We start from the raw sequence: 69,227 nt of genomic DNA on the forward strand, positions 1-69,227 counted from the left end.
GTGACCAAGGGCGTCCAAGGGTGACCAAGGACGGCCAAGGGTGATCAAGGCTGTCCAAGGGTGACCAAGGCCGTGCAAGGGTGACCAAGGCCGTCCAAAGGTGACCAAGGGTGGCCAAGGGCGTCCAAGGGTGACCAAGGGTGGCCAAGGCCCTCCAAGGGTGACAAAGGCCGTCCAAGGCCATCCAAGGGTGATCAAGGGTGTTTTAGGATGTGATGTTTTCACACTCTACACGTGTTTCTCAGGTTCAGCACTCGCAGCAGAACATCTGATAGAGGAGAACATGCTCTGTGAAGCTAATGTCTCAGACGATACTTTGTAAACTGTAATGAATGTATTTCATTGGATAAGATAAGATAAGATAATCCTTTATTGTCCCACATGGGGAAATTACATTGTTGCTTCATTTGTCCAGCAGGATGTTCCATCGTCGAAAAAGCTTCAGTTGTATCATCTGGACATTTTGAGAGTAAGCCCCGCCCACTGAGCGGAGCTTCCTGATAATAGATGGTCCTGTTTATATATATGTTTGCACTGTGAGTTTTACCTGAACTAATCTTCTTTGTTGCCCTCAACAGCCCTGTAATGGGCCATGTAACTCCTGTCGTTAGCTGGTGCAGCTCCTCATCACTGATGAGTACCTGATCAGCATCAGAAGGAGTAGGGCTGATGTCGCCCCCTGGCTTCAACAAGCGGCTCTACGTCATAACGTTCAACCTCCGTTTGTGTTTAAAGAGGATTCTCTTTTTGAACAAGATGTCCTCTTTAACTCCTGCCATGGTTTGTGCTTCTCTTATGCTTTACAGGGATGTTAGTGTAACAAAGAAGATTAGTTTCAGAAATACTTCTTTGAATGCATCAGATTTTTATCTCACAAAGTCTGTATTTTGAGTCGCTCTTTAACAGTGTTTAACAGTTTTGTTGTTGTTAGCTTTTTCCAAAGCTATACATTAGCTAGCTAGAAAGCAGGTTTAATGTAACATTAGCGAACTGAAGTAAACAGTCGGGTCGTTTGGTACAAACCTGTTCAAAAGAAACTGCAGTGAAACGTTTCGCCAGAGCGCGTGAAACCTTTTGATCCGATTTGTCTTTTTTCTTTTTGGACCCAAAAGCTTTATTAGACAGGACGTCCAGGATGAAATGGGGATGAGAGAAGGGAAGGCATGCGGCAACACTGCAACGTCACATGGACCGTGGCATACGTGCTGCCGCCTTAACCACTCCACCACCAGGCTCTAAACATGGCCATGTCGCTCCGTCTCCAGCAGGTGGCGATGTCGAGCAGCTTCTGTTCTGTGTGAGCTTCAGGCGAGTTCCCGAGCAGCACGTGAACATCACCTAAACCCGTCCCAGGATCCAACTGCACTTCCTGTTTGTGGCCGCACTCACCTCAGCTCCTCGAGGCTCCTCCCCTTGCTCCTCTCGCTCCTGAGGTTGGTCTCCAGACAGAACTCTCCTCACGGCGTCTTCACTCGAGCGCTGGCACGGAACAAGAGGTTGTGGGTTAGACTCCGGATCTCTCTGAGCGTTCATGCAGCAGTACCTTGTTCAGGCAGCAGAGGGCGATGGCCTGCAGCAGCTCGTTGGTCTTCTCCGCTTCTTGTCCGGCCACGACTCGAGCGGGTTTCACGGACAGAGGTTCTCCTGACACCAGAACCACCACGTCTATGGCCTTCTGCAGGAACGCCATCTTAGCCACGCGCTCCTGAGGAAGAGGAGGAAGGACACAAGGATGAAGAACACGAGGAGCACGAGGAGGAAGAACACGAGGAGGAAGAACACGAGGAGGAAGAACACGAGGAGGAAGAACACGAGGAGCACGAGGAGGAAGAACACGAGGAGGAAGAACACGAGGAGGAAGAACACGAGGAGCACGAGGAGGAAGAACACGAGGGGGAAGAACACGAGGAGGAAGAACACGAGGAGCACGAGGAGGAAGAACACGAGGAGGAAGAACACGAGGAGGAAGAACATAAAGAGGAAGAACATAAAGAGGAAGGACACGAAGAGGAAGGACACGAGGAAGAAGAACACGAAGAGGAAGGACACGAGGAGGAAGGACACGAGGAGCACGAGGAGGAAGAACACGAGGAGGAAGAACACGAGGAGGAAGAACACGAGGAGGAAGAACACGAGGAGGAAGGACACGAGGAGGAAGGACACGAGGAGGAAGGACACGAAGAGGCAGGACACGAAGAGGAAGGACATGAAGAGGAAGGACACGAGGAGGAAGAACACGAGGAGGAAGGACACGAGGAGGAAGGACACGAGGAGGATGGACACGAGGAGCACGAGGAGGAAGAACACGAGGAGGAAGGACATAAAGAGGAAGAACATAAAGAGGAAGAACATAAAGAGGAAGGACATGAAGAGGAAGGACACGAGGAAGAAGAACACGAAGAGGAAGGACACGAGGAGGAAGGACACGAGGAGCACGAGGAGGAAGAACACGAGGAGGAAGAACACGAGGAGGAAGAACACGAGGAGGAAGGACACGAGGAGGAAGGACACGAGGAGGAAGGACACGAGGAGGCAGGACACGAAGAGGAAGGACACGAGGAGGAAGGACACGAGGAGGAAGGACACGAGGCGGAAGGACACGAGGAGGAAGGACACGAGGAGGAAGGACACGAGGAGGAAGGACACGAGGAGGAAGAACACGAGGAGGAAGAACACGAGGCGGAAGAACACGAGGAGGAAGAACACGAGGAGGAAGAACACGAGGAGGAAGAACACGAGGAGGAAGAACACGAGGAGGAAGGACATAAAGAGGAAGAACATAAAGAGGAAGAACATGAAGAGGAAGGACACGAGGAAGAAGAACACGAAGAGGAAGGACACGAGGAGGAAGGACACGAGGAGCACGAGGAGGAAGAACACGAGGAGGAAGAACACGAGGAGGAAGGACACGAGGAGGAAGAACACGAGGAGGAAGAACACGAGGAGCACGAGGAGGAAGAACACGAGGAGGAAGAACACGAGGAGGAAGGACACGAGGAGGAAGAACACGAGGAGGAAGAACACGAGGAGGAAGGACACGAGGAGGAAGGACACGAAGAGGCAGGACACGAAGAGGCAGGACACGAAGAGGAAGGACATGAAGAGGAAGGACACGAGGAAGAAGAACACGAAGAGGAAGGACACGAGGAGGAAGGACACGAGGAGCACGAGGAGGAAGAACACGAGGAGGAAGGACACGAGGAGGAAGGACACGAGGAGGAAGGACACGAGGGGGAAGAACACGAGGAGGAAGGACCTAAAGAGGAAGAACATAAAGAGGAAGGACATGAAGAGGAAGGACACGAGGAAGAAGAACACGAAGAGGAAGGACACGAGGAGGAAGGACACGAGGAGGAAGGACATAAAGAGGAAGAACATAAAGAGGAAGGACACGAAGAGGAAGGACACGAGGAGGAAGGACACGAGGAGCACGAGGAGGAAGAACACGAGGAGGAAGAACACGAGGAGGAAGGACACGAGGAGGAAGGACACGAGGAGGAAGGACACGAAGAGGAAGGACACGAGGAGGAAGGACACGAGGAGGAAGGACACGAGGAGGAAGGACACGAGGAGGAAGGACACGAGGAGGAAGGACACGAAGAGGCAGGACATGAAGAGGAAGGACACGAAGAGGAAGGACACGAGGAGGAAGAACACGAGGAGGAAGGACACGAGGAGGAAGGACACGAGGAGGAAGAACACGAGGAGCACGAGGAGGAAGAACACGAGGCGGAAGAACACGAGGAGGAAGGACACGAGGAGGAAGGACACGAGGAGGAAGGACACGAGGAGCACGAGGAGGAAGAACACGAGGAGGAAGGACACGAGGAGGCAGGACATGAAGAGGAAGGACACGAAGAGGAAGGACACGAGGAGGAAGAACACGAGGAGGAAGGACACGAGGAGGAAGGACACGAGGAGGAAGAACACGAGGAGCACGAGGAGGAAGAACACGAGGAGGAAGGACACGAGGAGGAAGGACACGAGGAGGAAGGACACGAGGAGGAAGGACATAAAGAGGAAGAACATAAAGAGGAAGGACATAAAGAGGAAGGACACGAGGAAGAAGAACACGAAGAGGAAGGACACGAGGAGGAAGGACACGAGGAGCACGAGGAGGAAGAACACGAGGAGGAAGGACACGAGGAGGAAGGACACGAGGAGGAAGGACACGAGGGGGAAGAACACGAGGAGGAAGGACCTAAAGAGGAAGAACATAAAGAGGAAGGACATGAAGAGGAAGGACACGAGGAAGAAGAACACGAAGAGGAAGGACACGAGGAGGAAGGACACGAGGAGGAAGGACATAAAGAGGAAGAACATAAAGAGGAAGGACACGAAGAGGAAGGACACGAGGAGGAAGGACACGAGGAGCACGAGGAGGAAGAACACGAGGAGGAAGAACACGAGGAGGAAGGACACGAGGAGGAAGGACACGAGGAGGAAGGACACGAAGAGGCAGGACACGAAGAGGAAGGACACGAGGAGGAAGGACACGAGGAGGAAGGACACGAGGAGGAAGGACACGAGGAGGAAGGACACGAGGAGGAAGGACACGAAGAGGCAGGACATGAAGAGGAAGGACACGAAGAGGAAGGACACGAGGAGGAAGAACACGAGGAGGAAGGACACGAGGAGGAAGGACACGAGGAGGAAGAACACGAGGAGCACGAGGAGGAAGAACACGAGGCGGAAGAACACGAGGAGGAAGGACACGAGGAGGAAGGACACGAGGAGGAAGGACACGAGGAGCACGAGGAGGAAGAACACGAGGAGGAAGGACACGAGGAGGCAGGACATGAAGAGGAAGGACACGAAGAGGAAGGACACGAGGAGGAAGAACACGAGGAGGAAGGACACGAGGAGGAAGGACACGAGGAGGAAGAACACGAGGAGCACGAGGAGGAAGAACACGAGGAGGAAGGACACGAGGAGGAAGGACACGAGGAGGAAGGACACGAGGAGGAAGGACATAAAGAGGAAGAACATAAAGAGGAAGGACATAAAGAGGAAGGACACGAGGAAGAAGAACACGAAGAGGAAGGACACGAGGAGGAAGGACACGAGGAGCACGAGGAGGAAGAACACGAGGAGGAAGGACACGAGGAGGAAGGACACGAGGAGGAAGGACACGAGGAGGAAGAACACGAGGAGGAAGGACACGAGGAGGAAGAACACGAGGAGGAAGAACACGAGGAGCACGAGGAGGAAGAACACGAGGAGGAAGGACACGAGGAGGAAGGACACGAGGAGGAAGGACACGAGGAGGAAGGACACGAGGAGGAAGGACATAAAGAGGAAGAACATAAAGAGGAAGGACATAAAGAGGAAGGACATGAAGAGGAAGGACACGAGGAAGAAGAACACGAAGAGGATGGACACGAGGAGGAAGGACACGAGGAGCACGAGGAGGAAGAACACGAGGAGGAAGAACACGAGGAGGAAGGACACGAGGAGGAAGGACACGAGGAGGAAGGACACGAGGAGGAAGAACACGAGGAGGAAGAACACGAGGAGCACGAGGAGGAAGAACACGAGGAGCACGAGGAGGAAGGACACGAGGAGGAAGGACACGAGGAGGAAGGACACGAGGAGGAAGGACACGAGGAGGAAGAACACGAGGAGGAAGGACATAAAGAGGAAGAACATAAAGAGGAAGGACACGAAGAGGAAGGACACGAGGAGGAAGGACACGAGGAGGACGAGGAGGAAGAACACGAGGAGGAAGAACACGAGGAGGAAGGACATAAAGAGGAAGAACATAAAGAGGAAGGACACGAGGAAGAAGAACACGAAGAGGAAGGACACGAGGAGGAAGGACACGAGGAGGACGAGGAGGAAGAACACGAGGAGGAAGGACACGAGGAGGAAGGACACGAGGAGGAAGGACACGAGGAGGAAGGACACGAGGAGGAAGGACACGAAGAGGCAGGACACGAAGAGGCAGGACACGAAGAGGAAGGACACGAGGAGGAAGGACACGAGGAGGAAGAACACGAGGAGCACGAGGAGGAAGAACACGAGGCAGAAGAACACGAGGAGGAAGGACACGAGGAGGAAGGACACGAGGAGGAAGGACACGAGGAGCACGAGGAGGAAGAACACGAGGAGGAAGAACACGAGGAGGAAGAACACGAGGAGGAAGGACACAAGGAGCACGAGGAGGAAGGACACGAGGAGCACGAGGAGGAAGAACACGAGGAGGAAGAACACGAGGAGGAAGAACACGAGGAGGAAGGACACAAGGAGCACGAGGAGGAAGAACACGAGGAGGAAGAACACGAGGAGGAAGGACATAAAGAGGAAGAACATAAAGAGGAAGGACACGAGGAAGAAGAACACGAAGAGGATGGACACGAGGAGGAAGGACACGAGGAGCACGAGGAGGAAGAACACGAGGAGGAAGAACACGAGGAGGAAGGACACGAGGAGGAAGGACACGAGGAGGAAGGACACGAGGAGGAAGAACACGAGGAGGAAGAACACGAGGAGCACGAGGAGGAAGAACACGAGGAGCACGAGGAGGAAGGACACGAGGAGGAAGGACACGAGGAGGAAGGACACGAGGAGGAAGGACACGAGGAGGAAGAACACGAGGAGGAAGGACATAAAGAGGAAGAACATAAAGAGGAAGGACACGAAGAGGAAGGACACGAGGAAGAAGAACACGAAGAGGAAGGACACGAGGAGGAAGGACACGAGGAGCACGAGGAGGAAGAACACGAGGAGGAAGAACACGAGGAGGAAGGACACGAGGAGGAAGGACACGAGGAGGAAGGACACGAGGAGGAAGGACACGAGGAGGAAGGACACGAGGAGCACGAGGAGGAAGAACACGAGGCGGAAGAACACGAGGAGGAAGAACACGAGGAGGAAGGACACGAGGAGGAAGGACACGAGGAGGAAGGACACGAGGAGGAAGGACACGAGGAGGAAGGATACGAAGAGGCAGGACACGAAGAGGAAGGACATGAAGAGGAAGGACATGAAGAAGAAGGACACGAGGAGGAAGGATACGAGGAGGAAGGATACGAAGAGGCAGGACACGAAGAGGAAGGACATGAAGAGGAAGGACATGAAGAGGAAGGACATGAAGAGGAAGGACACAAGGAGGAAGGACACGAGGAGGAAGGATACGAAGAGGAAGGACACCAGGAGGAAGGACACAAAGAGGAAGGACACGAAGAGGAAGGACACGAAGAGGAAGGACACAAAGAGGAAGGACACCAAGAGGAAGGACATGAAGAGGAAGGACACAAAGAGGAAGGACAGGAGGAGAAAGGACATGTAGAGGAAGGATACGAAGAGGAAGGACACCAGGAGGAAGGACACAAAGAGGAAGGACACGAAGAGGAAGGACATGAAGAGGAAGGACATGTAGAGGAAGGACATGAGGAGGAAGGACATGTAGAGGAAGGACATGAGGAACACGAGGAGGAAGGACATGTAGAGGAAGGACATGAGGAGGAAGGACATGTAGAGGAAGGACATGTAGAGGAAGGACATGTAGAGGAAGGACATGAGGAGGAAGGACATGAGGAACACGAGGAGGCAGTGCACACTGGGACCACCAGCACAGGAGTCCCACAGGGCTGTGTACGGTCTCCTCTGCTCTTCCAGTCAGAAAGTGACTTTGTGAAAAACCTTTTCTGATGAATGAGTCCGTGTAACAGCAGCATGTCTCCAGTAGAGGGCAGCATTTGACTGTGACTGTGCTGAGTGTTCCCATAGCAACTGTAACACCACAGACCTGGTTTAGTCCTGGTTTAGACCTGGTTTAGACCTGGTTTAGTCCTGGTTTAGTCCTGGTTTAGACCTGGTTTAGACCTGGTTTAGTCCTGGTTTAGTCCTGGTTTAGTCCTGGTTTAGACCTGGTTTAGTCCTGGTTTAGACCTGGTTTAGTCCTGGTTTAGACCTGGTTTAGTCCTGGTTTAGACCTGGTTTAGACCTGGTTTAGTCCTGGTTTAGTCCTGGTTTAGACCTGGTTTAGACCTGGTTTAGACCTGGTTTAGTCCTGGTTTAGACCTGGTTTAGTCCTGGTTTAGTCCTGGTTTAGTCCTGGTTTAGTCCGGGTCAGTCCGGGTCAGTCCGGGTCAGTCCGGGTCAGTCCGGGTCAGACCGGGTCAGTCCGGGTCAGTCCGGGTCAGTCCGGGTCAGTCCGGGTCAGACCGGGTCAGTCCGGGTCAGTCCGGGTCAGTCCGGGTCAGACCGGGTCAGTCCGGGTCAGTCCGGGTCAGTCCGGGTCAGTCCGGGTCAGACCTGGTTTAGTCCGGGTCAGTCCGGGTCAGTCCGGGTCAGTCCGGGTCAGACCGGGTCAGTCCGGGTCAGACCGGGTCAGTCCGGGTCAGTCCGGGTCAGACCGGGTCAGACCGGGTCAGTCCGGGTCAGTCCGGGTCAGACCGGGTCAGTCCGGGTCAGTCCGGGTCAGACCGGGTCAGACCTGGATGGTGTCCGACTGCAGCTCGGCCTCAGAATAAAGCCCCTTCATGAATCCAGAAGCTTTAATCACCTGAAACATCAGAACGTTTGGATTATTTTCATGATTAAAACGAGTGAGTTTCAGTGGAAGGAACAAAAAGAAGCTCAGATGTTTCTGATTATGGCTGTGACGTAACACACCACAGAAGAAGACACACAGCGGGTTTCCATGGCGACGCGGTACAGAAGCAGGAGGAGATGTTTACCTCAGTGAAGATGTCATGGAGGAACCTGAAAGGAGGTTTCCTCAGATACTTCTCACTCAGCTGAGGCTTCTTTATCACTCTGCCCAGGCTCTCCTGGGTCTTCTTCACCAGCGCCGCGTCCATGGCGCTCAGGAGGAGAAGGAGGCGCTCAGGAGGAGAAGGAGGCGCTCAGGAGGAGAAGGAGGCGCTCAGGAGGAGAAGGAGGCGCTGAGGAGGAGAAGGAGGCGCTCAGGAGGAGAAGGAGGCGCTGAGGAGGAGAAGGAGGCGCGGTGTCCGGGAGAGAGGCTCCTAAAGCCGGTGTGAGGAGCGCGACATGGCGGTGAACTGAACTGAACTGAAGCGTTGCTATGTCAATCCGCAATGGTCGTCAGGAGGACTGCGCATGCGCACGCGAGAGAGACTTTTTCTTCTTCGTTTCCAAAACAGCAAACGAGGCGCACTTCCGCCCCGCCCCCTGCTGTTGGAGAATGACCCAGTCTTCTGCTCTGTGTACTTGTACTTGTACTTGTACTTGTACTTGTACTTGAGATAAGAAAAGATAAGATAAGATATTCCTTTAATATCCACACAAACGGACATGTGGTTGTTGCAGTAGAAACAGGAGGAAAAGGACAGATTGTAAGAAGTTTCAAACACACTCTTAATAGAACTCTTATGAACAAAACAAACAAAAAAAACTCCTCTCATATCTTAATAGGGAATGGAGGGGGGAAATAAAATAAAACAAAATAGATAATAAAAATACAAAATGAAGATAAAAATAAGATAATAATAATAAAACAATGATAATAGAATGAAAAAAAAATTAAATAAAGTAAAAATAACTAGCACAAGACTAGGTAATACTATTAGCAGGTAAGAAAACCGTAAAAAAAACTAAATAGAAGACTCTTATTTACAGGTATTGCACATGGTTGATTCAGTATTGCACATGTTCAGGGCAGTGTTTGTTATAAAGTCTGACAGCAGCAGAAGGAAAGACCTACAAAACCTTTCCTTCAAACAGCGAGGGTGGATCACTTATAGGAAGTTTAAAAAGCACTCTTAATAGAAGAACTCTTATAAACAAAACTCTTATAAACAAAACTGTTATAGACAAAACCTCCCATTTCCTAATATGGAACAGAGGGAAATAAAAAGATAAAATAAAATAAAAACAGCTAGTGTAATACAAGATAATACTAATAATAATGGTAATATAAACACTCTATTGTGTCAGTGTTGCACATGGGTATGACAGTATTGCACATGGGTATGACAGTATTGCACATGGGTATGACAGTGTTGCACATAGGTATGTCAGTGTTGCACATGAGTAAGACAGTGTTGCACATGGGCATGGGTATATTAGTAGTGCACATGGGTATGACAGTATTGCACATGGGTTTGACAGTATTGCATATGGGTATGACAGTGTTGCACATGGGTATGACAGTGTTGCACATGAGTATGACAGTATTGCACATGGGTATATCAGTATTGCACATGGGTATGACAGTGTTGCACATGAGTATGACAGTATTTCACATGGGTATGTCAGTATTGCACATGGGTATGTCAGTATTGCACATGGGTATGACAGTATTGCACATGGGTATGACAGTATTGCATATGGGTATGACAGTGTTGCACATGAGTATGACAGTATTGCACATGGGTATGACAGTATTGCACATGGGTATGTCAGTATTGCACATGAGTATGACAGTATTGCACATGGGTATGTCAGTATTGCACATGGGCATGACAGTGTTGCACATGAGTATGACAGTATTGCACATGGGTATGTCAGTATTGCACAAGGGTATGTCAGTATTGTACATGGGTATGACAGTAATGCATATGGGTATGTCAGTATTGCACATGGGTATGACAGTGTTGCACATGGGTATGACAGTATTGCACATGGGTATGACAGTATTGCACATGGGTATGTCAGTATTGCACATGAGTTTGACAGTATTGCACATGGGTATGTCAGTATTGCACATGGGTATGACAGTATTGCACATGGGTATATCAGTATTGCACATGGGTATGTCAGTGTTGCACATGAGTATGACAGTATTTCACATGGGTATGACAGTATTGCACATGGGTATGGCAGTATTGCACATGGGTATGTCAGTGTTGCAAATGAGTATGACAGTATTGCACATGGGTAGGGTAGTATTGCACATGGGTATGACAGTATTGCACATGGGTATGTCAGTATTGCACATGGGTATGACAGTGTTGCACATGGGTATGACAGTGTTGCATATGGGTATGATGGTATTGCACATGGGTATGACAGTATTGCACATGGGTATGACAGTGTTGCACGTGAGTATGACAGTATTGCACATGGGTATGTCAGTATTGCACATGGGTATGACAGTATTGCACATGAGTATGATAGTATTGGACATGGGTATGACAGTATTGCACATGAGTATGACAGTATTTCACATGGGTATGTCAGTATTGCACATGGGTATGTCAGTATTGCACATGTTTATGACAGTATTGCACATGGGTATGACAGTATTGAACATGGGTATGTCAGTATTGCACATGGGTATGACAGTATTGCACATGGGTATGTCAGTATTGCACATGGGTATGACAGTGTTGCACATGAGTAAGACAGTATTGCACATGGGTATGTCAGTATTGCACATGGGTATGACAGTGTTGCACATGAGTATGACAGTATTGCACATGGGTATGTCAGTATTGCACATGGGTATGACAGTATTACACATAGGTATGTCAGTGTTGCACATGAGTATGACAGTATTGCACATGGGTATGACAGTATTGCACATGGGTATGTCAGTATTGGACATGGGTATGTCAGTATTGCACATGGGTATGACAGTGTTGCACGTGAGTATGACAGTATTGCACATGGGTATGTCAGTATTGCACATGGGTATGACAGTATTGCACATGAGTATGATAGTATTGGACATGGGTATGACAGTATTGCACATGAGTATGACAGTATTGCACATGGGTATGTCAGTATTGCACATGGGTATGTCAGTATTGCACATGTTTATGACAGTATTGCACATGGGTATGACAGTATTGAACATGGGTATGTCAGTATTGCACATGGGTATGACAGTATTGCACATGGGTATGTCAGTATTGCACATGGGTATGACAGTGTTGCACATGAGTAAGACAGTATTGCACATGGGTATGTCAGTATTGCACATGGGTATGACAGTGTTGCACATGAGTATGACAGTATTGCACATGGGTATGTCAGTATTGCACATGGGTATGACAGTATTGCACATAGGTATGTCAGTGTTGCACATGAGTATGACAGTATTGCACATGGGTATGACAGTATTGCACATGGGTATGTCAGTATTGGACATGGGTATGTCAGTATTGCACATGGGTATGACAGTGTTGCACATGAGTATGACAGTATTGCACATGAGTATGACAGTGTTTGTTGTAGAGTGTGACAGCAGCAGAAGGACAGACTGTGAAACGTCTCCTTCACACAGCGAGGGTGGATAAGTCACTGAAGCTGCTCTCCAGAGTGGATAGTGTCCTGCAGGGGACAGAGTGTCCTGCAGGGGACAGAGGGGACAGCTTTATACACTCTGAGGTGTGTCTTTAGAGCTTTATACACTGATGTGTGTCTTTAGAGCTTTATACACTCTGAGTTGTGTCTTCAGAGCTTTATAACACTCTGAGGTGTGTCTATAGAACTTTATAACAGGCAGATTGATCAAATGCCACTTGAATTTCATGAAATGTAAAATCTTGTTTCGTCGACATTATTTTGCCTGTTTTAAAGATTGTTCTTTCAGCTTCATGTTTTTTCAGTTTCCAAGATAATAATTTAGAAAATGTTGATCCACCATGACGAGGACAGTGGGGGAGGACAGTGGGGGAGGAGGACACTGGGGGTGGAGGGGGAGGACACTGGGGGATGACGCTGGAGGAGGACACTGGGGGAGGACAGTGGGGAAGGACACTGGGGAGGAGGGGGAGGACGCTGGGGGAGGACAGTGGGGGAGGATGCTGGGGGAGGACACTGGGGGAGGATGCTGGGGGAGGACACTGGGGGAGGACGCTGGGGGAGGACACTGGGGGAGGACACTGGGGATGACGCTGGGGGAGGACACTGGGGGAGGATGCTGGGGGAGGACACTGGGGGAGGACGCTGGGGGAGGACACTGGGGGAGGACAGTGGGGAAGGACACTGGGGAGGAGGGGGAGGACGCTGGGGGAGGACAGTGGGGGAGGATGCTGGGGGAGGACACTGGGGGAGGATGCTGGGGGAGGACAGTGGGGGAGGAGGGGGAGGACACTGGGGGAGGACGCTGGGGGAGGAGGGGGAGGACACTGGGGATGACGCTGGGGGAGGACACTGGGGGAGGAGGGGGAGGACACTGGGGGATGACACTGGGGGATGACACTGGGGGATGACACTGGGGGATGACACTGGGGGAGGACACTGGGGGAGGACACGGGGGGTAGAGGGCGGGGACACGGGGGGTGGGGATCCGCCTTTGTCCTTGCCCCAGAATCAGCGCCAAAGCTCGGGACAGCCGCGTATAAAAGGCTCTGAGCTCCGGAGCTTTAACCCCGAAACAAAGAAGAACCAAACCGAGGACAGAACCGGAGCAGAACGGGAGCAGAACGGGAGCAGAACCGGAGCAGAACCGGAGCAGAACCGGAGCTCCAGACTGCGCTTCTCACGGTGAGAAAAGAACCACAAAGCTCCTGGTTTGGAGCTGCTTCTTTCACGGCCTGTGGAACATTCTCTGGACTTTTTATATTTTTCTTTTTAAAATTCCACGTTTTCCGCGCGACACAAAAACATCTTTGTCTTTCAGGTTTAAAGCTTAAAACAGTTGAAATAAAACATCTTGTTTAACATAAAACATATTCCGCTTCATCTTGTTCAGACTTAATTAGATTTAAAGTGAAATAATGTCGCGTGCGGAACAATGAAGAACACTATTGTTAGCTCGGGGGCCCCGGGCCCCACTTTACAGCAAATACAGCCACGTTTTACATCATAACCAGGTTAAGCTTTAATCTAAACGTTACACGTGTTCTTCACGTGCGTCTTTCATAAATAAAAGTGAGAACATAATGTTTTAAAGTGAGTTTATTTCAGATTTTCACGCCAGTCTCTAAATCCTCTTTGGAATTTGGGCTAAATCCGAGGAATTCTCAAACTCTTATTTCCTGTGTTTTTTTAAAGTTGTAATTTCGTGACAAAACGCGCGCATTTGTCGCTGTTTAGTTCCTCTCGTGATTTAACCTGTTTTCGGGCACTTTTCTTCAGAAAACGTGTCATTTTTCAGCAGAAAATGCGCTGTTTTTGTCTGTAACGGGCGATGCTACGTCACCAGGAGACGCGCGGGAGCGTCGCGCGTCGTCAGGGCGGCCATCTTGGAACGGTAGTAAACAACAGCACGAGGAGCGGCTTTAAAACTCTTAAATACAACTGAAATACACGTCCAAAGGTCCGAAACATGGCTTTAACTCAATGACCTTTTGGAGCGTCCTGGTCAAACATGAAGCAAACTCTTCTTAAAGTTTAAAGCCCCAAAAAGACCAGATTAAAGTCCCTACAATGTGTGTTTTGGTGATGAGCAGTGGACTCTTAAACCAAAGCCGTGAATCAGAAGGTGGACGCTCCGGGGCTGGACACACCCGGGCTGGACACACCCAGGGGGCTTGGACCCACCCAGGGGGCTTGGACCCACCCAGGGGGCTTGGACCCACCCAGGGGGCTTGGACCCACCCAGGGGGCTTGGACACACCCAGGGGGCTTGGACACACCCAGGGGGCTTGGACACACCCAGGGGGCTTGGACACACCCAGGGGGCTTGGACACACCCAGGGGGCTTGGACACACCCAGGGGGCTTGGACACACCCAGGGGGCTGGACACACCCAGGGGGCTGGACACACCCAGGGGGCTGGACGCTCCCTGGACCATGGCCGAGGATGAGGCAGAAGCACAAGCTCAAACAACTGGACTCTTGTTTGACCATTTCCTGTTTCCAAGGCACAAAACTATTTTTACTCCTCGGGCGACTTGTGTCTCGTTAAGAGGAATTGGACGAGCAAATGTCCCTCGGTCGTAGTGAAAGGACTTTAGGACTTCTGGCGTCTCCTGAAGGTGTTTGTCCCATTTGCTCAGCTGCTGTTGGTCAGAGCTTTGTCTTTCCAAACTCTCATTTCCACGTGAAAGTAGGCGTGGTCTTTGAGGCTTCTGTTGGTGGAGGATTTCACACCTGAACCAACAAAGGACAGCGCGTTTGCATTTACGGCTCGGAGGATGGGCCCCGGTGCCTGCTGACGCTCAGGAGCCCCCACAAAGGGTCAGAGGAGGGCCCAGTTAGCCTGAAGTGACCTGAGCTCGTCTGAAAACGGGAAACGGCCTGGTCACTTCAGACTCAGCACAAAAGTGACCGCTCTCGCGCCAGCGTCGGCAGGAAGTGACCGCCTCTTCCCAAAGACATTCTATTGCTGTTGAATCGTTTTCACAAACATGAGAAACTGAACTTTCTGAAACCGCTTCGGCTCGTTTAAAGGAAGGACACGGGTGATTTAAAATGCTCTTTAAGTCACGCTTTTATTCAGAAAAGGCCTCATTTTGTTCTGTTTCATGTATATGTTTCTTATCCTCCTCAGCCTGATCCTGCTGCTCGTTCATCATGAGCTGGAGCTTCCTCACTCGTCTCCTGGACGAGATCTCTAATCACTCCACGTTTGTGGGTAAGATCTGGCTGACGCTGCTCATCGTGTTCCGCATCGTGCTGACGGCGGTGGGTGGAGAGTCCATCTACTACGACGAGCAGAGCAAATTCACCTGTAACACTCACCAGCCCGGATGTGAGAACGTGTGCTACGACGCCTTCGCCCCGCTGTCCCACGTGCGCTTCTGGGCCTTCCAGGTACGAGGGCGCCCCCTGTCTGACTCCTGCAGATGAGGGATCCTGGGGCGGGGCGGGGTTATGCAGGATGAGGTTTAGTTTGGAGGAAACTAATCGCATTAGTTCAAATGGAATCTTGAAACTTCAGACTTTTCCAGGTTCATTTCTGATGCTTGTGAAACCATAAACACGTGTTGAGTGTGCTTGTGTTGTGGCTCTTTAAAGGTGATCATGATAACCACGCCCACCGTCATGTACCTGGGCTTCGCCATGCACAAGATCGCTCGCATGGACGACGACGATTACAAGCCCCAGTCCAGGAAGAGGATGCCCATCGTGAGCCGAGGAGCCAACCGGGACTACGAGGAGGCGGAGGACAACGGGGAAGAAGACCCCATGATCCTGGAGCAGATCGAGCCCGAGAAGGAGGTCAAGGAGAAGCCCAACAAGAAGGTGAAGCTTCCCACTGATGCTGACTACTATGAGCCTTAGCAACACAAAGCTAGCAAAGCACGTTAGCAACACAACACGCTAGCTTTTGCCACGCCCCTCACACACGCTAGCTTTAGCCACGCCTCTCACACACGCTAGCTTTAGCCACGCCTCTCACACACGCTAGCTTTAGCCACGCCCCTCACACACGCTAGCTTTAGCCACGCCCCTCACACACGCTAGCTTTAGCCACGCCCCTCACACACGCTAGCTTTAGCCACGCCCCTCACACACGCTAGCTTTAGCCACGCCCCTCACACACGCTAGCTTTAGCCACGCCCCTCACACACGCTAGCTTTAGCCACGCCCCTCACACACGCTAGCTTTAGCCACGCCCCTCACACACGCTAGCTTTAGCCACGCCCCTCACACACACTAGCTTTAGCCACGCCCCTCACACACACTAGCTTTAGCCACGCCCCTCACACACACTAGCTTTAGCCACGCCCCTCACACACACTAGCTTTAGCCACGCCCCTCACACACACTAGCTTTAGCCACGCCCCTCACACACACTAGCTTTAGCCACACCCCTCACACACACTAGCTTTAGCCACGCCCCTCACACACACTAGCTTTAGCCACGCCCCTCACACACACTAGCTTTAGCCACACACTGGGAGAACTAAATGTCTTTTTGTGACTCGCTCAGTAGTAAAAAGGGAAATGTTTTATTGTAGAAAAACATTGACATTAAAGCAGCGATGATGCTCTCGCCTCCATGTTTTCTGCTGTGTTTTGTGGCAGACCAAAACGACACTCAGTAATTCACCGTTGATTGCGTAGTTTGCGATTCAAATAGTAGTTTGTCCTGACAAAATGCAAGCTTGTGCTGAACGCAGACCTGAGCAGGGAGAAGGAGAGAGAGCCTCTGTGACCCATGGTGACCCGCGACCTTTCATTGATGTTCAGGGGTCAAAAATACCAGAGTTGTGGAAAAAAAAATAAAGTCTAAAGAATAAAGCCTAAAAGACTTTATCCTGTGCCTCCGTCACCTAGCAACAGAGACCCGCTGCTAATGCTGATGCAAAGACCACGGCACGAGAAGAAACGTCCCATCAAAATAAAAGAGGAAGTGAAGGCGTTCATTGCGCCTCTGCTGGCCAATTTTGAAAATACACAATATCTGCAATGCACTTTTTTCATGGCGTCTCGAGGAGAATATAATCCATGTGTTTCAAACAAATCAGACAATGTTGAGTTTTTCACACAATGTGTAGGGGGCGCTAGAGAGCCAATTTGTTACATGGTATTTATTTCCACTCAGACATAAACACATTAGTGAGTGAAATATGAGCTCGCAGATCATTTCCAACAGGCGTGACTTGTCCTCGAAAAAACAGAAAATTAAGACTTTTTTGAGACCGTAAAGAATATCAATATTTTTTTGAATATTTATTCAATTTCAATGTTTTTAGATGCAAAAAGTGTTGTTTTGAGCTCGATCGGACAAAAAACGTAGGACAAGTACAATTTTGAAGAAAAAAAGTCAAACATGGCGGTGCCACTTTGATTCTGACTTCCTGTTTATCTTTGAGGCTGACTTCCTGTTTATCTTTGAGGCTGACTTCCTGTTTATCTTTGAGGCTGACTTCCTGTTTATCATAGAGCGATGATCCAGGTGTGTTTTACTCGTCAGAGGTCAGAGGTCAAAGGAGCTCTATCACTGTCCCAAGTCTCATGTGCCTAGGCCAAAGATGAAGCGTTTCATGTTTTCTCTATTTTGCTCTAGTCTAGTTCAGGCTGAGCCGCGTCTATGTCCCATGTGTGACCCATGACCCCATGTGTGACCCATGACCCCATGTGTGACCCATGACCCCATGTGTGACCCATGACCCCATGTGTGACCCATGGCCCCATGTGTGACCCATGACCCCATGTGTGACCCATGGCCCCATGTGTGACATTCATCAATGTTCAGGTCAAAAATGCCTGAGTTGTGGCAAAATGACCTTCTTCCTCTTCTTCTTCTTCTTCCTCTTCTTCTTCCTCTTCTTCTTCCTCCTGACAAACTTGCGGTGACTAAAGGTAAAAAATAATTTCTAATTCATTCTCTGCTTAAGCTCTAGTACACATGTTTATTGTTAAAAGAAATGGTTGATTTCATTTTTGTCCCGGTGAGCCGCCTCTCCACAAACCTGACTCGTACCTACTGCTGGTTTCCATAGAAATGCTGTTCCTTTGGCTGTAACGTTCCAGAGGGCGTTAAACGCCTGGTCTAAGGCGTCACAGCTCAAAGTTCCACACTGGCTTTACTGACTTGTTCTTGCAGCACGACGGGCGCCGGAGGATCAAGCGTGACGGCCTGATGAAGGTCTACGTCTTCCACCTGTTGGCGCGCGGCATGTTCGAGTCGTCCTTCCTGTTCGGGCAGTACATCCTGTACGGCCTGGAGGTGGCGCCCTCGTACGTGTGCACGCGCTCGCCGTGCCCGCACACGGTGGACTGCTTCGTGTCGCGCCCCACAGAGAAGACCATCTTCCTGCTCATCATGTACGCCGTGAGCGCTCTGTGTCTGCTCTTCACGCTGCTGGAGATCCTTCACCTGGGCTTCAGCGGGATCCGGGAGTGTCTGTGCTCGCCACGGCAACAGCGCAACGCCAACGCCAGGGCCAACGGCAGCGCCAGGGCGTCACTGTGCAACCAGCCGTCTGCCCCGCCCGGATACAACACCGCCATGAAGAAGGGCAGCGCCGCCAAGATGGGCTTCAGGTGAAGGAGGGAGGGGCTTCAGGGGAGGAAGGGAGGGAGGGGCTTCAGGTGAGGGAGGGAGGGGCTTCAGGTGAGGGAGGGAGGGGCTTCAGGGGAGGGAGGGAGGGGCTTCAGGGGAGGGAGGGAGGGAGGGGCTTCAGGTGAGGGAGGGAGGGGCTTCAGGGGAGGGAGGGAGGGGCTTCAGGTGAGGGAGGGAGGTAGGGGGAGGGGACCTCTTCTTCTGTAGCTGGCACCCTTTAGTACCGGCAACTTTAGCTCTCTAACCGTAAAGCTCCTCCTGGCGTTTTTCTGACATTTGGCTCGTGTTTGGCTCATGTTTCAGAGATAACTTGGTGGATTCGGGTCGAGAGTCTTTTGGGGATGAGTCTTCAGGGCGAGAGCTGGAGCGTTTGAGGCGACACCTGAAACTGGCCCAGCAGCATCTGGACCTGGCCTACGCCAACGAAGAGCCCAGTCCCACCAGGAGCAGCAGCCCGGAGTCCAACACCACCGCCGTGGAACAGAACCGCCTCAACTACGCCCAAGAGAAGCAGGAGAAGCAGAGCGCCAACGCCGACAAGGGTGAGGGGGAGGGTCTAACCCTGAAGGTGGAGGAGGGTCTAACCCTGAAGGTGGAGGAGGGTCTAACCCTGAAGGTGGAGGAGGGTCTAACCCTGGAGGGGGAGGAGGGTCTAACCCTGGAGGGGGAGGAGGGTCTAACCCTGAAGGTGGAGGAGGGTCTAACCCTGAAGGTGGAGGAGGGTCTAACCCTGGAGGGGGAGGAGGGTCTAACCCTGAAGGTGGAGGAGGGTCTAACCCTGAAGGTGGAGGAGGGTCTAACCCTGAAGGTGGAGGAGGGTCTAACCCTGGAGGGGGAGGAGGGTCTAACCCTGAAGGTGGAGGAGGGTCTAACCCTGGAGGGGGAGGAGGGTCTAACCCTGGAGGGGGAGGAGGGTCTAACCCTGGAGGGGGAGGAGGGTCTAACCCTGGAGGGGGAGGAGGGTCTAACCCTGGAGGGGGAGGAGGGTCTAACCCTGAAGGTGGAGGAGGGTCTAACCCTGGAGGGGGAGGAGGGTCTAACCCTGAAGGTGGAGGAGGGTCTAACCCTGGAGGGGGAGGAGGGTCTAACCCTGAAGGTGGAGGAGGGTCTAACCCTGGAGGGGGAGGAGGGTCTAACCCTGGAGGGGGAGGGTCACAGTGAGGTGGGTAAACGGTCACATGGGTCAGAACATGATTCACTTCCTGTTGAAACATGACTCAGCGTTTCCCTGGTGATTCACACTATTTTGCAATTCAGTGACATGAACACTCAGCAGCAAATGTGTGTGTCGCCATGGAGATGTCACTCTGACCGGGCTGTTGTGTTGCCATGGAGATGGTGTCACTCTGACCGGGCTGTTGTGTTGCCATGGAGATCTAACATCTGTGTTCCTCAGGTTTGCACGCGTAGTCCTCCTCGACCTTCGCTCTCCTTAAAGACTTTTGGCTCAGACAGAGGTGGCTCTCGTCTGCCTGAAGGACCCGGACATGGCAGGACCCCTCGTTTGGAGCAGGCATCTCTCAGGGCAGCTACAAACTCTGAAACTCCACGTCCAAACTTTGTGTTAAACTTAAGCTGTAGATTAAAATGGAGGTACTTGAACTGTCCACACCAAAGAGAAGCAAACGTGTCCAACGCCACAAAGAGCTCGTTGTAGAACGCTCGCTTTACAGAGAACGCCATCGCCGTAGACGTGAAACAGCAACAACATGTTTGAAATGTGATCCTCGCCTCATCTGCAAACAAAACGTTCTGTGTTCGACTGTCAGAAAAGTCTGACCCGTCCACTCCATGTTTGACCTTCTCTCATTGGTCGTTACTGTAAAACTGTATCTCATTACCAACTTTACTCGGATTTGCAAATGCCGCCCTCCGGCTGGTCACCGCCGCCCTCCGGCTGGTCACCGCCGCCCTCCGGCTGGTCACCGCCGCCCTCCGGGTGGTCACCGCCGCCCTCCGGGTGGTCACCGCCACCGCCGCCCTCCGGCTGGTCACCGCCGCCATGCCCCAAAGTACATCGGCACGTAGGTGCTCGTGCCGATGTACTTTTCCTTCGTGCCGCCTACGGCGCTCGCACAGTCTTAAGAGCGCCGTCGTTATCGCTGGCGCCGTCCTCCAGCCACACTGAACACTGCACACTGAACACTGAACACAGGATTCTCTTGCCGCTGGTTTAGCCCCATTTTCATGTCATGATCCGAGTCGCTAAAATCTTTTTTTTTTTTGTGTGTAAATTATTGCAAAATATTGAGTTCAAACAACTGTAAAATCTGAATGTCAATGATTCACAAATGTTAGAATGTGAGACTGTTGTTTGCTCGGGTGTAAATGGCGTTCAGCTCGGGTGTAAATGGCGTTCAGCTCTCTTTGGCGTGGACCGTGTGTCAAAGGTTAAACGGTCGACTCGTTTGAACAGAAGGAAAAAAAAAACCTGGACGAAGCTTGAAAAACGTTTTAAAAATGCTTTAATTTAGTTTCATCTCATTTTTGTACGACTTTTTCTACTTTTGTACTTTTTCTACTTTTATACCATGAGTTTTTTTGTAAGTGTCTTTTTTTAATAAACTTTGAGCAGATGTTGAAACTCTGTTTTTACACTTCTCCTTCTGGGTCAGATAAATACAAATTAAATTATTGTAAAACATAAATATCAAGACCAAAAATAAGACTTGAATTTATATTAAGCTTCTAAATGTGAGATTTAAAACGGTCATTAAGAAATGAGACATTTTCTGTGTCAATTTCCAAAATGTCTCATTTTTGGACGTTTAAATGTGACAAAGCAGAGGAGACAGAGCGCGCAGGGTCCAGAGCCCACCACAGCAGGGTCCAGAGCCCACCACAGCAGTGTTCAGAGCCCACCACAGCAGGGTTCAGAGCCCACCACAGCAGGGTCCTGAGCTCACCACAGTGTCAGAGGCCCCGCCCTCAGCTGGTTTAAATCCTATTTATCTGATATGTACCAATTTGTTCATGTAAACCAGAGCTCCTCCCCTTGTTCTAAAGTCACAGTGTGCCTCAGGGGTCAGTACTGGGTCCAGTTCTGTTTCCTCTTTACATGCTGCCGTTAGGTCACATGATCAGGTCACATGATCAGGTCACATGATCAGAGCGATCAGACAGACTTAGAGCTCGTGTGAAGGAGATAAAAACCTGGAGGACACTTAATGATCTGCTTCTTAACCCTGAACAAACCAAGGTCATTGTGCTGGAGGTCATTGTACTGGAGGTCATTGTGCTGGAGGTCATTGTGCTGGAGGTCATTGTGCTGAAGGTCATTGTGCTGGAGGTCATTGTGCTGGTCCTAAACATGTACGAGACGCTTTATCTGAGCAGATAGTCTCAGTGAAGCCTCCAGTTCTACTGTAAGAAACCTCAGAGTCTGATTGGACCAGGAGCTCTCATTTAAAGCTCAGATAAATCAAGTCTGTAAAACAGACTCTTTCATCTGTGTAATAAAGATCATATCAGAAGATAATGTGCTGTTCCTCTCCCGGCCTCACGTGGCGCTCTCTCCTTGAATCCGCCACAAGAGCGTGCGTGCTGACGTCACTCACGTACGTCGAGACGCAGCTGTTGGAGGAAGAAGGAGGTAAGATGGCGGCGGCGGCGCGCGGTGCTCACGGAGCCTCGGTCCAGCGCTGGTTCTTCTCCCGGGAACAGCTGCAGCAAACACCGTCCCGCTGCTGCGGAGTCGAGCCCGACCGGGAGCTGTCGTACCGGCAACAGGCCGCCAACCTCATCCAGGACATGGGCCAGCGGCTCAACGTGTATCCACCGGGAAGGAACCGGGGAGAGCAGGGGGGAACCGGGGAGAGCAGGGGGGGGGCATCTTTTACTGATGTGAAACAAACTGGAGCTGGTTCTGTTGTGACCTTCGACCCCTCGAGCTCCTAAAGTTCATAAACATGTTAAAGAACTAACGTGATAAACACTTTGTAGGATTAAAAGCTTCATTAAAAAGCTCAACACTAAAGTTGACCAGAGCGTGTTAAGTGTTTGTGTCTGGCTTTTTGTGTCTGTTTGTGTTCCTCTGACCGCTCCTCTGACCGCTCCTGAACTCTGGACGCAGCTCTCAGTTGACCATAAACACGGCCATCGTTTACATGCACCGCTTCTACATGCAGCATTCCTTCACCAAGTTCCACCGAAACGTGAGCGCCGCCGTGTGTGTGGGAGCGGTACTGCCCCGTGTGTGTGGGAGCGGTACTGCCGCCGTGTGTGTGGGAGCGGTACTGCCCCGTGTGTGTGGGAGCGGTACTGCAGCCGTGTCCAGGTTCAAGTGCAGTGTGTGTTTCAGACGATGTCGCCCACGACGTTGTTCCTGGCGGCGAAAGTGGAAGAGCAGCCGCGCAAACTGGAGCACGTGATCAAGGTGTGCCACGCCTGCCTGAACCCGAGCGAGCCGCCGCTGGACCCCAAGAGCAACGTGAGGCACCAGCGTGAGGCGTGTTCAGGGGTGTTCTCTCTGTGTTCAGGGGTGTTCTCTCTGTGTTCAGGCGTGTTCGCTGTGGTCAGGCGTGTTCTCTCTGTGTTCAGGTGTGTTGATGCGTGTTCTCTCTGTGTTCAGGCGTGTTCTCTCTGTGTTCAGGTGTGTTGATGCGTGTTCTCTCTGTGTTCAGGCGTGTTCTCTCTGTGTTCAGGCGTGTTCTCTCTGTGTTCAGGTGTGTTGATGCGTGTTCTCTCTGTGTTCAGGCGTGTTCTCTCTGTGTTCAGGTGTGTTGATGCGTGTTCTCTCTGTGTTCAGGCGTGTTCTCTCTGTGTTAAGGCGTGTTCTCTGTGTTCAGGCGTGTTCTCTCTGTGTTCAGGCGTGTTCTCTGTGGTCAGGCGTGTTCTCTCTGTGTTCAGGGGTGTTCTCTCTGTGTTCAGGCGTGTTCGCTGTGGTCAGGCGTGTTCTCTCTGTGTTCAGGGGTGTTCTCTCTGTGTTCAGGCGTGTTCTCTCTGTGTTCAGGCGTGTTGATGCGTGTTCTCTCTGTGTTCAGGCGTGTTCTCTCTGTGTTCAGGCGTGTTGATGCATGTTCTCTCTGTATTCTGGCGTGTTGATGCATGATCTCTCTGTGTTCAGGCGTGTTGATGCATGTTCTCTCTGTGTTCAGGCGTGTTGATGCATGTTTTCTCTGTGTTCAGGCGTGTTCTCTCTGTGTTAAGGCGTGTTCTCTGTGTTCAGGCGTGTTCTCTCTGTGTTCAGGCGTGTTCTCTGTGGTCAGGCGTGTTCTCTCTGTGTTCAGGGGTGTTCTCTCTGTGTTCAGGCGTGTTCGCTGTGGTCAGGCGTGTTCTCTCTGTGTTCAGGGGTGTTCTCTCTGTGTTCAGGCGTGTTCTCTCTGTGTTCAGGCGTGTTGATGCGTGTTCTCTCTGTGTTCAGGCGTGTTCTCTCTGTGTTCAGGCGTGTTGATGCATGTTCTCTCTGTATTCTGGCGTGTTGATGCATGATCTCTCTGTGTTCAGGCGTGTTGATGCATGATCTCTCTGTGTTCAGGCGTGTTGATGCATGTTCTCTCTGTGTTCAGGCGTGTTGATGCATGTTTTCTCTGTGTTCAGGCATGTTGCTGCATGATCTCTCTGTGTTCAGGCGTGTTGATGCATGATCTCTCTGTGTTCAGGCGTGTTGATGCATGTTCTCCCTGTGTTCAGGCGTACCTGCAGCAGGCTCAGGAGCTGGTGGTCCTAGAGTCCATGGTGTTACAGACTCTGGGTGAGTGAGTGCTTTGTCCTGGACGAGACTCGACACTGACCGCTGTGTTTCTGCTGCAGGCTTTGAGGTCACTATTGACCACCCTCACACTGATGTGGTCAAGTGCACGCAGCTAGTGAGAGGTACCGCCCTTTCATTACCTTTGCCACATCTGATTGGACGAGAGAGAACGCAGACCAAAGCAGAGAAACACTAAAGAATCCTCTGTCTCCAAACTCTGACCGCTGTCTTTCCACTGATGCTAACGACTATGTGGAGCCTTAGCAACACAAAGCTAGCAAAGCACGTTTGCAACAGCTGTTTCCTGTTTGTGGCACTCGCTTTGTCAAGAGCCACAATCTGATATTTCTAAGTCATGATGCGTCTGACATTAGCATTAGCATTAGCATTAGCATGACATAAAGAGAGGTTCAAACGCCACACCCCTCACACGCTAGCTTTAGCCACGCCCCTCACACACTAGCTTTAGCCACGCCCCTCACACACTAGCTCTAGCCACGCCCTTCACACACACTAGCTCTAGCCACGCCCCTCACACACTAACTCTAGCCACGCCCCTCACACACTAACTCTAGCCACGCCCTTCACACACACTAGCTCTAGCCACGCCCCTCTTACACACTAGCTCTAGCCACGCCCCTCTCACACACTAAGTCTAGCCACGCCCCTCACACACACTAACTCTAGCCACGCCCCTCTCACACACTAACTCTAGCCACGCCCCTCTCACACACTAACTCTAGCCACGCCCCTCTCACACACTAACTCTAGCCACGCCCCTCACACACACTAACTCTAGCCACGCCCCTCACACACACTAACTCTAGCCACGCCCCTCTCAAACACTAGCTCTAGCCACGCCCCTCTCACACACTAAGTCTAGCCACGCCCCTCACACACGCTAACTCTAGCCACGCCCCTCTCACACACTAACTCTAGCCACGCCCCTCACACACACTAACTCTAGCCACGCCCCTCTCACACACTAGCTCTAGCCACGCCCCTCACACACACTAACTCTAGCCACGCCCCTCACACACACTAACTCTAGCCACGCCCCTCTCACACACTAGCTCTAGCCACGCCCCTCTCACACACTAAGTCTAGCCACGCCCCTCACACACACTAACTCTAGCCACGCCCCTTCACACACACTAACTCTAGCCACGCCCCTCACACACACTAACTCTAGCCACGCCCCTCTCACACACTAACTCTAGCCACGCCCCTCTCACACACTAACTCTAGCCACGCCCCTCACACACACTAACTCTAGCCACGCCCCTCTCACACACACTAACTCTAGCCACGCCCCTCACACACACTAACTCTAGCCACGCCCCTCTCACACACTAACTCTAGCCACGCCCTTCACACACACTAGCTCTAGCCACGCCCCTCTCACACACTAACTCTAGCCACGCCCTTCACACACACTAGCTCTAGCCACGCCCCTCACACACTAACTCTAGCCACGCCCTTCATACACACTAACTCTAGCCACGCCCCTCTCACACACTAACTCTAGCCACGCCCTTCACACACACTAACTCTAGCCACGCCCTTCACACACACTAACTCTAGCCACGCCCCTCACACACACTAACTCTAGCCACGCCCCTCTCACACACTAGCTCTAGCCACGCCCCTCTCACACACTAGCTCTAGCCACGCCCCTCACACACACTAACTCTAGCCACGCCCCTCACACACACTAACTCTAGCCACGCCCCTCACACACACTAACTCTAGCCACGCCCCTCACACACACTAACTCTAGCCACGCCCCTCACACACACTAACTCTAGCCACGCCCCTCACACACACTAACTCTAGCCACGCCCCTCACACACACTAACTCTAGCCACGCCCCTCACACACTAGCTCTAGCCACGCCCCTCACACACTAAGTCTAGCCACGCCCCTCTCACACACTAAGTCTAGCCACGCCCCTCTCACACACTAGCTCTAGCCACGCCCCTCTCACACACTAACTCTAGCCACGCCCCTCTCACACACTAGCTCTAGCCACGCCCCTCTCACACACTAACTCTAGCCACGCCCCTCTCACACACTAGCTCTAGCCACGCCCCTCTCACACACTAGCTCTAGCCACGCCCCTCTCACACACTAGCTCTAGCCACGCCCCTCACACACACTAACACTAGCCACGCCCCTCACACACACTTACTCTAGCCACGCCCCTCACACACTAGCTCTAGCCACGCCCCTCTCACACACTAAGTCTAGCCACGCCCCTCACACACACTATCTCTAGCCACGCCCCTCTCACACACTAACTCTAGCCACGCCCCTCTCACACACTAGCTCTAGCCACGCCCCTCTCACACACTAGCTCTAGCCACGCCCCTCTCACACACTAGCTCTAGCCACGCCCCTCTCACACACTAGCTCTAGCCACGCCCCTCTCACACACTAGCTCTAGCCACGCCCCTCTCACACACTAACTCTAGCCACGCCCCTCTCACACACTAACTCTAGCCACGCCCCTCACACACTAACTCTAGCCACGCCCCTCTAACACACTAACTCTAGCCACGCCCCTCTCACACACTAACTCTAGCCACGCCCCTCTCACACACTAACTCTAGCCACGCCCCTCTCACACACTAACTCTAGCCACGCCCCTCTCACACACTAACTCTAGCCACGCCCCTCTCACACACTAACTCTAGCCACGCCCTTCACACACACTAGCTCTAGCCACGCCCCTCACACACTAACTCTAGCCACGCCCTTCACACACACTAGCTCTAGCCACGCCCCTCTCACACTAACTCTAGCCACGCCCTTAACACACTAGCTCTAGCCACGCCCCTCTCACACACTAGCTCTAGCCACGCCCCTCTCACACACTAGCTCTAGCCACGCCCCTCTCACACACTAACTCTAGCCACGCCCCTCTCACACACTAACTCTAGCCACGCCCCTCTCACACACTAACTCTAGCCACGCCCCTCTCACACACTAACTCTAGCCACGCCCCTCTCACACACTAACTCTAGCCACGCCCCTCTCACACACTAACTCTAGCCACGCCCCTCTCACACACTAACTCTAGCCACGCCCTTCACACACACTAGCTCTAGCCACGCCCCTCACACACTAACTCAGCCACGCCCTTCACACACACTAGCTGTAGCCACGCCCCTCACACACTAACTCTAGCCACGCCCTTCACACACACTAGCTCTAGCCACGCCCCTCACACACTAACTCCAGCCACGCCCTTAACACACTAGCTCTAGCCACGCCCCTCTCACACACTAACTCTAGCCACGCCCCTCTCACACACTAACTCTAGCCACGCCCCTCTCACACACTAACTCTAGCCACGCCCCTCTCACACACTAACTCTAGCCACGCCCCTCTCACACACTAACTCTAGCCACGCCCCTCTCACACACTAGCTCTAGCCACGCCCTTCACACACACTAACTCAGCCACGCCCTTCACACACACTAACTCTAGCCACGCCCCTCTCACACACTAACTCTAGCCACGCCCCTCTCACACACTAACTCTAGCCACGCCCTTCACACACACTAGCTCTAGCCACGCCCCTCTTACACACTAGCTCTAGCCACGCCCCTCTCACACACTAAGTCTAGCCACGCCCCTCACACACACTAACTCTAGCCACGCCCCTCTCACACACTAACTCTAGCCACGCCCCTCACACACACTAACTCTAGCCACGCCCCTCTCACACACTAACTCTAGCCACGCCCCTCACACACACTAACTCTAGCCACGCCCCTCACACACACTAACTCTAGCCACGCCCCTCACACACTAGCTCTAGCCACGCCCCTCTCACACACTAACTCTAGCCACGCCCCTCACACACACTAACTCTAGCCACGCCCTTCACACACACTAACTCTAGCCACGCCCCTCACACACACTAACTCTAGCCACGCCCCTCACACACACTAACTCTAGCCACGCCCCTCACACACTAACTCTAGCCACGCCCTTCACACACACTAACTCTAGCCACGCCCCTCACACACACTAACTCTAGCCACGCCCCTCACACACACTAACTCTAGCCACGCCCCTCTCACACACTAACTCTAGCCACGCCCCTCACACACACTAACTCTAGCCACGCCCCTCACACACACTAACTCTAGCCACGCCCTTCACACACACAAACTCTAGCCACGCCCCTCTCACACACTAACTCTAGCCACGCCCTTCACACACACTTTAGATGGACCTCGGGGTTTAACGTTCCTTGTCTGAGACGTCCTGGTGTCTGACCCGTTTCTCTCTCCACAGCGAGTAAGGACTTGGCGCAGACGTCTTATTTCATGGCTACCAACAGGTGGTTACTTTATGCACTCTGACCGCACAGGAGCTTCCAGTGATGCAGGGCGCCCTCTGGTGTCAACGAGCTGTAGTGCTGCAGTGTGGAGGCTCCGGACGGACCGGGGCTGGACCTGAGAGAGGCTGGGGCTGAACCAGGTCTAAACCGGAACTAAACCAGGGCTAAACCAGGACTAGACCAGGACTAAACCGGGTCTGAACCAGGACTAAACCGGGACTAAACCGGGTCCGAACCAGGACTAAACCGGGTCTAAACCAGGACTTAACCGGGACTAAACCAGGTCCAAACCAGGACTAAACCAGGGCCCGGCTACCGTCCCTGCCCGGCCTCTGGAGCGCCCCCCGCAGGCACAGCGGTGTACTGAGGCCGCGTTGACACAGGGTTGAATGCAGGTCTGAAGTTTAGTGACGTTGTAGTGACAGAGCGCTGTAGTTTCCTCTGGTGATACAACCGCTTCTGCTGCTCCAGCTCCAGCTCATCCAACTGGACAAAGGCACGTTTTCAGACACAAGTTGCAATTTAAACCATTTTAAAGCGGCAAACCTGGGCACCACGTCTGAGCGGCCAAGGGCGCGGACACATGATGTTTAGAACTATGGCCCCTGTGTGCCCCCTTTGCCCCGTGGCCCCCGTGTGCCCCCGTGTGCCCCCGTGGGACCAAGTCGTCCCACAGACGTCCCACAGTCTTATTTTACATGATTTCTTTTCTCTGCTTTGAATGATTTTAAGGTGAAGTTTGTTTCGTACAGTCATTAATGGTAGCCCCTCCTCTCTCCTCCTCCCTCTCTCCTCCTCCTCCTCCTCCTCCTCCTCCTCCTCCTCCTCCTCCTCCTCCTCCTCCTCCTCCTCCTCCTCCTCCTCCTCTCTCCTCTCTCCTCTCCTCCTCCTCCTCCTCCCCCTCTCCTCCTCCCTCCTCTCTCCTCTCTCCTCTCCTCCTCCTCCCTCCTCTCTCCTCTCCTCCTCTCCCTCTCCTCCTCCTCCTCCTCCTCCATCCTCTCTCATCTCCTCCTCCATCCTCTCTCCTCCCCTCTCTCTTCCTCCTCCCTCCTCTCCCCCCTCCCACCACTCCTCCCTCTCTCCTCCTCCTCCTCCCTCCTCTCTCCTCTCCTCCTCCTCCTCCTCCTCCTCCTCCTCCCTCCTCACTCCACACCTCCACCTCCCCTCCTCCTCCTCCTCCCCCTCTCTCCTCCCTCTCCTCCCCCTCTCTCCTCCCTCTCTCCTCCTCCCTCCTCTCTCCTCCTCCCCTCACCTCCTCCTCCTCCCTCACCCACCTCTCACCTCTCCTCCACCTCCCTCCTCTCTCCTCTCCTCCTCTCCCTCTCCTCCCCCTCTCTCCTCCCTCTCTCCACCTCCCTCCTCTCCCTCACCCCACCACCCACCACTCACCACACCTCCACACACCTCACCACCCCACACACCACCCTCACACCTCCACACACCACACCACCTCCCCACACCTCCTCCATCCTCTCTCCTCTCCTCCACTCTCTCTCCTCCCCCCCACACACCTCCCACCTCCCTCTCTCCTCCTCCATCCTCTCTCCTCTCCTCCTCTCTCTCACCACCACCCACCTCACACCACTCCTCCACCCACACACCTCCACCATCCTCTCTCCTCTCCTCCTCACCACCACCACCTCCACCACCACCACCACCTCCACCTCCTCCTCCACCCTCCTCCATCCTCTCCACCCCCACTCACCTCCCTCCACCTCCTCCTCCACTCACCTCTCCTCCTCTCCCTCTCCTCCCCCTCTCTCCTCTCACCTCTCCTCCTCCCCCTCTCCTCCTCCATCCTCTCTCCTCTCCTCCTCTCTCTCTCCTCCTCTCACCTCTCCTCCTCCCTCTCTCCTCCTCCATCCTCTCTCCTCTCCTCACTCTCTCTCCTCCTCTCTCCTCTCCTCCTCCCTCCTCTCTCCTCTCCTCCACCACCTCACTCCACTCCTCCACACCCTCTCCTCCCCCTCTCTCCTCTCTCCTCCTCCTCCTCTCTCCTCTCTCCTCTCTCCTCTCCTCCTCCATCCTCTCTCCTCTCCTCCTCTCCTCCTCCTCTCTCCTCTCCTCCTCCCCCTCTCCTCCTCCATCCTCTCTCCTCTCCTCCTCTCTCTCTCCTCCTCCCTCCTCTCTCCTCTCCTCCTCCCTCTCTCCTCCTCCATCCTCTCTCCTCTCCTCCTCTCTCTCTCCTTCTCCCTCCTCTCTCCTCTCCTCCTCCCTCTCTCCTCCTCCATCCTCTCTCCTCTCCTCCTCTCCCTCTCCTCCCCCTCTCTCCTCTCTCCTCCTCCTCCTCCTCCTCCTCCTCCATCCTCGCCTCCCCCTCTCTCCTCTCTCCTCCTCCTCCTCCTCCTCCTCTCTCCTCTCCTCCTCCATCCTCTCTCCTCTCCTCCTCTCCCTCTCCTCCCCCTCTCTCCTCCTCTCTCCTCTCCTCCTCCCCCTCTCCTCCTCCATCCTCTCTCCTCTCCTCCTCTGCTCTCTCCTCCTCCCTCCTCTCTCCTCTCCTCCTCCCTCTCTCCTCCCTCTCTCCTCCTCCCTCCTCCTCCTCCCTCCTCTCTCCTCTCCTCCTCCTCCATCCTCTCTCCTCTCCTCCTCTCCCTCTCCTCCCCCTCTCTCCTCTCTCCTCCTCCTCCATCCTCTCTCCTCTCCTCCTCTCTCTCTCCTCCTCCCTCCTCTCTCCTCTCCTCCTCCCTCTCTCCTCCCTCTCTCCTCCTCCCTCCTCCTCCTCCCTCCTCTCTCCTCTCCTCCTCCTCCCTCCTCCTCCCTCCTCTCTCCTCTCCTCCTCCCTCTCTCCTCCTCCATCCTCTCCTCCTCTCCTCCTCCTCCTCCTCCTCCTCCTCCTCCTCCTCCTCCTCCTCCTCCTCCTCCATCCTCTCCTCCTCCCTCCTCCTCCTCTCTCCTCTCCTCCTCTCCCTCTCCTCCCCCTCTCTCCTCTCTCCTCTCCTCCTCCCCCTCTCCTCCTCCATCCTCTCTCCTCTCCTCCTCTCTCTCTCCTCCTCTCTCCTCTCCTCCTCCCTCTCTCCTCCTCCATCCTCTCTCCTCTCCTCCTCTCTCTCTCCTCCTCTCTCCTCTCCTCCTCCCTCTCTCCTCCTCCCTCCTCTCTCCTCTCCTCCTCCATCCTCTCTCCTCTCCTCCTCTCCCTCTCCTCCCCCTCTCTCCTCCTCCTCCTCTCTCCTCTCTCCTCTCCTCCTCCATCCTCTCTCCTCTCCTCCTCTCCTCCTCCTCTCTCCTCTCCTCCTCCCCCTCTCCTCCTCCATCCTCTCTCCTCTCCTCCTCTCTCTCTCCTCCTCCCTCCTCTCTCCTCTCCTCTCCTCCTCCCTCTCTCCTCCTCCATCCTCTCTCCTCTCCTCCTCTCTCTCTCCTTCTCCCTCCTCTCTCCTCTCCTCCTCCCTCTCTCCTCCTCCATCCTCTCTCCTCTCCTCCTCTCCCTCTCCTCCCCCTCTCTCCTCTCTCCTCCTCCTCCTCCTCCTCCTCCTCCATCCTCGCCTCCCCCTCTCTCCTCTCTCCTCCTCCTCCTCCTCCTCTCTCCTCTCCTCCTCCATCCTCTCTCCTCTCCTCCTCTCCCTCTCCTCCCCCCTCTCTCCTCCCTCTCTCCTCCTCCCTCCTCTCTCCTCTCCTCCTCCTCCCTCCTCTCTCCTCTCCTCCTCTCCCTCTCCTCCCCCTCTCTCCTCCCTCTCTCCTCCTCTCTCCTCTCCTCCTCCCCCTCTCCTCCTCCATCCTCTCTCCTCTCCTCCTCTCTCTCTCCTCCTCCCTCCTCTCTCCTCTCCTCCTCCCTCTCTCCTCCCTCTCTCCTCCTCCCTCCTCCTCCTCCCTCCTCTCTCCTCTCCTCCTCCTCCATCCTCTCTCCTCTCCTCCTCTCCCTCTCCTCCCCCTCTCTCCTCTCTCCTCCTCCTCCATCCTCTCTCCTCTCCTCCTCTCTCTCTCCTCCTCCCTCCTCTCTCCTCTCCTCCTCCCTCTCTCCTCCTCCCTCCTCCTCCTCCCTCCTCTCTCCTCTCCTCCTCCTCCCTCCTCTCTCCTCTCCTCCTCCTCCCTCCTCTCTCCTCTCCTCCTCTCCCTCTCCTCCCCCTCTCTCCTCTCTCCTCCTCCTCCATCCTCTCTCCTCTCCTCCTCTCTCTCTCCTCCTCCCTCCTCTCTCCTCTCCTCCTCCCTCTCTCCTCCTCCCTCCTCCTCCTCCCTCCTCTCTCCTCTCCTCCTCCTCCCTCCTCTCTCCTCTCCTCCTCTCCCTCTCCTCCCCCTCTCTCCTCCTCCAGTCTTCACCTCACCACCTTCTGCCTGCAGCACCGCCCCACAGTCATTGCTTGTGTTTGCATACATTTGGCCTGTAAATGGTCAAACTGGGAGATTCCCGTTTCCACAGACGGGAAACACTGGTGGGAATATGTGGACCAGACGGTGACCATTCAGCTGCTGGACGGTAAGACCATGCAGCTGTTCAGTAAGGCTTTTAATTAGAGCAAGAAAAAAATCAACAGAAATAATCATAGTTGGACTATTTCTGCTCGTCATCAGTAAACCTCCTTGTGTCAGTGCGACAGGACGACCACGCCCTGCAGTCACGTCTCACAACGTGTCTCACAACGTGTCTCACAACGTGTCTCACAGCGTGTCTCACAGCGTGTCTCACAACGTGTCTCACAGCGTGTCTCACAACGTGTCTCACAAGGTGTCTCACAAGGTGTCTCACAGCGTGTCTCACAGCGTGTCTCACAACGTGTCTCACAGCGTGTCTCACAGCGTGTCTCACAACGTGTCTCACAACGTGTCTCACAGCGTGTCTCACAACGTGTCTCACAAGGTGTCTCACAAGGTGTCTCACAGCGTGTCTCACAGCGTGTCTCACAGCGTGTCTCACAACGTGTCTCACAGCGTGTCTCACAGCGTCTCACAAGGTGTCTCACAGCGTGTCTCACAGCGTGTCTCACAGCGTGTCTCACAACGTGTCTCACAACGTGTCTCACAAGGTGTCTCACAGCGTGTCTCACAGCGTGTCTCACAGCGTGTCTCACAGCGTGTCTCACAGCGTGTCTCACGTGTCTCACAGCGTGTCTCACAGCGTGTCTCACAGCGTGTCTCACAGCGTGTCTCACAACGTGTCTCACAACTATATTAAGATTGTCCTCAAATATATCCAAATATATCTGCTGCTGCCTCTAGAGGCGCTGAGCAGCTGCAGGAAGCTTCTTCTCCTGCAGCTGCTCACTCTGTGGGCGTGTTCAGAGGCCCGTTCATGCTCCGCCCTCTAACATGACCTTTCACCTTTAGAACCAGAGAAGTGAAGCTCTAACTGAGCATGTGCAGAGAAGAAGCTCTAACTGAGCATGTCCAGAGAAGCTCTAACTGAGCATGTGCAGAGGTGAAGCTCTAACTGAGCATGTGCAGAGGTGAAGCTCTAACTGAGCATGTGCAGAGGAGAAGCTCTAACTGAGCATGTGCAGAGAAGAAGCTCTAACTGAGCATGTCCAGAGAAGCTCTAACTGAGCATGTGCAGAGGAGAAGCTCTAACTGAGCATGTGCAGAGGAGAAGCTCTAACTGAGCATGTCCAGAGAAGCTCTAACTGAGCATGTGCAGAGGAGAAGCTAACTGAGCATGTCCAGAGAAGCTCTAACTGAGCATGTGCAGAGGAGAAGCTAACTGAGCATGTCCAGAGAAGCTCTAACTGAGCATGTGCAGAGGAGAAGCTAACTGAGCATGTCCAGAGAAGCTCTAACTGAGCATGTGCAGAGGAGAAGCTAACTGAGCATGTCCAGAGAAGCTCTAACTGAGCATGTGCAGAGGAGAAGCTAACTGAGCATGTCCAGAGAAGCTCTAACTGAGCATGTGCAGAGGAGAAGCTCTAACTGAGCATGTGCAGAGGAGAAGCTCTAACTGAGCATGTGCAGAGGAGAAGCTAACTGAGCATGTCCAGAGAAGCTCTAACTGAGCATGTGCAGAGGAGAAGCTCTAACTGAGCATGTGCAGAGGAGAAGCTCTAACTGAGCATGTGCAGAGGAGAAGCTCTAACTGAGCATGTGCAGAGGAGAAGCTCTAACTGAGCATGTGCAGAGGAGAAGCTCTAACTGAGCATGTGCAGAGGAGAAGCTCTAACTGAGCATGTGCAGAGGAGAAGCTCTAACTGAGCATGTGCAGAGGAGAAGCTCTAACTGAGCATGTGCAGAAGAGAAGCTCTAACTGAGCATGTGCAGAAGAGAAGCTCTAACTGAGCATGTGCAGAAGAGAAGCTCTAACTGAGCATGTGCAGAGGAGAAGCTCTAACTGAGCATGTGCAGAGGAGAAGCTCTAACTGAGCATGTGCAGAGGAGAAGCTCTAACTGAGCATGTGCAGAGGAGAAGCTCTAACTGAGCATGTGCAGAGGAGAAGCTCTAACTGAGCATGTGCAGAAGAGAAGCTCTAACTGAGCATGTGCAGAAGAGAAGCTCTAACTGAGCATGTGCAGAAGAGAAGCTCTAACTGAGCATGTGCAGAGGAGAAGCTCTAACTGAGCATGTGCAGAGGAGAAGCTCTAACTGAGCATGTGCAGAGGAGAAGCTCTAACTGAGCATGTGCAGAGGAGAAGCTCTAACTGAGCATGTGCAGAGGAGAAGCTCTAACTGAGCATGTGCAGAGGAGAAGCTCTAACTGAGACCCTTTAGAGTCTGTGTTTGCTGCTCAGGCTTTGTTCACGTTTCTAATAATCGGATGTTAGTTATTTACAGTATTTAACGGAACAACATAAGATACAAACTTAGGTCATGGAGACAAGTGCACATCATGAGGACGTCTTATGTTTTCTGGTCTTTTCATGTGAGACACTCTTCTTTCATTTTCCCTTTTTGTGTAAATGATCTGGAGCTGGTGAAGTCTGATGTTCTCCAGAAGCTTCAGTCACAGATTTAGGCTCTGAATGTCCAATAGAAATGTCTCTGGATGGACGTGTTTCTGAGCCTCTTTTCTCTTCCAGAGCTCACACACCAGTTTCTGCAGATTCTGGAGAAAACGCCCAGTCGCCTCAAGAGGATTCGAAACTGGAGGGTGAGAACGCACAGCATGAGGTCTCACATTTATATGATCATGTAGCTCAGTGTGTTCATGCTCCTGATGAAGAAATGTAGCTCAGTGTGTTCATGCTCCTGATGAAGAAATGTAGCTCAGTGTGTTCATGCTCCTGATGAAGAAATGTAGCTCAGTGTGTTCATGCTCCTGATGAAGAAATGTAGCTCAGTGTGTTCATGCTCCTGATGAAGAAATGTAGCTCAGTGTGTTCATGCTCCTGATGAAGAAATGTAGCTCAGTGTGTTCATGCTCCTGATGAAGAAATGTAGCTCAGTGTGTTCATGCTCCTGATGAAGAAATGTAGCTCAGTGTGTTCATGCTCCTGATGAAGAAATGTAGCTCAGTGTGTTCATGCTCCTGATGAAGAAATGTAGCTCAGTGTGTTCATGCTCCTGATGAAGAAATGTAGCTCAGTGTGTTCATGCTCCTGATGAAGAAATGTAGCTCAGTGTGTTCATGCTCCTGATGAAGAAATGTAGCTCAGTGTGTTCATGCTCCTGATGAAGAAATGTAGCTCAGTGTGTTCATGCTCCTGATGAAGAAATGTAGCTCAGTGTGTTCATGCTCCTGATGAAGAAATGTAGCTCAGTGTGTTCATGCTCCTGATGAAGAAATGCCTGAACTGATTCTCATAATAAAAGTGAACTCTCTTCTTCAGGCGACTCAAGCCGCTAAGAAGCCGCGTTCAGACGGATCCTTCCCTCCAGACGCCGCTCCTCCCAGAGCGTCTCTGCTGCTCCTCCACCAGCCAAACGCACCTCCTCTGACCTCCTCGTCTGTACCTCTGACCTCCTCCTCGGTGCCTCTGACCTCCTCGTCTGTACCTCTGACCTCCTCCTCGGTGCCTCTGACCTCCTCGTCTGTACCTCTGACCTCCTCCTCGGTGCCTCTGACCTCCTCCTCGGTGCCTCTGACCTCCTCCTCGGTGCCTCTGACCTCCTCCTCTGTGCCCTCCACCTCCTCAGACTGGCACCAGAGCCTCAGGCCAGAGCCCAACGTGAGCGCCAAGGACGCTTCAAACCATCAGCAAATCACCGCCAACAAGCTCTCTCTAGAACGCTACAGAGAGAAGAAGAGCGAGACGCAGAGAGGAGGAGGAGAGGGAAGAGGAGGAGAGAGCAGAGAGACGGAGGGAAGAGGAGAGAAGAAAGAGAAAGAAGCAGTTGTGAAGAGAGAGAAAAGAAGACATTTGCAGAAGTTCAGGCGAGCGAGCGTCCAGAGGGAGGAGCTGAAGCTGGACGCTCACAGCTCTGACGAAGGCGGCAGGAGCGTTCTGGACCTGAGGATGGCGCCGCTGAGTCCTCTGGACGACAGCGGAGATGCAGAAGAAGAGACTGGAGGAGGCGAGAGGAACCGCAACGAGACCACACCAAACCACCTGCCCAGCACCAGCTGCAAGAGCGCCAAGGTCTTCAGGAGCACCCACAGCCCCGGAGGTAAGAGCACCCACCAGAGCACCCACCAGAGGCATGGCAGGTCATGTTGTATGTTTCATACAGGTGTGTCATGTGGTGTTGTGTTTCAGGCAGGTGTGTCATGTGGTGTTTCAGGCAGGTGTCTCATATGGTGTTGTATGTTTCAGGCAGGTGTCATGTGGTGTTGTGTGTTTCAGGCAGGTGTGTCATGTGGTTTGTGTTTCAGGCAGGTGTCATGTGTTTTTGTGTGTTTCAAGCAGGTGTCTCATGTGGTGTTGTGTGTTTCAGGCAGGTGTCTCATGTGTTGTTGTGTGTTTCAGGCAGGTGTGTCATGTGGTGTTGTGTGTTTCAGGAAGGTGTGTCATGTGGTTTTGTGTGTTTCAGGCAGGTGTCATGTGGTGTTTTGTGTTTCAGGCAGGTGTGTCATGTGGCGTTTGTGTTTAAGGCAGGTGTGTCATTTGGTGTTTTGTGTTTCAGGCAGGTGTGTCATGTGGTGTTTTGTGTTTCAGGCAGGTGTGTCATGTGGTGTTGTGTGTTTCATGCAGGTTTGTCATGTGGTGTTTTGTGTTTCAGGCAGGTGCGTCATGTGGTGTTGGTGTTTCAGGCAGGTTTGTCATTTGGTGTTGTGTGTTTCAGGCAGGTGTGTCATGTGGTGTTGTGTGTTTCAGGCAGGTGTGTCATGTAGTGTTTGTGTTTCAGGCAGGTGTCATTTGGTGGTGTTTGTTTCAGGCAGGTGTGTCATGTGGTGTTTTGTGTTTAAGGCATGTGTGTCATGTGGTGTTTGTGTTTCAGGCAGGTGTGTCATGTGGTGTTTGTGTTTCAGGCAGGTGTCATTTGGTGGTGTGTGTTTCAGGCAGGTGTGTCATGTGGTGTTTTGTGTTTCAGGCAGGTGTGTCATGTGGTGTTTGTGTTTCAGGCAGGTGTGTCATGTGGTGTTTGTGTTTCAGGCAGGTGTGTCATGTGGTGGTTGTGTTTCAGGCAGGTGTGTCATGTGGTGTTATGTGTTTCAGGCAGGTGTGTCATGTGGTGTTTTGTGTTTCAGGCAGGTGTGTCATGTGGTGTTGTGTGTTTCATGCAGGTGTGTCATGTAGTGTTTTGTGTTTCACGCAGGTTTGTCATGTGGTGTGTGTTTCGGAAGGTGTGTCATGTGGTGTTGTGTGTTTCGGGCAGGTTTGTCATGTGGCGTGTGTTTTGGGCAGGTGTCTCATGTGGTGGCGTGTGTTTCGGGCAGGTGTCTCATGTGGTGTTGTGTGTTTCAGGCAGGTGTCTCGTGTGGTGTTGTGTGTTTCAGGCAGTTGTCTCATGTGGTGTTGTGTGTTTCAGGCAGGTGTGTCATGTGGTGTTTTGTGTTTCAGGCAGGTGTGTCATGTGGTGTTTGTGTTTCAGGCAGGTGTGTCATTTGGTGTTGTGTGTTTCAGGCAGGTGTGTCATTTGGTGTTTGTGTTTCAGGCAGGTGTGTCATGTGGTGTTGTGTGTTTCATGCAGGTTTGTCATGTGGTGTTTTGTGTTTCAGGCAGGTGCGTCATGTGGTGTTGTGTGTTTCAGGCAGGTTTGTCATGTGGTGTTTGTGTTTCAGGCAGGTTTGTCATTTGGTGTTGTGTGTTTCAGGCAGGTGTGTCATGTAGTGTTTGTGTTTCAGGCAGGTGTCATTTGGTGGTGTTTGTTTCAGGCAGGTGTGTCATGTGGTGTTTTGTGTTTAAGGCATGTGTGTCATGTGGTGTTTGTGTTTCAGGCAGGTGTGTCATGTGGTGTTTGTGTTTCAGGCAGGTGTCATTTGGTGGTGTGTGTTTCAGGCAGGTGTCATTTGGTGGTGTGTGTTTCAGGCAGGTGTGTCATGTGGTGTTTTGTGTTTCAGGCAGGTGTGTCATGTGGTGTTTGTGTTTCAGGCAGGTGTGTCATGTGGTGTTTGTGTTTCAGGCAGGTGTGTCATGTGGTGGTTGTGTTTCAGGCAGGTGTGTCATGTGGTGTTATGTGTTTCAGGCAGGTGTGTCATGTGGTGTTTTGTGTTTCGGAAGGTGTGTCATGTGGTGTTGTGTGTTTCGGGCAGGTGTGTCATGTGGTGTTGTGTGTTTCGGGCAGGTGTGTCATGTGGTGTTGTGTGTTTCGGGCAGGTGTGTCATGTGGTGTTTGTGTTTCAGGCAGGTGTGTCATGTGGTGTTTGTGTTTCAGGCAGGTGTGTCATGTGGTGTTATGTGTTTCAGGCTGGTGTGTCATGTGGTGTTTTGTGTTTCAGGCAGGTGTGTCATGTGGTGTTGTGTGTTTCATGCAGGTGTGTCATGTAGTGTTTTGTGTTTCACGCAGGTTTGTCATGTGGTGTGTGTTTCGGAAGGTGTGTCATGTGGTGTTGTGTGTTTCGGGCAGGTTTGTCATGTGGCGTGTGTTTCGGGCAGGTGTCTCATGTGGTGGCGTGTGTTTCGGGCAGGTGTCTCATGTGGTGTTGTGTGTTTCAGGCAGGTGTCTCGTGTGGTGTTGTGTGTTTCAGGCAGGTGTGTCATGTGGTGTTTTTCAGGCAGTTGTCTCATGTGGTGTTGTGTGTTTCAGGCAGGTGTGTCATGTGGTGTTGTGTGTTTCATGCAGGTGTGTCATGTAGTGTTTTGTGTTTCACGCAGGTTTGTCATGTGGTGTGTGTTTCGGAAGGTGTGTCATGTGGTGTTGTGTGTTTCGGGCAGGTTTGTCATGTGGCGTGTGTTTCGGGCAGGTGTCTCATGTGGTGTTTTGTGTTTCAGGCAGGTGTGTCATGTGGTGTTGTGTGTTTCATGCAGGTGTGTCATGTAGTGTTTTGTGTTTCACGCAGGTTTGTCATGTGGTGTGTGTTTCGGAAGGTGTGTCATGTGGTGTTGTGTGTTTCGGGCAGGTTTGTCATGTGGCGTGTGTTTCGGGCAGGTGTCATGTGGTGGCGTGTGTTTCGGGCAGGTGTCTCATGTGGTGTTGTGTGTTTCAGGCAGGTGTCTCGTGTGGTGTTGTGTGTTTCAGGCAGGTGTGTCATGTGGTGTTTTTCAGGCAGTTGTCTCATGTGGTGTTGTGTGTTTCAGGCAGGTGTGTCATGTGGTGTTTGTGTTTCAGGCAGGTGTGTCATTTGGTGTTGTGTGTTTCAGGCAGGTGTGTCATGTGGTGTTGTGTGTTTCAGGTGGACTGCGAGTGGCTCATCTCTTCTCGCCCTCAGACTCGCCTCGTGACGTTGGCGAACACCGACACTAAAGACGACGACACAAACTTTTGCCGCGCTTCACACTCGATCCTCCTGAGCCGATATCGAGTCGATATGCAACGTTATGTTCCCATCCTGGAATAGTTTAGTTTAGTTTGAAGGTCGGAGGTGAGTTTACGCCTTGGTTTACTTTAGTTTGAGTTTGGTGAAGGAGGAGCAGAGTTTACAGTTCCACAGGCGTCCTGAGTGTGGCGCTGCTGCTGCTGCTGCTGCTGCTGCTGCTGCTGCTGCTGCTGTACAGAGACATTCACAGATCATTCCTGAACAGAGCTGTGCCTTTCACTGTGAGTAATAAAGCCATGTCCAAAACCAGTATGACGGTCACATGTTTTCAATCAGATCTCTGGTCAGATGTTTGGTCACATGTTTGGTCACATGTTTGGTCAGATGTTTGGTCAGATGTTTGGTCAGATTTTTGATCAGATGTCTGGTCACATGTTTGGTCAGTTCTCCAGTAGGAGGCGCCACCTGCTGTGTTTGCTTATTTCAATCCATTGGACACTTGTTTTTGGACAGGAATTGCATTTACATGATGATCATGTTAATCATGGTACTCAGATAAGAAGGGGCCCCCAATCCTCCACCAGGGGCCCTCGAGTAGAGATGAGCCCCCAATCCTCCACCAGGGGCCCTCGAGTAGAGATGAGCCCCCAATCCTCCACCAGGGGCCCTCGAGTAGAGATGAGCCCCCAATCCTCCACCAGGGGCCCTCGAGTAGAGATGAGCCCTCAATCCTCCACCAGGGGCCCTCGAGTAGAGATGAGCCCCCAATCCTCCACCAGGGGCCCTCGAGTAGAGATGAGCCCCCAATCCTCCACCAGGGGCCCTCTAGTAGAGATGAGCTCCCAATCCTCCACCAGGGGCCCTCGAGTAGAGATGAGCCCCCAATCCTCCACCAGGGGCCCTCTAGTAGAGATGAGCCCCCAATCCTCCACCAGGGGCCCTCGAGTAGAGATGAGCCCCCAATCCTCCACCAGGGGCCCTAGTGTCAGGCCACAATCCTCCACCAGGGGCCCTCGTTAGTCCTGGTTTAGACCTGGTTTAGTCCTGGTTTAGTCCTGGTTTAGACCTGGTTTAGACCTGGTTTAGACCTGCTTTAGACCTGGTTTAGTCCTGGTTTAGACCTGGTTTAGGCCTGGTTTAGACCTGGTTTATTCCTGGTTTAGACCTGGTTTAGGCCTGGTTTAGACCTGGTTTAGTCCTGCTTTAGACCTGGTTTAGACCTGCTTTAGACCTGGTTTAGTCCTGGTTTAGACCTGGTTTAGGCCTGGTTTAGACCTGGTTTAGACCTGGTTTAGACCTGGTTTAGACCTGGTTTAGTCCTGCTTTAGACCTGCTTTAGACCTGCTTTAGGCCTGGTTTAGACCTGGTTTAGACCTGGTTTAGACCTGGTTTATACCTGGTTTAGACCTGGTTTAGTCCTGGTTTAGACGTGGTTTAGTCCTGGTTTAGACCTGGTTTAGTCCTGGTTTAGACGTGGTTTAGACCTGGTTTAGACCTGGTTTAGTCCTGGTTTAGACCTGGTTTAGACCTGGTTCAGACGTGGTTTAGTCCTGGTTTAGACCTGGTTTAGTCCTGGTTTAGACCTGGTTTAGACCTGGTTTAGTCCTGGTTTAGACCTGGTTTAGACCTGGTTTAGACCTGGTTTAGTCCTGGTTTAGTCCTGGTTTAGTCCTGGTTTAGACCTGGTTTAGACCTGGTTTAGTCCTGGTTTAGTCCTGGTTTAGACCTGGTTTAGACCTGGTTTAGACCTGGTTTAGACCTGGTTTAGACCTGGTTTAGTCCTGGTTTAGACCTGGTTTAGTCCTGGTTTAGTCCTGGTTTAGACCTGGTTTAGTCCTGGTTTAGACGTGGTTTAGACCTGGTTTAGTCCTGGTTTAGACGTGGTTTAGACCTGGTTTAGTCCTGGTTTAGACCTGGTTTAGACCTGGTTTAGACGTGGTTTAGTCCTGGTTTAGACCTGGTTTAGTCCTGGTTTAGACCTGGTTTAGTCCTGGTTTAGACCTGGTTTAGACGTGGTTTAGACCTGGTTTAGTCCTGGTTTAGACCTGGTTCAGACGTGGTTTAGTCCTGGTTTAGACCTGGTTTAGACCTGGTTTAGTCCTGGTTTAGACCTGGTTTAGACCTGGTTTAGACCTGGTTTAGACCTGGTTTAGACCTGGTTTAGTCCTGGTTTAGATCTGGTTTAGTCCTGGTTTAGACCTGGTTTAGTCCTGGTTTAGACCTGGTTTAGTCCTGGTTTAGACCTGGTTTAGTCCTGGTTTAGTCCTGGTTTAGTCCTGGTTTAGACCTGGTTTAGACCTGGTTTAGACCTGGTTTAGTCCTGGTTTAGTCCTGGTTTAGGCCTGGTTTAGTCCTGGTTTAGGCCTGGTTTAGTCCTGGTTTAGACCTGGTTTAGTCCTGGTTTAGACCTGGTTTAGTCCTGGTTTAGACCTGGTTTAGTCCTGGTTTAGTCCTGGTTTAGTCCTGGTTTAGTCCTGGTTTAGACCTGGTTTAGTCCTGGTTTAGACCTGGTTTAGACCTGGTTTAGTCCTGGTTTAGTCCTGGTTTAGACCTGGTTTAGTCCTGGTTTAGTCCTGGTTTAGACCTGGTTTAGACCTGGTTTAGTCCTGGTTTAGTCCTGGTTTAGTCCTGGTTTAGACCTGGTTTAGTCCTGGTTTAGTCCTGGTTTAGTCCTGGTTTAGTCCTGGTTTAGACCTGGTTTAGGCCTGGTTTAGGCCTGGTTTAGTCCTGCTTTAGTCCTGGTTTAGACCTGGTTTAGACCTGCTTTAGTCCTGCTTTAGTCCTGGTTTAGACCTGGTTTAGACCTGGTTTAGACCTGGTTTAGACCTGGTTTAGTCCTGGTTTAGACCTGGTTTAGTCCTGGTTTAGACCTGGTTTAGACCTGGTTTAGTCCTGGTTTAGACCTGGTTTAGTCCTGGTTTAGACCTGGTTTAGACCTGGTTTAGTCCTGGTTTAGACCTGGTTTAGACCTGGTTTAGTCCTGGTTTAGTCCTGGTTTAGACCTGGTTTAGTCCTGGTTTAGACCTGGTTTAGTCCTGGTTTAGGCCTGCTTTAGGCCTGGTTTAGGCCTGGTTTAGGCCTGGTTTAGGCCTGGTTTAGGCCTGGTTTAGACCTGGTTTAGTCCTGGTTTAGACCTGGTTTAGACCTGGTTTAGTCCTGGTTTAGTCCTGGTTTAGACCTGGTTTAGACCTGGTTTAGTCCTGGTTTAGTCCTGGTTTAGTCCTGGTTTAGGCCTGGTTTAGTCCTGCTTTAGTCCTGCTTTAGTCCTGGTTTAGACCTGGTTTAGACCTGGTTTAGTCCTGCTTTAGTCCTGGTTTAGACCTGGTTTAGACCTGGTTTAGTCCTGGTTTAGACCTGGTTTAGTCCTGGTTTAGACCTGGTTTAGTCTTGGTTTAGACCTGGTTTAGTCCTGGTTTAGACCTGGTTTAGTCCTGGTTTAGACCTGGTTTAGTCCTGGTTTAGTCCTGGTTTAGTCCTGGTTTAGACCTGGTTTAGACCTGGTTTAGTCCTGGTTTAGACCTGGTTTAGACCTGGTTTAGACCTGGTTTAGACCTGGTTTAGTCCTGGTTTAGACCTGGTTTAGACCTGGTTTAGTCCTGGTTTAGACCTGGTTTAGACCTGGTTTAGTCCTGGTTTAGTCCTGGTTTAGACCTGGTTTAGTCCTGGTTTAGACCTGGTTTAGACCTGGTTTAGACCTGGTTTAGACCTGGTTTAGACGTGGTTTAGACGTGGTTTAGTCCTGGTTTAGACCTGGTTTAGTCCTGGTTTAGACCTGGTTTAGACCTGGTTTAGTCCTGGTTTAGACCTGGTTTAGACCTGGTTTAGACCTGGTTTAGTCCTGGTTTAGACCTGGTTTAGACCTGGTTTAGACCTGGTTTAGACCTGGTTTAGTCCTGGTTTAGACCTGGTTTAGACCTGGTTTAGACCTGGTTTAGACCTGGTTTAGACCTGGTTTAGTCCTGGTTTAGACCTGGTTTAGTCCTGGTTTAGACCTGGTTTAGTCCTGGTTTAGACCTGGTTTAGTCCTGGTTTAGACCTGGTTTAGTCCTGGTTTAGTCCTGGTTTAGTCCTGGTTTAGACCTGGTTTAGACCTGGTTTAGACCTGGTTTAGTCCTGGTTTAGTCCTGGTTTAGACCTGGTTTAGACCTGGTTTAGACCTGGTTTAGACCTGGTTTAGTCCTGGTTTAGTCCTGGTTTAGTCCTGGTTTAGACCTGGTTTAGACCTGGTTTAGACCTGGTTTAGTCCTGGTTTAGACCTGGTTTAGACCTGGTTTAGACCTGGTTTAGTCCTGGTTTAGACCTGGTTTAGACCTGGTTTAGTCCTGGTTTAGACCTGGTTTAGTCCTGGTTTAGACCTGGTTTAGTCCTGGTTTAGACCTGGTTTAGACCTGGTTTAGACCTGGTTTAGACCTGGTTTAGACCTGGTTTAGTCCTGGTTTAGACCTGGTTTAGACCTGGTTTAGTCCTGGTTTAGACCTGGTTTAGACCTGGTTTAGTCCTGGTTTAGTCCTGGTTTAGACCTGGTTTAGTCCTGGTTTAGTCCTGGTTTAGACCTGGTTTAGACCTGGTTTAGACCTGGTTTAGTCCTGGTTTAGACCTGGTTTAGTCCTGGTTTAGTCCTGGTTTAGACGTGGTTTAGACGTGGTTTAGTCCTGGTTTAGACCTGGTTTAGACCTGGTTTAGACCTGGTTTAGACCTGGTTTAGTCCTGGTTTAGACCTGGTTTAGACCTGGTTTAGTCCTGGTTTAGACCTGGTTTAGTCCTGGTTTAGACCTGGTTTAGTCCTGGTTTAGTCCTGGTTTAGACCTGGTTTAGTCCTGGTTTAGACCTGGTTTAGACCTGGTTTAGACCTGGTTTAGTCCTGGTTTAGTCCTGGTTTAGACCTGGTTTAGACCTGGTTTAGACCTGGTTTAGACCTGGTTTAGACCTGGTTTAGTCCTGGTTTAGACCTGGTTTAGTCCTGGTTTAGACCTGGTTTAGTCCTGGTTTAGACCTGGTTTAGTCCTGGTTTAGTCCTGGTTTAGTCCTGGTTTAGACCTGGTTTAGACCTGGTTTAGACCTGGTTTAGTCCTGGTTTAGACCTGGTTTAGTCCTGGTTTAGACGTGGTTTAGTCCTGGTTTAGACCTGGTTTAGTCCTGGTTTAGACCTGGTTTAGACCTGGTTTAGACCTGGTTTAGACCTGGTTTAGACCTGGTTTAGTCCTGGTTTAGACGTGGTTTAGTCCTGGTTTAGACCTGGTTTAGTCCTGGTTTAGTCCTGGTTTAGACCTGGTTTAGTCCTGGTTTAGACCTGGTTTAGACCTGGTTTAGACCTGGTTTAGACCTGGTTTAGTCCTGGTTTAGTCCTGGTTTAGACCTGGTTTAGTCCTGGTTTAGTCCTGGTTTAGACCTGGTTTAGACCTGGTTTAGACCTGGTTTAGTCCTGGTTTAGACCTGGTTTAGACCTGGTTTAGACCTGGTTTAGACCTGGTTTAGACCTGGTTTAGACCTGGTTTAGACCTGGTTTAGTCCTGGTTTAGACGTGGTTTAGTCCTGGTTTAGACCTGGTTTAGTCCTGGTTTAGACCTGGTTTAGTCCTGGTTTAGACCTGGTTTAGTCCTGGTTTAGTCCTGGTTTAGACCTGGTTTAGTCCTGGTTTAGTCCTGGTTTAGACCTGGTTTAGTCCTGGTTTAGACCTGGTTTAGACCTGGTTTAGTCCTGGTTTAGTCCTGGTTTAGACCTGGTTTAGTCCTGGTTTAGACCTGGTTTAGACCTGGTTTAGACCTGGTTTAGACCTGGTTTAGTCCTGGTTTAGTCCTGGTTTAGACCTGGTTTAGTCCTGGTTTAGACCTGGTTTAGTCCTGGTTTAGACCTGGTTTAGACCTGGTTTAGTCCTGGTTTAGTCCTGGTTTAGACCTGGTTTAGACCTGGTTTAGTCCTGGTTTAGACCTGGTTTAGACCTGGTTTAGTCCTGGTTTAGACCTGGTTTAGTCCTGGTTTAGTCCTGGTTTAGTCCTGGTTTAGACCTGGTTTAGACCTGGTTTAGACCTGGTTTAGTCCTGGTTTAGACGTGGTTTAGTCCTGGTTTAGACCTGGTTTAGTCCTGGTTTAGACCTGGTTTAGTCCTGGTTTAGTCCTGGTTTAGACCTGGTTTAGTCCTGGTTTAGTCCTGGTTTAGACCTGGTTTAGTCCTGGTTTAGACCTGGTTTAGACCTGGTTTAGTCCTGGTTTAGTCCTGGTTTAGACCTGGTTTAGTCCTGGTTTAGACCTGGTTTAGTCCTGGTTTAGTCCTGGTTTAGACCTGGTTTAGACCTGGTTTAGACCTGGTTTAGTCCTGGTTTAGTCCTGGTTTAGACCTGGTTTAGTCCTGGTTTAGTCCTGGTTTAGACCTGGTTTAGACCTGGTTTAGACCTGGTTTAGTCCTGGTTTAGTCCTGGTTTAGACCTGGTTTAGTCCTGGTTTAGTCCTGGTTTAGTCCTGGTTTAGACCTGGTTTAGACCTGGTTTAGACCTGGTTTAGTCCTGGTTTAGACCTGGTTTAGACCTGGTTTAGTCCTGGTTTAGACGTGGTTTAGTCCTGGTTTAGACCTGGTTTAGTCCTGGTTTAGACCTGGTTTAGACCTGGTTTAGACCTGGTTTAGTCCTGGTTTAGTCCTGGTTTAGACGTGGTTTAGTCCTGGTTTAGACCTGGTTTAGTCCTGGTTTAGACCTGGTTTAGACCTGGTTTAGACCTGGTTTAGACCTGGTTTAGTCCTGGTTTAGTCCTGCTAGGGGCTGGCTCATGTGGCGCCCCCCTGTGGCTCTCTGCGGTAGTGCGCAGCTGCGGAGGTGGAATGGCGCGGCTCGGAGCGGACCTCGCGCTGCGGCTGTTTCTCGGTGAGTGGCCGCGCACACGGTGCTGTCTGCGGGGACACGTGAGCTCGAGCCCCGGTGCCACGGGACAAAGTACTGTTTTCTGATCCCGGTGAGACGCGGCTGCGGCGGCGTTTAGCCCCGTTTTGTCGCGTTTGATGCGGTGAGTCACGCCGCGGAACCGAAACACCGGGAGAACGAGTGGGAGAATTCACTGGAACGTGAGCGGGACAAAGCTGCAGAACGACACCGGCGATTCCCGGTGTCACGTGATCTCTCCCGCAGCTCAGCCTGTTTCACAAGCAAAGAACCTGCGCCTGTGGCTCAGGACCGGACCCGGACTTGGTCAGGATTTGTTTATGCAAAGGCCTGTCCACTGTCCACATGCGGTCACATGTGGTCACATGCTGTCACATGTGGTCACCTGCGGTCACATGTGGTCACCTGTGGTCACCTGTGGTCACCTGTGGTCACCTGCGGTCACATGCGGTCACATGTGGTCACCTGCGGTCACATGTGGTCACCTGTGGTCACCTGTGGTCACCTGCGGTCACATGTGGTCACATGTGGTCACCTGTGGTCACATGTGGTCACATGTGGTCACATGCGGTCACCTGTGGTCACATGTGGTCACCTGCGGTCACATGTGGTCACCTGTGGTCACATGTGGTCACATGTGGTCACCTGCGGTCACATGTGGTCACATGTGGTCACCTGCGGTCACATGTGGTCACCTGCGGTCACATGTGGTCACCTGCGGTCACATGTGGTCACATGTGGTCACCTGCGGTCACATGTGGTCACATGTGGTCACCTGCGGTCACCTGCGGTCACATGTGGTCACATGTGGTCACCTGCGGTCACATGTGGTCACATGTGGTCACATGTGGTCACCTGCGGTCACATGTGGTCACCTGCGGTCACATGTGGTCACATGTGGTCACCTGCGGTCACATGTGGTCACATGTGGTCACCTGCGGTCACATGTGGTCACCTGCGGTCACATGTGGTCACATGTGGTCACCTGCGGTCACATGTGGTCACCTGTGGTCACATGTGGTCACATGTGGTCACCTGCGGTCACATGTGGTCACCTGCGGTCACATGTGGTCACATGTGGTCACCTGCGGTCACATGTGGTCACATGTGGTCACCTGCGGTCACATGTGGTCACCTGCGGTCACATGTGGTCACATGTGGTCACCTGCGGTCACATGTGGTCACATGTGGTCACCTGCGGTCACATGTGGTCACATGTGGTCACCTGCGGTCACATGTGGTCACCTGCGGTCACATGTGGTCACATGTGGTCACCTGCGGTCACATGTGGTCACATGTGGTCACCTGCGGTCACATGTGGTCACCTGTGGTCAAAGACAGTTCCATTTGCATTAAGATGATTGAAATGTTCTGTTTTTTCTGAGACATTTAAATCTTAAAGATTTAGAACGTTTTTATCACATTTTGGTCTGAAACAAAAAACACTTAAAAATATAAAAAATATAAACTTTTTGGTGTAATTTCCCATTTGTCCAGCAGGATTCTGTTTATGTTACAACTGAACCTTAAACCGTCTTTATTTAATGTTGTCTCACTATGAGGCTCTTGTCCTCGGAGCTGGGGGGCTCCTCCTCTTGTCCTCCTCCTCTTGTCCTCCTCCTCTTGTCCTCCTCCTCTTGTCCTCTGTGTTGTAATGTCCTAATCACCTCCACATTGATGTGTTCTGAAAAGGCCTGAAGAGGAGGTCAGAGCCTGAAGAGGAGGTCAGAGCCTGAAGAGGAGGTCAGAGCCTCTCCTCACAGTGCTCCATGTGCAAGAGCCACTGCACCAGAGGCTCTCTCACACGTCAGACACTGGAGTTCAGGACCACAGAGCGTCGTGCAGCTTCATCTTAAAGACACAAAACACTGGATCAAAGACAGTTCTTATATATGTGTAATATACATGTTATATATGTGTAATATACATGTTATATATGTGTAATATACATGTTATATATGTGTAATATACATGTTATATATGTGTAATATACATGTTATATATATGTAATATACATGTTATATATGTGTAATATACATGTTATATGTGTAATATACATGTTATATATGTGTAATATACATGTTATATGTGTAATATACATGTTATATATGTGTAATATACATGACCATAGAACAATAAAGTCCTTATAATGTAAATCTGTAAATCATCTCTCCCTCTCTCTCTCCTGCAGTCATCCCAGGTCTGGTCCCAGGTCTGGTCCCAGGTCTGGTCCCAGGTCTGGTCCCAGGTCTGGTCCCAGGTCTGGTCCCAGGTCCGGTCCCAGGTCCGGTCCCAGGTCCGGTCCCAGGTCCGGTCCCAGGTCTGGTCCAGGCCTGCAGTCCCCAGTACCAGGAGACCATGGAGCAGTTCTGCCTGAGCCGCTTCAGTCTGGACATGGAGCAGCTGCAGCAGAGCCAGTGGTGCAGCTGGAGAGACACTGTGGAGTGAGTGAACATGTCAATCACACCAGAGCACCAAGGGCTGAGATGAAAAGGACCCCAAAAGAGGGGTCCTTTTCACTGCTCTCCCTCTCCAAAGGGACCCCCAAAGGGACCTCCCCAAAAGGACCCCCCAAAGGGACCTTGTGTGCAGATTTGGTTTTAAGTTTATGTTCATTTGTTTAAAGGTGTTAAATAACGGTGTTAATAAATCAGAATTAGGTCATAATTACATTTTGTCCATTTTAAACCACAATATTGAACTAGGGTCAGGTCTAGATCAGACCCCAGGGGCTCACGGAAGTCAGAATTCCAACATGGCGGCGACCGAGACCGGTCCTGCCGATACAGCTCAGAGATCATTTTCTCTCTTGGGTCCAAATCCGCTCTCTTGTCCCTGACCCTCTAAACCTGACCCTCTAAACCTGACCCTCTAAACCTGACCCTCTAAACCTGACCCTCTAAACCTGACCCTCTAAACCTGACCCTCTAAACCTGACCCTCTAAACCTGACCCTCTAAACCCTGACCCTCTAAACCTGACCCTCTAAACCCTGACCCTCTAAACCTGACCCTCTAAACCTGACCCTCTAAACCTGACCCTCTAAACCTGACCCTCTAAACCTGACCCTCTAAACCCTGACACTCTAAACCCTGACCCTGGCCCTAAGCGTATTGAGGGCCGCTATATCGGGGCCAATTCTGACTTCCGTGAGACAGGAGGGGTTTGATCTAATACTGACCAAACTAATAGGGCCATTCACAGTGATAAGCCCCGCCTCCTCAGTCACTTGTAATAACCAGCCGCAGGAATAAAGCCAAGTAAAAAGGTCACATTAAATATCCGTGTCACAGGTAAAATACTAGTACTACAAGTACAAGTACTGCAGCCACTGTCCTTCAGGATCAGTAAAGTTCATTTTAATTAGGCCCGAGCGCCACAAGCTGGCGAGAGGCCTATTAGTTCCGTAAGGCCGTGCGTCACTAACGCGCTCCTCCCTCATGCACGCCCCGTGCAGACTAATAAGACAAGATAAGATATTCCTTTAATATCCACGCAAGGGGAAATTTTGTTGTTCCAACGCAGTAGAAACGGGAGGAAAGGACAGATTATAGGAAGTTTCAAACACACTCTTAATAGAACTCTTATGAACAAAACAAAAAACTCTTAACAAAAGAAGTAGTAGGAAAATGGTACATTACCGTTGTAAACGGGCGAAGCCCGTGCAAAAGTGCGCACTAAACGAGCACTTTACATTGAGATGACCGCTTCGCGGTCGTCATCCTCTTATAAAGCACTCATTTGCCCTAAGTAGCTCACGAATACGTTCCCCATCTCTTGCATGTTCCGTTCATATAAACATGTAATGTAAAATTGAACATTATTACTGTTTAGAGGGCCAAAAACACAAAGTGGGCGGAGCCCACTCAAAATTAACGAAAGTACCCGTCAGTGACCAGGGACCCACACCATGAGGTAGGAAAGCGAGAGCATTTTCCCAAAATGTATAGTTTATGATATTTGAAAAATGGGAAACATTGTTTTCACATCAGAATATTCTTCTTCTTCTCGGGACACGCCCCCTATTTTTCACCCATTGAACATTGACGAAAAGTCACAAAAATGTTCACACCTCTAAAAATCGTGCCTCTCTACATTCTGGCTATTTCCCTTTTCTAAAATTTTAAAAATGTGCGCGTCAGCGCCCCCAAGTTGGCCCTAAAAAGCTGAAACTGTGTGAAAATGCTACTGAGGAGTGGGACATCAAAAGTTATTCAATGACATTGACCCTGTCACGGTCTCTGAGCGGTGAAGCCACAAACTGTAGCAAGAATTTCAGAAATCTCTCAAATGTAACATTTCTGCCGTTTGCGCAGATAAAGTCCGAATTGCGTCAAATTAGAATCACTTGTTAAACTCTTTGCCCTAAACCTACTTGAGGTGAAATAAATTAATTTGGCGCCACAGCGCCCCCTACAGATTTTATATGGAGGTTAAATGTTTAGTTTTGCGAAATTGTCTGAAATTTGACACAAAACTCAATTTTGTCCCCATCAAAAAAGTCAATGACTCATGTCATAATTGTTATGGCGTTGCCGTAGCGATGACCAAAACCTCCCATGTTATTCCAATGGGGAAATCACCAGAACATGTTTACACTTTAGACTTTCACAAACTCCTCCCCCTCAGGGCGTTAGACATATGAACCTGATGAAATGTGGTGAGACTCATCTTCAGGGGTAAAAGTTATTCACATTTTTATTCAAAGAGTCACGGTGTCTGAGCGGCGAAGAATTCAAAATAAAATTGCTTTTTGATGCTAAAACAGAGGGTGGAAAATGTGACAGCGTCACAGATTCAGCAGTAGATGTAATAAAAGGACAATTGGGGCGCGTTAGCCCCGCCCCCTCCTCTTGCGGCGTGGCAGCGGCGTGGCGAGGGCCGATCATTGCCGCTTGCGGCTATATTTTGAGTTTATTTCTAAAGGAGCTCAACAGTGACACCTGTAGGTTTTGGAAGTAGATTTCTCATTTCATATATTTAATAAATGTTTGAAAGTCGAGGCTGCGAGCTGACTAAAGGTCTCTCTCTGGTCTTTGCAGGACTTATGGCGAGCTGACTAAAGGTCTCTCTCTGGTCTTTGCGGGACTTATGGCGAGCTGTCTAAAGGTCTCTCTCTGGTCTTTGCAGGACTTATGGCGAGCTGACTAATGGTCTCTCTCTGGCCTTTGCGGGACTTATGGCGAGCTGACTAAAGGTCTCTCTCTGGTCTTTGCAGGACTTATGGCGAGCTGACTAAAGGTCTCTCTCTGGTCTTTGCAGGACTTATGGCGAGCTGTCTAAAGGTCTCTCTCTGGCCTTTGCGGGACTTATGGCGAGCTGTCTAAAGGTCTCTCTCTGGTCTTTGCAGGACTTATGGCGAGCTGTCTAAAGGTCTCTCTCTGGTCTTTGCAGGACTTATGGCGAGCTGTCTAAAGGTCTCTCTCTGGTCTTTGCAGGACTTATGGCGAGCTGACTAAAGGTCTCTCTCTGGTCTTTGCAGGACTTATGGCGAGCTGACTAATGGTCTCTCTCTGGCCTTTGCGGGACTTATGGCGAGCTGACTAATGGTCTCTCTCTGGCCTTTGCGGGACTTATGGCGAGCTGACTAATGGTCTCTCTCTGGCCTTTGCGGGACTTATGGCGAGCTGACTAATGGTCTCTCTCTGGCCTTTGCGGGACTTATGGCGAGCTGACTAATGGTCTCTCTCTGGCCTTTGCGGGACTTATGGCGAGCTGACTAATGGTCTCTCTCTGGTCTTTGCAGGACTTATGGCGAGCTGACTAATGGTCTCTCTCTGGCCTTTGCGGGACTTATGGCGAGCTGACTAATGGTCTCTCTCTGGCCTTTGCGGGACTTATGGCGAGCTGACTAATGGTCTCTCTCTGGTCTTTGCAGGACTTATGGCGAGCTGACTAATGATCTCTCTCTGGCCTTTGCGGGACTTATGGCGAGCTGTCTAAAGGTCTCTCTCTGGTCTTTGCAGGACTTATGGCGAGCTGTCTAAAGGTCTCTCTCTGGTCTTTGCAGGACTTATGGCGAGCTGACTAATGGTCTCTCTCTGGTCTTTGCAGGACTTATGGCGAGCTGTCTAAAGGTCTCTCTCTGGTCTTTGCAGGACTTATGGCGAGCTGACCAACTGCACGTTCATCGTGGCTCTGAAACTCGGATGCTTCTGGCCGAATCGTGAGGTCGATGCCTTCTTTGTCTCCGTGCACAGGAAGTACTTCATCAACTGCGCTCTGATTGGCCGGCTGCTGAGGGATCCGCCCACACAGATCAGCGGGCCCTTCATCCTGGGGCCCGTGGTGGTCACGCTGCTCATGACGGCCCTGGTGGTTTGGAGGAGCAAGCGCAGCGAGGGAATCGTCTGAAAAGAACACTTTTACTACTGTGACTACTTTTACTTTTACTGCTACTGTTATTACTTCTACTACAACTTTTACAACAACTACAACTAATACTTTTACTACTAATGCAACTACTATGACGACAACTGCTTTTGCTACTGCGACTTTTGTATGTTTTTTCTGACTTGAAGGACATTTGCGTAGTTTGTGTGAAGTAGAGTCTGTGTTTGAGACAAAACTCTGGGATTCTTCTGTTTGTTCTTTGAAGATGTGAGTCACTGCTGCAGGTCCAGAAGGTCCAGGGGGTCCAGAGGGTCCAAAAAGTCCCAAAGAAAGGTCCCAAAGGTCCCAAAGGTTCCAGAGGGTCCAGAGCCTCTTCAGAAGCTTCAGAAGCTTCAGGTCCAACAGGGTTCAATTCTGTTTATTCACATGTTTTTATGGAATAAATCATCTTTAAACAGTAATTTTTGTGTTTGTGGCTCAGACTTCCAGATAAACACATCAGATTTACAGCGATGCTATAGATGCTATAGATGCTAAAGAAGCTATAGATGCTATAGATGCAATAGATGCTATAGATGCTAAAGATGCTATCAGCTTCAGGCTCATGTTGAAGACATGCTCCATAACTCCACACAGTTCATCTGCAGGACTTAAGGAGCCTGGGGCTGATGCCATCAGGTCCTGCTGCCTTCCTCACTTTAATCCTCTTCAGCTCACTCCTCACCTGTGCTGCTGTGACAGTCAGTGGTTGGCAGGGGGACCGTGTGCTGGGGGGATGGGTGAGTCCAGGCGAAGTGGGGAGCTGATGGTCCGGGGCAGATAAGTGAAGAGATGCAGGGCATTGTCCAGCTGTGGAAGAGGGAGCATGCAGCTGTGCAGGGGCACGTGACCAATCAAACCTCAAGAAGTGAGCATTTAAATCATTCACCCACTGTAGATCCCCCTCTGTCTGGGCAGGGGGAATTTTGAAGCCCGAGATGGTTTTCAGGCTCCTCCACACTCCCTGAATGTTCTTTTGCTGCAGCTGCTCCTCCATCCTCCTCTTGTAGCCGGCTTCAGCCTGCCTGATCTTCCTCCTCAGCTCCTTCTGCACAGTCCTCAGCTCCTCCTTGTTCCCTGACCTGAAGGCTCTCTTCTTCTCCTTCAGCAGAGCCTTCAGTTCACGGTTAATCCATGGCTTGTTGTTTGGAAAACACCGCACCGTCCGGGAGGGAACAATGTTCTCAAAACAGAAGTTGATGTAGTCCGTGATGCACTCTGTGATGGTGTTGATGTCCTCCCCATGTGGGTCATAAAGCTCAGTCCAGACAGTGGTGCTGAAGCAGTCCCTCAGAGCCTCCTCGCTCTCAGCAGACCACATCCTCACCTCACGGGACACCACAGGCTGCCTGCGCACGATGGGTTCATACACAGGCCTCAGATGTACAAGGTTGTGGTCCGAGCTGCCCAGGGGAGGGAGGAGGGAAGAAGAATAAGCCTCCTTGGTGTTGGCAAAAAACAAGTGCAATGTTCTATTGTCTCTGGTGGGGCAGGTAACATACTGGGTGTATGTTGGTAGAACAGAAGAGGGAGAAGCGTGGTTAAAGTCACCAGAGATGAGGAAGAGAGCCTGTGGATGCTGTGTTTGCAGCCTACAAGTGCAGGAGAGCAGTGCTTCACAAGCATTTTCAGCATTGGCAGACGGGGCCACATAGACTGCGATCAAAATCACATGTGAGAACTCCCGGGGCAGATAGTATGGCCTCATGCCAATAGCCAATAGTTCAATATCCCTGTTACATAGCTGCTGCTTCACTGTGCAGTGTTCGGATTTGGACCAGCTCGTGTTCACATACACAGCCAGACCTCCACCTCTCTTCTTCCCGCATTCTCTCGTTCTGTCGCCCGCAGCAGATGAAAATTGTCCAAACCTACTATAGATGCTAAAGATGCTATAGATGCTAAAGATGCTAAAGATGCTATAGATGCTATAGATACTATAGATGCTATAGATGCTATAGATGCTAAAGATGCTATAGATGCTAAAGATGCTATAGATGCTATAGATGCTATAGATGCTATAGATGCTAAAGATGCTATAGATGCTAAAAATGCTAAAGATGCTATAGATGCTAAAGATGCTATAGACGCTAAAGACGCTATAGATGCTAAAGATGCTATAGATGCTAAAGATGCTAAAGATGGAGACCCTCTCAGACCTCCTCAGACCTCCTCAGGCCCTCTCAGACCTCCTCAGACCCCCTCAGACCTCCTCAGACCCCCTCAGACCTCCTCAGACCTCCTCAGACCCCCTCAGACCTCCTCAGACCTCCTCAGACCTCCTCAGACCCCCTCAGACCTCCTCAGACCTCCTCAGACCTCCTCAGACCCCCTCAGACCCCCTCAGACCTCCTCAGACCCTCTCAGACCTCCTCAGACCCCCTCAGACCCTCTCAGACCTCCTCAGACCTCCTCAGACCCTCTCAGACCTGCTCAGACCCTCTCAGACCTCCTCAGACCCTCTCAGACCCCCTCAGACCTCCTCAGACCCTCTCAGACCTCCTCAGACCTCCTCAGACCCCCTCAGACCTCCTCAGACCCCCTCAGACCTCCTCAGACCTCCTCAGACCCTCTCAGACCTCCTCAGACCTCCTCAGACCATCTCAGACCTCCTCAGACCCCCTCAGACCCTCTCAGACCTCCTCAGACCCTCTCAGACCTCCTCAGACCTCCTCAGACCCCCTCAGACCTCCTCAGACCCTCTCAGACCTCCTCAGACCCCCTCAGACCTCCTCAGACCTCCTCAGACCTCCTCAGACCCTCTCAGACCTCCTCAGACCTCCTCAGACCCTCTCAGACCTCCTCAGACCCCCTCAGACCCTCTCAGACCTCCTCAGACCTCCTCAGACCCTCTCAGACCTCCTCAGACCCCCTCAGACCCTCTCAGACCTCCTCAGACCCTCTCAGACCTCCTCAGACCTCCTCAGACCCCCTCAGACCTCCTCAGACCCTCTCAGACCCCCTCAGACCCCCTCAGACCCCCTCAGACCTCCTCAGACCCTCTCAGTCCTCCTCAGACCTCCTCAGACCCCCTCAGACCCTCTCAGACCTCCTCAGACCCTCTCAGACCTCCTCAGACCCCCTCAGACCCTCTCAGACCTCCTCAGACCTCCTCAGACCTCCTCAGACCCTCTCAGACCTCCTCAGACCCCCTCAGACCTCCTCAGACCCCCTCAGACCCTCTCAGACCTCCTCAGACCCCCTCAGACCCTCTCAGACCTCCTCAGACCCTCTCAGACCCTCTCAGACCTCCTCAGACCCCCTCAGACCTCCTCAGACCTCCTCAGACCTCCTCAGACCTCCTCAGACCCTCTCAGACCTCCTCAGACCTCCTCAGACCCTCTCAGACCTCCTCAGACCCCCTCAGACCCCCTCAGACCTCCTCAGACCCCGTCAGACCTCCTCAGACCTCCTCAGACCTCCTCAGACCCCCTCAGACCTCCTCAGACCCCATCAGACCCCCTCAGACCTCCTCAGACCCCCTCAGACCTCCTCAGACCCCCTCAGACCTCCTCAGACCCCCTCAGACCCCCTCAGACCTCCTCAGACCTCCTCAGACCCCCTCAGACCTCCTCAGACCTCCTCAGACCTCCTCAGACCCCCTCAGACCCTCTCAGACCTCCTCAGACCTCCTCAGACCCTCTCAGACCTCCTCAGACCTCCTCAGGCCCTCTCAGACCTCCTCAGACCCCCTCAGACCCTCTCAGACCTCCTCAGACCTCCTCAGACCCCCTCAGACCTCCTCAGACCCCCTCAGACCTCCTCAGACCCCCTCAGACCTCCTCAGACCTCCTCAGACCCTCTCAGACCTCCTCAGACCCTCTCAGACCTCCTCAGACCTCCTCAGACCCTCTCAGACCTCCTCAGACCCCCTCAGACCCTCTCAGACCTCCTCAGACCTCCTCAGACCCCCTCAGACCCTCTCAGACCTCCTCAGACCTCCTCAGACCCTCTCAGACCTCCTCAGACCTCCTCAGACCCTCTCAGACCTCCTCAGACCCTCTCAGACCTCCTCAGACCCCCTCAGACCCCCTCAGACCCCCTCAGACCTCCTCAGACCCTCTCAGTCCTCCTCAGACCTCCTCAGACCCCCTCAGACCCTCTCAGACCTCCTCAGACCCTCTCAGACCTCCTCAGACCCCCTCAGACCCTCTCAGACCTCCTCAGACCTCCTCAGACCTCCTCAGACCCTCTCAGACCTCCTCAGACCCTCTCAGACCCCCTCAGACCTCCTCAGACCTCCTCAGACCTCCTCAGACCCTCTCAGACCTCCTCAGACCTCCTCAGACCCTCTCAGACCTCCTCAGACCCCCTCAGACCCCCTCAGACCTCCTCAGACCCCGTCAGACCTCCTCAGACCTCCTCAAACCTCCTCAGACCCCCTCAGACCTCCTCAGACCCCATCAGACCCCCTCAGACCTCCTCAGACCCCCTCAGACCTCCTCAGACCCCCTCAGACCTCCTCAGACCCCCTCAGACCCCCTCAGACCTCCTCAGACCTCCTCAGACCCCCTCAGACCTCCTCAGACCTCCTCAGACCTCCTCAGACCCCCTCAGACCCTCTCAGACCTCCTCAGACTTCCTCAGACCCTCTCAGACCTCCTCAGACCTCCTCAGGCCCTCTCAGACCTCCTCAGACCTCCTCAGACCTCCTCAGACCTCCTCAGACCCCCTCAGACCTCCTCAGACCCCCTCAGACCCCCTCAGACCCCCTCAGACCTCCTCAGACCCCCTCAGACCTCCTCAGACCTCCTCAGACCCTCTCAGACCTCCTCAGACCCTCTCAGACCTCCTCAGACCTCCTCAGACCCTCTCAGACCTCCTCAGACCCCCTCAGACCCTCTCAGACCTCCTCAGACCTCCTCAGACCCTCTCAAACCTCCTCAGACCTCCTCAGACCCCCTCAGACCTCCTCAGACCCTCTCAGACCTCCTCAGACCCCCTCAGACCCCCTCAGACCCCCTCAGACCTCCTCAGACCCTCTCAGTCCTCCTCAGACCTCCTCAGACCCCCTCAGACCCTCTCAGACCTCCTCAGACCCTCTCAGACCTTCTCAGACCCCCTCAGACCCTCTCAGACCTCCTCAGACCTCCTCAGACCCCCTCAGACCTCCTCAGACCCCCTCAGACCCTCTCAGACCTCCTCAGACCCCCTCAGACCCTCTCAGACCTCCTCAGACCCTCTCAGACCCTCTCAGACCTCCTCAGACCCCCTCAGACCTCCTCAGACCTCCTCAGACCTCCTCAGACCTCCTCAGACCCTCTCAGACCTCCTCAGACCCTCTCAGACCTCCTCAGACCCCCTCAGACCCCCTCAGACCTCCTCAGACCCCGTCAGACCTCCTCAGACCTCCTCAGACCTCCTCAGACCCGCTCAGACCTCCTCAGACCCCATCAGACCCCCTCAGACCTCCTCAGACCCCCTCAGACCTCCTCAGACCCCCTCAGACCTCCTCAGACCCCCTCGGACCCCCTCAGACCTCCTCAGACCTCCTCAGACCCCCTCAGACCTCCTCAGACCTCCTCAGACCTCCTCAGACCTCCTCAGACCCTCTCAGACCTCCTCAGACCTCCTCAGGCCCTCTCAGACCTCCTCAGACCCCCTCAGACCCTCTCAGACCTCCTCAGACCTCCTCAGACCTCCTCAGACCTCCTCAGACCCCCTCAGACCCCCTCAGACCCCCTCAGACCTCCTCAGACCTCCTCAGACCCCCTCAGACCTCCTCAGACCCTCTCAGACCTCCTCAGACCCTCTCAGACCTCCTCAGACCCTCTCAGACCTCCTCAGACCTCCTCAGGCCCTCTCAGACCCCCTCAGACCTCCTCAGACCCCCTCAGACCTCCTCAGACCCCCTCAGACCTCCTCAGACCCCCTCAGACCTCCTCAGACCTCCTCAGACCCCCTCAGACCTCCTCAGACCCCCTCAGACCCCCTCAGACCCCCTCAGACCTCCTCAGACCTCCTCAGACCCTCTCAGACCTCCTCAGACCCTCTCAGACCTCCTCAGACCTCCTCAGACCCTCTCAGACCTCCTCAGACCCCCTCAGACCCTCTCAGACCTCCTCAGAACTCCTCAGACCCTCTCAGACCTCCTCAGACCTCCTCAGACCCCCTCAGACCTCCTCAGACCTCCTCAGACCCCCTCAGACCCCCTCAGACCTCCTCAGACCTCCTCAGACCCTCTCAGACCTCCTCAGACCCCCTCAGACCCTCTCAGACCTCCTCAGAACTCCTCAGACCCTCTCAGACCTCCTCAGACCTCCTCAGACCCCCTCAGACCTCCTCAGACCTCCTCAGACCCCCTCAGACCCTCTCAGACCTCCTCAGACCTCCTCAGACCTCCTCAGACCTCCTCAGACCCCCTCAGACCCTCTCAGACCTCCTCAGACCTCCTCAGACCTCCTCAGACCCCCTCAGACCCTCTCAGACCTCCTCAGACCTCCTCAGACCCTCTCAGACCTCCTCAGACCCTCTCAGACCTCCTCAGACCTCCTCAGACCTCCTCAGACCTCCTCAGACCCCCTCAGACCCTCTCAGACCTCCTCAGACCTCCTCAGACCTCCTCAGACCTCCTCAGACCTCCTCAGACCCTCTCAGACCTCCTCAGACCCCTGCAGGAGCAGGGGGCCTGGGATTGGGGTCTTCTGATCACGTAGTGTTGGACATAAATGTGTGAGCGCAGGACACTTCATTTCCCATGAGTCTTTGCTCCGGTCGTGGCACTCACTGTTTCCACGGCGACAGCGTCACAACAGCAGCGACATCTGCTCAAACGTTTGTCTCCAACGACAACAGCTTCTTATGTCTTATACTCTGGCTAAGCCCCGCCCACCAGGCGGAGCCTCCTGATGAAAGCTGTTTACAATTCAATTCAATTATGTTTGTGAGGCCCAAAATCACAACAACAGTCGCCTCTGAGGCCGAATCAACAATGTCTGTGGTGGCGAGGGACGATGTCCCAGAGTCCTCTGTCCTTAGTTCCTCCCTCTGTCCTTAGTTCCTCCTTCTGTCCTTAGCTCCTCCCTCTGTCCTTAGCTCCTCCCTCTGTCCTTAGCTCCTCCTTCTGCAGGAAAAGCTACAAAAAAACCTCTTTGGGACAAAAGCGTATGTCCCTGTGTTAGTTCCAGATGAAGGAGGATGTGACTCTCACAGACGTGAGGGAGACACTGGAGCTGGAGACACTCTTCAGGCAGATGAGGGACCGTCCACACGGGGCAGGGACACTTCACCAGGAGAGGGACATCTGGGTCCACAGGTCCTCAGGAGTGAGAGAAAGAAAAAGAAGGAGGTGAACAGTTTGCAAGTGGAATTAAAAAATAAATATTGTTTGATAGAATAAGTCAGAAGAAGAGGACAGAGCTCAAGCTGTCATACTTCCCCCAGCACAGTTACTCCTAGGGCAGCGGAGCTGAAGCTGTGGGTTTATCTTTATGTTCCTAACTACTCTGACCATAAGTCATTTCGAAGAGGAACGTTCTAAGCCTGGACTTAAATGAGAGACTGTGTCAGCATATTTAACATGGGTCGGGAGCTGAGTCCATCACATAGGAGCTTGGGAGCTAAACGCTCTACCTCCTACTGTGCTTTTAGAGACTCTTGGCACCACCAGAAGGTCAGCATGTTGAGAGTGAAGAGCTCTGATTGGATGAGATGGTTCTAGAGCATCTTTGAGGTGGGAGGGGCCATGTCATTTATGGCTTTGTAAATCAGGAGGAGGAGTTTAAATGTGATTCTAAACAGGAGCCAGTGAAGAGACTCCAGCACCGGTGTAATGTGCTCTCTTCTTTTAGTTCCTCTTGTAATCTTGCTGCTGCATTTTGAACCAGTTAAAGCTTTTTATGGAGCTTTTAGGACCTGCTGTGAGCAGGAGTTACAGGAGAATCGAGACGTTACAAATGCAGGAGACGTTTCAGCTTCACTTTTAGGCCGGATTCTTCTGATTTTGGCTCTTGTTGTGCAAATGGAAAGAGTCTGTTTTACAGACTTGATTTATCTGAGCTTTAAATGAGAGCTGCTGGTCCAATCAGACTCTGAGGTTTCTTACAGTAGAACTAGAGGCTACACTAACATTGTCCAGTGTGACTATCTGCTCAGATAAAGCGTCTCGTACATGTTTAGGACCAGCACAATGACCTCCAGCACAATGACCTCCAGCACAATGACCTCCAGCACAATGACCTCCTGCACAATGACCTCCAGCACAATGACCTCCAGCACAATGAGCTCCAGCACAATGACCTCCAGCACAATGACCTCCAGCACAATGACCTCCAGCACAATGACCTCCAGTACAATGACCTCCAGCACAATGACCTTGGTTTGTTCAGGGTTAAGAAGCAGATCATTAAGTGTCCTCCAGGTTTTTATCTCCTTCACACGAGCTCTTTAAGCGGCTTCCACTCTGCGGCGGCCGAAGCGTCCAGTTTACGTTCAAAGTCTATAGTAAACGTGCGTCGAGCACGTCGAGCACGTAGTGCGTTATCCGCGATGCGATTTCTTCGTTTTTGCGGCGCGATTGGTGCGTTTTCTTACGCTCTCGACTCTTTGAGCGCGTATGAGCCGGCAGAGGCGGCCAAAGCGGCTTACGCGACGCGTTCAGATATGTTCAGGTCTCTGCAGCTGAAGCGTAGCAGCCGCCGCAGCAGCCAATCAGAGCTGACGCTCCAGTGACGTACGTACGTACGTATTTCCCCTCACATTTCCGGTATTCCCCGTGGAATTCCGCAAGAAGCGCCACATTTTCCTGGCTCGTCAACAATGGCAGACGAACGACTGATTGTGGCCGTGTGGGAGAAAGGAGCTGTACCATGTGTTCACGGTGGAACAGAGACACAAACAAACCAAAAACAACAACACTCTCGATATCTGCAATTTTACACAATGAAAGGCCATGACAACAACTCCACTGCTCATGCGACAACACCTCTACTGCGCATGTGCGCAGAGAGCTCGAGCGCGCCGTACGCGCGCCTGTGTACAGTGGCCGGGGCGTCGAGAGCGCGCGTCCAGTGCGTAAACCTTTCAAACATACACGCGCTCAAATTCTGCGTCGGGCGCGTTTAGGCGTGTGCGGTCTGTACGCAGCCGTCTCCTTGATCGCTCTGATCAGGTTCATTGATAAATACAGCTGAGTATCGTCTGCACCTGATCATGTGACCTAACAGCAGCATGTAAAGAGGAAACAGAACATGACCCAGTACTGACCCCTGTGGCACACCATAAGTTACTTTAGAAAAAGGGGAGGAGCTCTGGTTTACATGAAAAAAACTGGTACCTGCAGTCTGGAGGACCTGCAGTGAGAGGGACCTGCTGTGTGAGGGACCTAAAGTGTGGAGGACCTGCAGTGTAGGGGACCTGCACTGTGGGGGCCCTGCACTGTGGGGGCCCTGCAGTGTGGGTGACCTGAAGTGTAGGACCTGCAGTGTGGACGACCTGCACTGTGTGGGGCCTGCAGTTTGGAGGACCTGCAGTGTGAGAGACCTGCAGTTTGGAGGACCTGCAGTGTGAGAGACCTGCAGTGTGGAGGACCTGCAGTATGAGGGACCTGCAGTGTGGGGGCCCTGCAGTGTGGGGGACCTGCAGTGTGAGGGACCTGCAGTGTGGTACCTGCAGTGTGGGGGCCCTTTAGTGTGGGGCCCCTGCAGAGTGGGGGACCTGCAGTGTTGGGGACCCACAGTGTGGAGGACCTGCAGTGTGGGGGACCTGCAGTGTGGGACCTCCAGAGTGGGGGACCTGCAGTGTGAGGGACCTGCAGTGTGAGGGACCTGCAGAGTGGCGGACCTGCAGTGTGGGGGACCTGCAGTGTCAGGGACGTGCAGTGTGATGGACCTGCTGTATGGGGGCCCTGCAGTATGGGGGACCTGCAGTGTGGGACCTGCAGTGTGGGGGACCTGCAGTGTGGGGGAACTGCAGTGTTGGGGACCTGCAGTGTGGAAGACCTGCAGTGTGGGGGACCTGCAGTGTGGGACCTGCAGTGTGAGGGACCTGCAGTGTGGGGGACCTGCAGTGGGGGCCCTGCAGTGTGGGGGCCCTACAGTGTGGGACCTGCAGTGTGGAGTACCTGCAGTGTGGGGGACCTTCAGTGTGAGGGCCCTGCAGTGTGGAGGACCTGCATTGTGGTACCTGCAGTGTGGAGGACCTGCAGTATGGGGGACCTGCAGTGTTGGGGACCTGCAGTGAGGGACCTCCAGAGTGGGGGACCTGCAGTGTGGGGGACATGCAGTGTGAGGGACCTGCAGTGTGGGGGACATGCAGTGTGAGGGACCTGCAGTGTGAGGGACCTGCAGAGTGGTGGACCTGCAGTGTGGGGGACCTGCAGTGTGGGACCTGCAGTATGGGGGCCCTGCAGTATGGGGGACCTGCAGTGTGGGACCTGCAGTGTGGGGGACCTGCAGTGTGGGGGAACTGCAGTGTTGGGGACCTGCAGTGTGGAAGACCTGCAGTGTGGGGGACCTGCAGTGTGGGACCTGCAGTGTGAGGGACCTGCAGTGTGGGGGACCTGCAGTGGGGGCCCTGCAGTGTGGGGGCCCTGCAGTGTGGGGGACCTACAGTGTGGGACCTGCAGTGTGGAGTACCTGCAGTGTGGGGGACCGGTAGTGTGGGGGACCTGCAGTGTGAGGGACCTGCAGTGTGAGGGACCTGCAGTGTGGGGGACCTGCAGTGTGAGGGACCTGCAGTGTGAGGAACCTGCAGTGTGGGGGACCTGCAGTGTGAGGGACCTGCAGTGTGGGGGACCTGCAGTTTGGGGAACCTGCAGTCTGGGGGACCTGCAGTGTGAGGGACCTGCAGTGTGAGGGACCTGCAGTGTGGGGGACCTGCAGTGTGAGGGACCCATCAGTGTGGGGGACATGCAGTGTGAGGGACCTGCAGTGTGGAGGACATGCAGTGTTGGGGACCAGCAGTGCGGGGGACCTGCAGTGTTGAGGACCTGCTGTGTGGGGGACCTGCAGTTTGGGACGTGCAGTGTGGGGGCCCTTCAGTTTTAGGGCCCTGCAGTGTGGGGGACCTGCAGTTGTGACGACCTGCAGTGTGGGGGACCTGCAGTGTTGGGGACCTGCAGTGTGGAGGACCTGCAGTGTGGGGGCCCTGCAATGTGGGGGACCTGCAGTGTGGGACCTGCAGTGTGGAGGACCTGCAGTGTGGGGGACCTGCAGTGTTGGGGACCTGCAGTGTTGGGGATCCGCAATGTGGAGGACCTGCAGTGTGGGGGACCTGCAGTGTGGGACCTGCAGAGTGGGGGACCTGTAGTGTGAGGGACCTTCAGTGTGAGGGACCTGCAGTGTGGGGGACCTGCAGTGTGGGGGACCTGCAGTGTGGGGGACCTGCAGTGTGGAGGACCTGCAGTGTGGGGGACCAGCAGTGTGGGGGACCTGCAGTGTGGGACCTGCAGTGTGGGAACCTGCAGTGTGGGGGACATGCAGTGTGGGGACCCTGCAGTGTGGGGGCCCTGCAGTGTGGAGAACCTGCAGTGTAAGGGACCTGTGGTTTGGGGGCCCTGCAGTGTGGGGGCTCTGCAGTTTGGGTGACCTGCAGTGTAGGACCTGCAGTGTGGACGACCTGCAGTGTGGGGGGCCTGCAGTTTGGAGGACCTGCAGTGTGGAGGACCTGCAGTATGAGGGACCTGCAGTCTGGAGGACCTGCAGTGAGAGGGACCTTGCAGTGTGAGGAACCTGCAGAGTGGAGGACCGGAAGTGTGGGGGACATTAAATGTGGAGGACCTGCAGTGTGGGGGACCTACAGTGTGAGAAACCTGCAGTGTGGGGGACCTGCAGTGTGGGACCTGAAGTGTGGGGGACCTGCAGTGTGAGGGACTTGCAGTGTGGGGGACCTGCAGTAAGGGGGACCTGCAGTGTGGGGGACCTGCAGTGTGGGGGCCCTGCAGTGTGGAGGACCTGCATTGTGGTACCTGCAGTATGGAGGACCTGCAGTATGGGGGACCTGCAGTGTTGGGGACCTGCAGTGTGGGACTTTCAGAATGGGGGACCTGCAGTGTTGGGGACCTGCATTGTGGAAGACCTGCAGTGTTGGCCCTGCAAAGTGGGGGACCTGCAGTACGGGACTTGCAGTGTGGGGACCTGCAGTCTGGGACCGAGAGAGTGGAGGACCTGCAGTGTTGGGGACTTACAGTTTGGAGGACCTGCAGTGTGGAGGACCTTAAGTGTGGGGGACCTGCAGTGTTGGGGACCCGCAGTTTGAGGGACCTACAGTGTGGGGGACCTGCAGTGTTTAGGACCTGCAGTGTGGAGGACCTGCAGTGTAAGGGACCTGCAGTGTGGGACCTGCAGTGTGGGACCTGCAGTGTGGGTGCCCTTCAGTGTGGGGGCCCTGCAGTGTGGGGGCCCTGCAGTGTGGGGGACCTGCAGTGTGGGGGACCTGCAGTGTGGGGGACCTGCAGTGTGGGGGACCTGCAGTGTGAGGGACCTGCAGTGTGGGGGACCTGCAGTTTGGGACCTGCAGTGTGGGACCTGCATAGTGGGGGACCTGCAGAGGGACCTGCAGTGTGGGGGACCTGCAGTGTGGGGGACCTGCAGTGTGGGGGACCTGTATTGTGGGGAACTGCAGTGTGGGGGACCTGCAAAGTGGGACCTGCAGTGTGGACAACCTGCAGTGTGGGGGCCCTGCAGTGTGGGGGCCCTGCAGTCTGGAGGACCTGCAATGTGGGGGACCTGCAGTGTGAGGGACCTGCAGAGTGGGGGACCTGCGGTGTTGGGGTCCTGCAGTGTTGGGGACCTGCAGTGTGGGGGACCTGCAGTGTGGGGGACCTGCAGTGTGGGACCTGCAGTGTGGGACCTGCAGTGTGGGACCTGCAGTGTGGGACCTGCAGTGTGGGGGACCTGCTGTTCGAGGGACCTGCAGTCTGGAGGACCTGCAGTGAGAGGGACCTGCATATTGAGGAACCTGCAGAGTGAGACCTGCAGTGTGGAGGACCTGCAGTGTGGGGGACATTAAGTGTGGAGGACCTGCAGTGTTGGGGATCCGCAGTGTGGGACCTGCAATGTGGTACCTGCAGAGTGAGACCTGCAGTGTGGGGGACCTGCAGTGTGGGGGACCTGCAGTGTGGGGGACCTGCAGTGTTGGGGATCCGCAGTGTGGAGGACCTGCAGTGTGGAGGACCTGCAGTGTGAGGGCCCTGCAGTGTGGAGGACCTGCAATGTGGTACCTGCAGTGTGGAGGACCTGCAGTATGGGCGACCTACAGTGTGGGGGACCTGCAGTGTGGGGGACCTGCAGTGTGGGGGACCTGCAGTGTGGGAGACCTGCAGTGTGGGGGACCTGCAGTGTGGGGGACCTGCAGTGTGGGACCTGCAGTGTGGGGACCCGCAGTGTGGGGGCCCTGCTGTTTGAGGGACTTGCAGTCTGGAGGACCTTCAGTGTGAGGAACCTGCAGAGTGAGACCTGCAGTGTGGGCCCTGCAATGTGGGGGACCTGCAGTACGGGACCTGCAGTGTGGGGGACCTGCAGTTTGGAGGACCTGCAGTGTTGGGGCTCTGCAGTTTGGGTGACCTGCAGTGTAGGACCTGCAGTGTGGACGACCTGCAGTGTGGGGGGCCTGCAGTGTTGGGGACCCGCAGTTTGGAGGTCCTGCAGTGTGGAGGACCTGCAGTATGAGGGACCTGCAGTCTGGAGGACCTGCAGTGATAGGGACCTTGCAGTGTGAGGAACCTGCAGAGTGGGACCTGCAGTGTGCGTACCTGCAGTGTGGAGGACCGGAAGTGTGGGGGACATTAAATGTGGAGGACCTACAGTGTGAGAAACCTGCAGTGTGGGGGACCTGCAGTGTGGGACCTGAAGTGTGGGGGACCTGCAGTGTGAGGGATTTGCAGTGTGGGGGACCTGCAGTGTGGGGGCCCTGCAGTGTGGAGGACCTGCATTGTGGTACCTGCAGTATGGAGGACCTGCAGTATGGGGGACCTGCAGTGTTGGGGACCTGCAGTGTGGGACTTTCAGAATGGGGGACCTGCAGTGTTGGGGACCTGCATTGTGGAAGACCTGCAGTGTTGGCCCTGCAAAGTGGGGGACCTGCAGTACGGGACTTGCAGTGTGGGGACCTGCAGTCTGGGACCGAGAGAGTGGAGGACCTGCAGTGTTGGGGACTTACAGTTTGGAGGACCTGCAGTGTGGAGGACCTTAAGTGTGGGCACCTGCAGTGTTGGGGACCCGCAGTTTGAGGGACCTACAGTGTGGGGGACCTGCAGTGTTTAGGACCTGCAGTGTGGAGGACCTGCAGTGTAAGGGACCTGCAGTGTGGGACCTGCAGTGTGGGACCTGCAGTGTGGGACCTGCAGTGTGGGGGCCCTGCAGTGTGGGGGCCCTGCAGTGTGGGGGCCCTGCAGTGTGGGGGACCTGCAGTGTGGGGGACCTGCAGTGTGAGGGACCTGCAGTGTGGGGGACCTGCAGTTTGGGACCTGCAGTGTGGGACCTGCATAGTGGGGGACCTGCAGAGGGACCTGCAGTGTGGGGGACCTGCAGTGTGGGGGACCTGCAGTGTGGGGGACCTGCAGTGTGGGGGACCTGCAAAGTGGGACCTGCAGTGTGGACAACCTGCAGTGTGGGGGCCCTGCAGTGTGGGGGCCCTGCAGTCTGGAGGACCTGCAATGTGGGGGACCTGCAGTGTGGGGCACCTGCAGTGTGGGACCTGCAGTGTGGGACCTGCAGTGTGGGACCTGCAGTGTGAGGGACCTGCAGAGTGGGGGACCTGCGGTGTTGGGGTCCTGCAGTGTTGGGGACCTGCAGTGTGGGGGACCTGCAGTGTGGGGGACCTGCAGTGTGGAGGACCTGCAGTGTAAGGGACCTGCAGTGTGGGACCTGCAGTGTGGGACCTGCAGTGTGGGTGCCCTTCAGTGTGGGGGCCCTGCAGTGTGGGGGCCCTGCAGTGTGGGGGACCTGCAGTGTGGGGGACCTGCAGTGTGAGGGACCTGCAGTGTGGGGGACCTGCAGTTTGGGACCTGCAGTGTGGGACCTGCATAGTGGGGGACCTGCAGAGGGACCTGCAGTGTGGGGGACCTGCAGTGTGGGGGACCTGCAGTGTGGGGGACCTGTATTGTGGGGAACTGCAGTGTGGGGGACCTGCAAAGTGGGACCTGCAGTGTGGACAACCTGCAGTGTGGGGGCCCTGCAGTGTGGGGGCCCTGCAGTCTGGAGGACCTGCAATGTGGGGGACCTGCAGTGTGAGGGACCTGCAGAGTGGGGGACCTGCGGTGTTGGGGTCCTGCAGTGTTGGGGACCTGCAGTGTGGGGGACCTGCAGTGTGGGGGACCTGCAGTGTGGGACCTGCAGTGTGGGACCTGCAGTGTGGGACCTGCAGTGTGGGACCTGCAGTGTGGGGGACCTGCTGTTCGAGGGACCTGCAGTCTGGAGGACCTGCAGTGAGAGGGACCTGCATAGTGAGGAACCTGCAGAGTGAGACCTGCAGTGTGGAGGACCTGCAGTGTGGGGGACATTAAGTGTGGAGGACCTGCAGTGTTGGGGATCCGC

General features: G+C 53.0%; 4 protein-coding genes across 4 annotated transcripts in view; 3 read left to right on the forward strand and 1 right to left on the reverse strand.

The window, feature by feature from the left end:
• traf3ip1 (TNF receptor-associated factor 3 interacting protein 1) overlaps positions 1-8,822 on the reverse strand; it is a 48,180-nt gene extending 39,358 nt beyond the window's left edge. The window contains exons 1-4 of the mRNA XM_072437694.1: positions 8,685-8,822; positions 8,441-8,509; positions 1,544-1,705; positions 1,390-1,479 (exon numbers count right to left, since the gene is read on the reverse strand). Coding sequence (XP_072293795.1) covers positions 1,390-1,479; positions 1,544-1,705; positions 8,441-8,509; positions 8,685-8,807 — 444 coding nt within the window. The 5' untranslated portion in view covers positions 8,808-8,822. The remainder of the gene's footprint in view (positions 1-1,389; positions 1,480-1,543; positions 1,706-8,440; positions 8,510-8,684) is intronic.
• A 4,533-nt stretch (positions 8,823-13,355) lies between these two features.
• gjc4b (gap junction protein gamma 4b) lies at positions 13,356-20,440 on the forward strand. Its single transcript, XM_072437699.1, has 6 exons — positions 13,356-13,401; positions 15,353-15,615; positions 15,820-16,047; positions 18,359-18,798; positions 19,121-19,359; positions 20,214-20,440. The coding sequence occupies exons 2-6, from the start codon at positions 15,376-15,378 to the stop codon at positions 20,225-20,227; spliced, it is 1,161 nt and encodes a 386-aa protein (XP_072293800.1). The 5' UTR covers positions 13,356-13,401; positions 15,353-15,375; the 3' UTR covers positions 20,228-20,440.
• Positions 20,441-22,394: 1,954 nt separating this feature from the next.
• On the forward strand, positions 22,395-40,707 carry LOC140352289 (uncharacterized). The gene is made up of 10 exons (XM_072437693.1): positions 22,395-22,587; positions 22,890-22,971; positions 23,118-23,246; positions 24,449-24,509; positions 24,569-24,631; positions 28,818-28,863; positions 33,108-33,271; positions 35,797-35,867; positions 36,547-37,324; positions 40,431-40,707. Exons 1-10 carry the CDS (start codon positions 22,415-22,417, stop codon positions 40,499-40,501), a joined length of 1,638 nt encoding a protein of 545 aa, XP_072293794.1. The 5' UTR covers positions 22,395-22,414; the 3' UTR covers positions 40,502-40,707.
• A 407-nt stretch (positions 40,708-41,114) lies between these two features.
• On the forward strand, positions 41,115-54,108 carry LOC140352293 (uncharacterized). Its single transcript, XM_072437698.1, has 5 exons — positions 41,115-41,529; positions 47,306-47,368; positions 49,575-49,655; positions 49,704-49,827; positions 53,481-54,108. The coding sequence occupies exons 1-5, from the start codon at positions 41,115-41,117 to the stop codon at positions 53,734-53,736; spliced, it is 939 nt and encodes a 312-aa protein (XP_072293799.1). The 3' UTR covers positions 53,737-54,108.
• The last annotated feature ends 15,119 nt before the right edge of the window (positions 54,109-69,227 follow it).

The sequence above is a fragment of the Eucyclogobius newberryi genome, unplaced genomic scaffold (genome assembly GCF_026437365.1).
Source record: "Eucyclogobius newberryi isolate DKJ021-1_F unplaced genomic scaffold, fEucNew1.0.hap1 SCAF_80, whole genome shotgun sequence".
Lineage (NCBI taxonomy): Eukaryota > Metazoa > Chordata > Actinopteri > Gobiiformes > Gobiidae > Eucyclogobius > Eucyclogobius newberryi.

Coding starts and splice junctions, on each gene's coding strand:
- gjc4b (XM_072437699.1), top strand. CDS start 15,376: ATGAGCTGGAGCTTCCTCACTCGTCTCCTGGACGAGATCTCTAATCAC. Junction 16,048..18,358: donor AGGAGAAGCCCAACAAGAAG/GTGAAGCTTCCC, acceptor TTGTTCTTGCAG/CACGACGGGCGCCGGAGGAT. Junction 18,799..19,120: donor GCCGCCAAGATGGGCTTCAG/GTGAAGGAGGGA, acceptor CTCATGTTTCAG/AGATAACTTGGTGGATTCGG.
- LOC140352289 (XM_072437693.1), top strand. CDS start 22,415: ATGGCGGCGGCGGCGCGCGGTGCTCACGGAGCCTCGGTCCAGCGCTGG. Junction 24,510..24,568: donor CATGGTGTTACAGACTCTGG/GTGAGTGAGTGC, acceptor TTTCTGCTGCAG/GCTTTGAGGTCACTATTGAC. Junction 35,868..36,546: donor AGAGGATTCGAAACTGGAGG/GTGAGAACGCAC, acceptor TCTCTTCTTCAG/GCGACTCAAGCCGCTAAGAA.
- LOC140352293 (XM_072437698.1), top strand. CDS start 41,115: ATGAGCCCCCAATCCTCCACCAGGGGCCCTCGAGTAGAGATGAGCCCC. Junction 49,656..49,703: donor GGTCCCAGGTCTGGTCCCAG/GTCCGGTCCCAG, acceptor GTCCGGTCCCAG/GTCTGGTCCAGGCCTGCAGT. Junction 49,828..53,480: donor AGCTGGAGAGACACTGTGGA/GTGAGTGAACAT, acceptor TGGTCTTTGCAG/GACTTATGGCGAGCTGACCA.